At 42.8% G+C, this 54547-nt stretch overlaps 3 protein-coding genes across 3 annotated transcripts; 2 read left to right on the plus strand and 1 right to left on the minus strand.

The window, feature by feature from the left end:
- Positions 1 to 4391: 4391 nt before the first annotated feature.
- Positions 4392 to 21086, plus strand: ACTL6A (actin like 6A). Its single transcript, XM_054040417.1, has 14 exons — positions 4392 to 4526; positions 6064 to 6140; positions 6329 to 6503; positions 6983 to 7083; positions 10821 to 10918; positions 11643 to 11737; positions 11969 to 12075; positions 12159 to 12248; positions 13374 to 13435; positions 13792 to 13906; positions 14384 to 14464; positions 15582 to 15677; positions 17628 to 17714; positions 18316 to 21086. Exons 1-14 carry the CDS (start codon positions 4502 to 4504, stop codon positions 18394 to 18396), a joined length of 1290 nt encoding a protein of 429 aa, XP_053896392.1. The 5' UTR covers positions 4392 to 4501; the 3' UTR covers positions 18397 to 21086.
- Positions 21087 to 21781: 695 nt separating this feature from the next.
- On the minus strand, positions 21782 to 35585 carry MRPL47 (mitochondrial ribosomal protein L47). The gene is made up of 7 exons (XM_054039370.1): positions 35474 to 35585; positions 31888 to 32033; positions 31129 to 31189; positions 30345 to 30441; positions 29204 to 29334; positions 25843 to 25938; positions 21782 to 22336 (listed from the first exon to the last, which is right to left on the minus strand). The coding sequence occupies exons 1-7, from the start codon at positions 35557 to 35559 to the stop codon at positions 22222 to 22224; spliced, it is 732 nt and encodes a 243-aa protein (XP_053895345.1). The 5' UTR covers positions 35560 to 35585; the 3' UTR covers positions 21782 to 22221.
- A 102-nt stretch (positions 35586 to 35687) lies between these two features.
- Positions 35688 to 46118, plus strand: NDUFB5 (NADH:ubiquinone oxidoreductase subunit B5). Its single transcript, XM_054039371.1, has 6 exons — positions 35688 to 35860; positions 38282 to 38367; positions 39612 to 39678; positions 41308 to 41369; positions 44194 to 44300; positions 45890 to 46118. The coding sequence occupies exons 1-6, from the start codon at positions 35734 to 35736 to the stop codon at positions 46008 to 46010; spliced, it is 570 nt and encodes a 189-aa protein (XP_053895346.1). The 5' UTR covers positions 35688 to 35733; the 3' UTR covers positions 46011 to 46118.
- Positions 46119 to 54547: the final 8429 nt, after the last annotated feature.

The following is a 54547-nucleotide window of genomic DNA, read 5'->3' on the forward strand; positions in this document are numbered from 1 at the left end:
AGGATTGACATTTATCTCCCTCATCCCAGTATCTTGTACAGTTTGCACTTTTGTTAAACTTTACAGTGATCCATATAAACTATGCATTTCTTCTCAATGAACAACAGGATAAGCTGAAATTCTGAAAGAATTTTCCCTATTAAAGAAACAGAGAAAGAGAACCAGAGTACATGTTAGATGAAATTAAAGGAATCACTTACCGTTAAAATCTAATACATCCAACCATCTCCTGGTTCTCTTGCAACTGTGGGTTGTTGTTTTTCGTCCTGGTTGTCTCCTATTGCTCGGTTTTAATATTTCCTCTGCATTTCAGTGTCGCTGGTGTAGGAGGAGACTTAAATTGAGGCCATCAATCACCAGCCCACTCTTAGTGTGCAGGAGTCTGGGAGTTGTAGTCCAAAATGCAAACATCTAGCGTACTTCTTTTCTGACTTACACTAGTATAAATTGGGAGTAACTCTACTGAAGTCAATAGAACTACAACTTTGAAAACTAAGTGAAAGGAGAATCTGGCCCATTACAATTAGATTCTTTTTGTTCTTTTTCTTGCTTCACTGATTAAAAATAACATGTTGTTGAATTAGAACATCTTTAATACAATAAGAATTCCAGATAAAGGGGTTTAAGAGAAAGTTTGGACAGGCAGACGCTTGAAAAAAAATGGATAACTTTTTATGTATTTTGATAGAAAGCTTTAATACTAAGTAGTCTATGATAATTAGGTCTCATGCCACTCTGGGTACATCTATACAGGGATAAAACACCTGTGGCTGGCCTGGGTCAGCTGACTTGGGCTGTGGGGCTCAAAATCACTATGTAGATGTTGGGGATCAGAGTCCCAGAGCTGGAGCTCCAGCCCAAACATCTATGCAGCTATTTTTAGCCCTGCAACCGGAGGCCCACAAGCCCAAGACAGCTGACCCGAGCCAAGTTGTGACTGTGCCGTGGGTCTTCTATCTCTGTATACATGTACCCTCTAATGTTTTCCTCAGGGCAAAAAGGCAAGAGATGCATTTTAAAACATTAAACAGTTATGTTTCTGTATAGTAAACTATGACTTATTTATACAGTGCAAGTAACATACACAGCACTTTACAGGTAAATATAAAGATGATGGGCTAAGTCCTGTTCTCAGTTATACTGGTGTAATTTCTAAGTAACCCCACTGACTAGAGTGAAGTTACTCTGAATTTACACTAATGTAAATGAGATTTGAATCAGGTCCAAGATCCTTACCCCAAGGCACTTACAATCCAAAATTAGACCGAAAACATAACCAAGTGACAGTGTGTGTACACTGAGAGGGTGGGATAAACAAAAGAAGAACCAACAGCATCCTGTGAGGCTCCGTTTCCTGTAGAAAGTAAGAGTAAAAGCTTACTGTTTTCTTGGATCTCTCACTTTCTTATTATTATGTAAAAAATGTAAAAATTAATTAAGTCTCATTCTGTGAAGGAAAAGCCTTGATAGGCTTTGCAAAGGAAGTGACTTTTAAGGAGGGATTTAAACATGATGAGACAAATTTCACCCTCAGATACTTTTACAGAACTTCCACCAAAGTCAATGAGCTTAGGGGGAACTTGGGTGACAGGGAAGTGCAAGTTGACAGGGTTTTATGCAGATTTTATTCTCAGTTGGAAAAGGAGGCTTATGGGGAAAATAACTACAGCAGGGAAGAAGCAAGGGAACAGGAGAAGAGGCATGGGGGAGCACAGACAGTCCCAGGAGCAGAAGTGATGGAGAACGGGAACAGGGAGCAATAGAAGAAAATAAATTCAGTAAGGGAGGTAAACTGGATTGAGAGGGGTAATTGAGAAACTATGGATACTAATGGTGGGGTGGAGGGCAGTGACCTCCTTAAAATGTCATGCACGTTTTATTAACAAGACAAGGTGGGTGAGGTAATATCTTCTATTAAACCAACTTCAGTTGGTGAAAAAGACATTCTTTCAAGCTTACACGGAGCTAGTCTCCAGACCTGGGAAAGGCACTTGGAGGAGCTGGAGATGATAGCTTGATGTAAGTAAGAAAACTGCTTAGGCAAAAATTGTAGCTTGCTAAAGTTAGGTTTTACTAGAAAGCATGTTATTTTGTTTTGTTTGTAACTATACCATGCCAGTCTCTTTTTCTCTTGGTTACTATCACTTACCTCTCTTCTTAATAAACTTATTTTATTATCAATTCATCTCAGTACTGTTATACTAAAGTAAACCATGCATCCTCAGCTGCACCGACTGGCTGGTGTGAGTGCATTCTATCACTCTGAAGAAAGCAAACTTGGTAATTTTTGTGAATGGAGAACACTGCAGAAAAACATCTATGGGGAACTTGAGAACAGGGTTTCAGTGAATGTTACCTGCAAGATAAAGGAAAGGTAAGCAGAGTCTCGAGGAGTTTGCTGATGACGCAGACAGACTGGTGTGGCAACTGGCACGGAGTTGACTCATGCCGTTTAAGCTCCAGCAAAGCTGTCTTTGGCAGAGGGGTAACACAGTAGCTTACTGTCAGGGCACCCCAAGAGAGCATCACAACACTGCAAAAGCACTTTTTTTTTTTTGCAATTTTTTCCTCAGGCCTTTTGCTTCCCTGATGTAGACAGGTTTGGTCAGTTATCAACCCCTTACTCAAGCCAGCCCCCAAATACCCTTCTCTAGCCCCCAGCCTGCCCCAAGATACCCCTCCTAGCCTCCCAATCCCATCCTGTCACAAAATGCCTCTCCCTAATCTCCAACTACACCCCCAAACACACCTTTCCCTAGCCCCTCAACCCCATCCTGCCCCAAAATACCCCTCCTAGTCTCCCAACACATCCCACCACAAAATGCCTCTCCCTAATCCCCAACCACCCCTCCCTAGCCCACAAATCCCAGCTCCAGCATACCTTTTCCTAGTCCTCAACCAGCCCCAAAGCACCCCTCCCTATCCCGCCAATCCCACCCCTAGCCAGCCTCAAAACACCCCTCCCTAGTCCCAGCCTCCACCCCCTCAGCCTCCCCCTAACCTCCCTGTCTATCAATGCCTCTCCGTCCCCCCATTCTCTGGGCCCAGTCCTATTTAACATATTCATAAACAATCTGGAAAAAGGGGTAAACAGTGAGGTGGCAAAATTTGCAGATGATACAAAACTACTCAAGATAGTTAAGTCCCAGGCAGACTGCGAAGAGCTACAAAAGGATCTCACAGAACTGGGTGACAGGGCAAAAAAATGGCAGATGAAATTTAATGTTGATAAATACAAAGTAAGGCACGTTGGAAAACATAATCCATTAAAAAACATAATCCTAACCATACATATACAATGATGGGGTCTAAATTAGCTGTTACCACTCAAGAAAGAAATCTTGGAGTCATCGTGGATAGTTCTCTGAAATCATCCACTCAATGTGCAGCGGCAGTCAAAAAAGCGAACAGAATGCTGGGAATCACCAAGAAAGGGATAGTTAATAAGACAGAAAATATCATATTGCCTCTATATATATATCCACGGTACGCCCACACCTTGAATACTACGTACAGATGTGGTTGCCCCATCTCAAAAAAATTATATTGGAATTGGAAAAGGTTCAGAAAAGGGCAACAAAAATGATTAGGGGTATAGAACGGATTCCGTATGAGGAAAGATTAATAAGACTGGGACTTTTCACCTTGGAAAAGAGGCGACTAAGGGGGAATATGATAGAGAGCGAGATCTATAAAATCATGAGTGGTATAGAGAACGTAAATAAGGAAGTGTTATTTACTTCTCATAATACAAGAACAAGGAGCCACCAAATGAAATTAATAGGTAGCAGGTTTAAAACAAACACGAGAAAGTATTTTTTCAAGCAATGCACTGTCAACTTCTGGAACTCCTTGCCAGAGGGTGCTGTGAAGGCCAATACTATAACGAGGTTCAAAAGGGAGCTAGATAAGTTCATGGAGGATAGGTCCATTAATGGCTATTAGCAAGGATGGGGCGGAACGGTGTCCCTAGCCTCTGTTTGCCGAAAACTGGGATTGGGTGACAGGGCATGGATCACTTGATGATAACCTGTCTGTTCATTCTCTCTGGGGCACCTGGCATTGGCCACTGTCAGAACACACGCTACTGGGCTTCATGGACCTTTGGCCTGACCCAGCATGGCCGCTCTCATGTTCTGATGCTCTCCCTTTGCCCCCCAAGCCACGCCCAGTCTCTCTGCTGACCCCTCCCGCACACTGCAACCATACTTGCTTCCTTCCCGCTTTTCCCTGACTGGGATAGGCCTCCCGCCTGTTCGGCCCGCCCCTTGCTAGCCACGATTGGTCGCTCGCTCTCGGGGTTGCTCGGCAAGCTGGCGCTGCGGTAGGTGCTTTGGGAGGTGAGGCGCGCTCCATTGGCTGGAGGGGAGAAAGTAGCAAGTTAGGTGCAGCCGGCGGGGTGAGTGAGCGCGGGCCAGACTCGCACTCGGCTATTGTTGCCAGGACAGCTAGTTACCGGGGGCTGCCGGGACCGCGGCGAGAGACAGGCCCAGCGGCAGCCATGAGCGGCGGGGTGTACGGGGGAGGTGAGTGCCCGCCCCCTCCCGCCCATGGAGCTCCACCTCCGAGCCCTTGTCTCCTGCTGCACCCCAGGGCTGATCCTCGCGAGCCTCCCCCTGCCTCCTGCTGGCCCCCCTCCGAGCCCCTGCCTCTTGCTGCACCCCCAGAGCTGATCCTCGCGAGCCTCCCCCGCCCTCCCTCCGAGCCCCTGCCTCCTGCTGCTCCCCCAGGTCCCCCTCTGAGCCCCTGCCTGCTGCACCTACAGCTGTTCCCCACGAGCCTCCCCCAGGCCCCCCACCAGCCCCTGCCTGCTGCACCCCCAAGCCCCCACGAGCCCGTGATCTCGTTTGTCCGTTACATTTGCTGACACTTCTCACAAAGGTCTGGGCTGTCTGCAGCTTCCCCCATCCATCCATGAACCTTTCTGTTCCACTCTTCCCATGCAGCTGTTCCCCACTTAATGCTGCTGTAGTTTCCCAAACCATGAGCCTTCTTGCAGTCGTTCTGCTGCATCTCCCCGCTTCCTGCTGCTCTTTCCATCCCCAGTGATTTGTGGCTGCTCTGATCCATGAAGTGACAGCTTTGCTCTAAGCAGTTCTCTCAGCTGAAATATAGCTGAATTGCTCCACCTCTGAACACCTCTCTGTCTCTCTCTCTGCTGCAGCTCTCCTTTATTAAAACTTCATTTTAAAACCCCACATAGGTCTTCCCATCAGAGCTATAACTCCACTTTCCATTCAGCTTTCTCTGCTGCAGAAAGGCGCAATGCTTCAATATACGTTGCAAGTTTTCATTAAAATGGAAAGTCTAGCTAATCTGAAGGCCTTCTTAGTTTCTATCTTTGGTCAATTTCATTGAAGCTTTTCCCACTTGTTAGAACTGTCAGACAGCCAGATTAGTGGTGTCAGGCAACATTTGGTGCTGCTACGTTGGTGGTGGGAAATTCAGGTTAGCACTACAAGAATAAAGATTTATTTGTAAGCCAAGGTATTACAGTCTTGCACCAGAGCTACAAGATTAAAGATTTAATTTTGCCAAACAGGACCCCAATCTGGAGCCTATACAGAGCCTCTTTGGGGATCGGTGCTTAAAAGAATGAATGTATTTCTTAATTTAAACATTAGTGTCTATAGACTGTTACATCTAATTTTAACTTTTTTTTTCTGTTTAATTTCTAATAATCCAAGGAAGTAGGGGCCCACGTAACTTGCTGTTTGAGTAAATCATAACATATTCTGAAAATCTCTTCCAGAAGATGGTTCAATTTTTTTTCCTCTCTGCAAAAATTGCCTTTTTTTGCTTATTCTGAACGAAAGTACTGTTGTTTAGTTAAAATACAATGGCTTTTTTGGATCACTCTTGTGCAACTTAAATTCCTGATAGAAAATGTTCTATTGTTCTTTGTCAACTTTAAATCCTGGTTAAAAGTTGTGATGGTGGTTTGCACTCGTGTTTTACAAAAAGTATCTTGGCTTGTATGTTTTTGCTGGTAAGCACAGTGTTTTTAGTTTTTGTTATATGACTACTAATTACTGACTGCCTGTTTACTAATAATTCTTACAGATGAAGTTGGGGCTCTTGTTTTCGATATTGGTTCCTATACAGTGAGAGCTGGCTATGCTGGTGAGGACTGTCCAAAGGTAAGAGTCATTGTGACCGTATAACATTAAAATGTAAACCAGTATTATACGACCCAGCAAACAAGTTCTGAGTTTGTAGAAAATGTTTTGTTTTTTTAAATGTATAGCTGAAATGAAAACAGTACGTTGAGTGAGTAAACAAATACACACTGTGTAATTGCCATACCCTGTCCACATTTTCATTGCAGGTTGACTTTCCCACTGCTATTGGTGTGGTACTGGAAAGGGACGATGGCAGCACCCTGATGGAAATAGATGGTGACAAAGGCAAACAAGGGGGCCCTACTTACTACATAGACACCAATGCACTGCGAGTTCCAAGGGAAAACATGGAGGCTATTTCACCCTTAAAAAATGGAATGAGTATGGTGCTCTGTCTTTTTCCTCTTGTTCTTAAAATCTGATCAGTAACTTTATATTCAGCTGCAAAGTTACATCTGTCGTATGCAAAAAATATGAACATTTCATTTGCATTAATATTCTTGATCTAAAAGTGAAAAACATTTTATCCTAAAGTTATTTTAATTATGAGGCTGTGAACATTTGCTTGATCTGAGGAAAAACTATAGAGGTTTCCCCCATGTAATGAGTTGGAATAGGTCCCATCTGATGGTGGTGGTGGGGGAAAAGAAGGGGATGAATGTTATTGGTACCATAAGCAGTATAGACCTTTGTGAAGCTGCTGAAGTGTGTGAATTTTTAAGACTGTTGCTCAGGAGAAAGTTGGTTGGTTGATCTGTGTGTTTTAAAGTTATGTTTTTAAGATGACTCACTTAACTGTGTCTTTCTGAAAACGCAATAACATTGTCTAAACTGCTGCAACTGCTTTAACATTTTTACAGTTGAGGACTGGGATAGTTTCCAGGCAATTTTGGATCACACATACAAGATGCATATTAAATCTGAAGCAAGTTTGCACCCTGTCCTAATGTCTGAAGCACCAGTGAGTAAAAGCATATTTCCTGTTTTGAAATGTCGTAATGAACAAATTGTCATTGGGATTTAGGAATGTTTTAATCTTGTTTGTACAAATCTTATACAGAATTGTAAGTTAGGAATTTTGAAATTTTTAGAAAATTAAGAGGAGGTAACTAGACCCTGCGCGGATACAAAATTTGTATCCACATCCAATCCGCGATCTGCAAACATGGATATAAAGCGGATATCTGCAGATTTGCGGGACTCTAGAGGTAACAATTTAAAAATACTCTGCTGGATTAGTCTCTGCATTTTATTTTTTGTTAGTTTATTTTTTTGTCAGTAACTTGAAATAACCATTCTTTAGCACATACTGCCCACTCTCTATTCAAATGGAGATTCATAGATTCTAGGACTGGAAGGGACCTTGAGAGGTCATCGAGTCCAGACCCCTGCCCTCATGGCAGGACCAAATACTGTCTAGACCATCCCTGATAGACATTTATTTAACCCACTCTTAAATATCTCTAGAGATGGAGATTCCACAACCTCCCTAGGCAGTTTATTCCAGTGTTTAACCACCCTGACAGTTAGGAAATTTTTCCTAATGTCCAACCTAAACCTCCCTTGCTGCAGTTTAAGCCCATTGCTTCTTGTTCTGTCCTTAGAGGCTAAGGTGAACAAGTTTTCTCCCTCCTCCTTATGACACCCTTTTAGAGACCTGAAAACTGCTATCATGTCCCCTCTCAGTCTTCTCTTTTCCAAACTAAACAAACCCAGTTCTTTCAGCCTTCCTTCATAGGTCATGTTCTCAAGACCTTTAATCATTCTTGTTGCTCTTCTCTGGACCCTCTCCAATTTCTCCACATCTTTCTTGATATGCGGTGCCCAGAACAGGACACAATACTCCAGTTGAGGCCTAACCAGCGCAGAGTAGAGCAGAAGAATGACTTCTCGTGTCTTGCTCACAACACACCTGTTAATACATCCCAGAATCATGTTTGCTTTTTTTGCAACAGCATCACACTGTTGACTCGTATTTAGCTTGTGGTCCACTATAACCTCTAGATCCCTTTCTGCCGTACTCCTTCCTAGACAGTCTCTTCCCATTCTGTATGTGTGAAACTGAATTTTCCTTCCTAAGTAGAGCACTTTGCATTTGTCTTTGTTAAACTTCATCCTGTTTACCTCAGACCATTTCTCCAATTTGTCCAGATCATTTTGAATTATGACCCTGTCCTCCAAAGCAGTTGCAATCCCTCCCAGTTTGGTATAATCTGCAAACTTAAGTGTATTTTCTATGCCAATATCTAAGTCGCTAATGAAGATATTGAACAGAGCCAGTCCCAAAACAGACCCCTGCGTAACTCCACTTGTTATGCCTTTCCAGCGGGATTGGGAACCATTAATAACAACTCTCTACGGTTATCCATCCAGTTATGCACCCACCTTATAGTAGCCCCATCTAAATTGTATTTGCCTAGTTTATCTATAAGAATATCATGCGAGACCGTATCAAATGCCTTACTAAAGTCTAGGTATACCACATCCATAGCTTCTCCCTTATCTACAAGACTCGTTATCCTATCAAAGAAAGCTATTGGATTGGTTCGACACGATTTGTTCTTTACAAATCCATGCTGGCTATTCCCTATCACCTTACCACCTTCCAAGTGTTTGCAGATGATTTCCTTAATTACTTGCTCCATTATCTTTCCTGGCACAGAAGTTAAACTAACTGGTCTGTAGTTTCCTGGGTTGTTTTTATTTCCCTTTTTATAGATGAGCACTATATTTGCCCTTTTCCAGTCTTCTGGAATCTCTCCCGTCTCCCATGATTTTCCAAAGATAATAGCTAGAGGCTCAGATACCTCCTCTATTAGCTCCTTGAGTATTCTAGGATCCATTTCATCAGGCCCTGGTGACTTGCAGGCATCTAACTTTTTAAAGTGTTTTTTAACTTGTTCTTTTTTTATTTTATCTACTAAACCTACCCCCTTCCCATTAGCATTCACTATGTTAGGCATTCCTTCAGACTTCTCGGTGAAGACCAAAACAAAGAAGTCATTAAGCATCTCTGCCATTTCCAAGTTTCCTGTTACTGTTTCTCCCTCTTCACTGAGCAGTGGGCCTACCCTGTCTTTGGTCTTCCTCTTGCTTCTAATGTATTGATAAAAAGTCTTCTTGTTTCCCTTTATTCCCATAGCTAGGTCTTCACATATTTCAAGCTGGATTTCCTCTTAGAGCCTTTGTTTTGTAATAGCTTTCTCTTGTTTCTTGGGGAGGGTGGGAGAAATGTAAAATTGTAGATGATCTTTTATTATACTAACTAAAAATAGAGATGTTTTTGAAAATCTTTCATTACATCAAGCCCTTCAAAACAGAACCAGGGAGAGTAATACGTATAATGGCAAAGCTTTAACTTGGTTCTCTGGATTAGTCAGTGGCCTGATAGATCAAATAAAAATGTAGGAGTAAGAATGTAAGTAGACACGTAGGCTGCAGTTCCCCACCTTACTGTGCTCTAGATTAGAAGGCGCAATACAGGAGTCTGAATATAAACCACAGAGGATGCATACAATGAAGATGAAGCCTCCTTTACATACAATTATTGTAAATAATTTTTTTCCACATTAGTGTGTCGAAAATGGTGACTTGAAAGGGTCTGGATAGGCTCAGGTAGGGAAGGGTATGAGGGATTGAATTGAGAATGGATGCCTTTCGCTTTTCAGCTAGCAGTTCAAAGGCACTTGGATATTACAGAGAAAGCATGCTGTAGAAGTATCCATAAACAAAAATTAAATTCACCCAAGGCTGGTAGTAAATTCAAGTTGGTGGTGTTTGAAGGCTGTGAAATGAGTTCTTGGTTTCGTTCTAGTTCTCTGTGTATAGATGTCCACGTAACAGAACATACCATCACAGTTGTTCTACCTGAAACTGTCAAGAGGGCAGCTACTAACTGCATAGGGAGACTATGCTACCCTCCCACTCCTAAACATGATCCCTCTAGAAGGGTTGAGGTACAGTGATGGAGTATGGAGCAATCTGCATTGGGGGTTGCCTGTTCAATAGCTAAATAAAGGTCTTCAGTCTGACTCCTAACATGAGGGCTAAACTCACTTAACAATTGACTTAGAAGAAGTTCACAATAAAATGAGACTTGCAATCCACAGGTGTGCCTTAGCACATTGTCTTTGCCTTTGCTTCAGTAAAGCTATGGTAAGATGCTTTGAGAGCTGGGGAATCTGAATTCAGTTTTCTCCCTTGGGCAAGCCACTTTACATCTGTGTACATGTACATTTCCTCTTGTAAAACAGGAGTAACACTTATTTCACAGGGGTGGTTTGGGCTCTTTCATAAAGATCTTTGAGATTCCGATATGGAAGGGGTTCTAGAAGTGTAAAGTATTAACAACAGAAATAATTTATTATTTTAATAGTTTAAAGTTGAACCTCCTGGAAATGCATGTAAACATCCTTTAAAATTTCAGAAAGGCCTCCTGTGTTTGTGTACGAGTCTGGAATGAAATGCTTGTTGCACAAAAAGTGAATTCTCATCTAAGGAAATAAAGTTCCAAGATATATATATTTGTTTTGCTTTATGTAACTTTGCAACTGTTCTTAAAGTACAACTTTAATAATCCTAACTTTCTTTTTATATCCTGCTGGCATCCTGTGAGCATACAGTAATAAATATAATGGATCTTGAGGTAAAAATAATATTTCTGTTTTGCCTGTTTACCTATTTTTTTCTCTTTTGTAGTGGAATACCAGAGCAAAGCGTGAGAAATTGACAGAACTGATGTTTGAACATTACAATATCCCTGCTTTTTTCTTGTGTAAAACTGCAGTTCTTACAGCGTATCCTTGAAATGTTGATACATGTATTTTTCCAAGAAATAAAGCAAGCTTCTTCAAAGTGGTATTATTAGAATAAGACAACTTACTCTTTTCTTTCTAACCAAAATGAATATTTCTGTAACCATCCATACGGCTGATGTGAACAGAATAGCTTCCACTTCTGTGCTTTCTCCTTAATGCTCAACTTTGAAAACCCCTTGGTGTGATTCCTATCCTGGGAGACAACTTTTTCTAGTGTATATTTACACCCTATGCTGTTTGTCAGAGCTCAGCATGCCTAAAATGGCTTTGCTCAGATTACTAAAATGCAGTAATTTTGGTCTTCTGCAACAGAAATCTTCTGAGATCACTGATTAAGCCTTACACTGCATTATGTAAATATCTTAAACTAACATGTATGTTTTAATAGGCAGTTCAGAATCTAAATAAATGGGAAATATTTTATTTAGAGATTGCTGCAGAACATTTCTTTGAATTTTATATCATTTCTCATCCAAGGAGCTCAAAAATCAGTTTGCAAACATAAATAAATTAAAGCCTAACATGTATGCAAGGTTGGTACTTATTACCCTTATGTAGAAGGGTAAATGGATGAACATTTCAGGTCACTTGTGAGGCTAGGAATAGAACTCTTAGGGTCCTCGTTGCTAGTTGTGCTCTAACTATTTGACAAAATTCTCTCCCAAGTGTAAATTCTGTCATTCTCCCTAATCCTTCTGATTAGCTTTGCTAATGGTCGATCCACAGGCCTAATTTTGGATAGTGGAGCAACTCACACCACTGCTATTCCAGTGCATGATGGATATGTACTTCAACAAGGTAAAAAGTTTCAGATGTATAATTTATATACTGTGTTCATTACATTAAGAAATGAGTTTTATTACTAATAAAAAGAAAATGTGGTATCTTTGAATAGGGAGAAGCTTGTGTTTTTTGTGGAGGGTGGGAGATGGGCTTTTTTTTTTTTTTGTTTCAAATGAACAATTTATTGCAGACATCTTGTTCTGTAAGGATTTGAACGTAGTCCAAAATTCTATTTATATTTTGTAGGCATTGTAAAATCACCCCTTGCTGGAGACTTTATTACTATGCAGTGCAGAGAACTGTTTCAGGAAATGAACATAGAGCTAATCCCTCCATATATGATTGCATCAAAGGTGGGAAAATTAACTGGATTTAAAAAGTGTTTATTTTTCAGAGTGTAGATTGTTGACTTGACTGTACTCTTCTACAATTGCAGGAAGCAGTTCGCGAAGGGTCACCAGCAAATTGGAAGAGAAAAGAGAAGTTACCTCAGGTCACGAGATCTTGGCACAACTATATGTGTAATGTAAGTAAATCCTTTCTTCTCCCTTGGCCCACAAAGAAATCCCATATGCTAGTGTATATTACAGGAAGCTTTTTGTGTGAGGAAAAATAGAAAACTTTCTGTCTAAAAAAATAGGAAAGATCATTTTTCTTCTTTTTGGAGTGGAGATAGGACAAATTTTTAAAATCGGTTTAGCTGCTCTTTCATCTTTAGAATATAATTCCATTAGATAAGCTTATTTTTGTCTCCTGTTTGAAACTTGCAAGCACTGAAAATTCTGGGCATTACGGCTTTACTTCCTGGATAGGCTTGTAGGAGTGGTTTTAGTTCGTGCTGATGTTTATAGTTAAATCTGAATTTTTTTTTTAATTTGTGTGTCACAATAAAATAGTTACAAGGGTAAAAGCATGGAAAGTGCGTTTGTGTGTGTGTGTGTGTGTAGCAAGTCTTGGGCACTCTCAAACTTGCCATCGCCTTTAACGTTCCATTTTTTAATGCAATACAGAAGATCATTGCATGTGATAGGATAAATTCCTAACAAAGGAGTTATCATACTGGGGTGCACCTTTGTAATCCTAAATCAGATTTCTCCTCCCACAATTCCTTTGTGGGAAACTGAAGCTCTGTCTTGAGTCTGCAGGTCTGGTCTTTTGTGTTGTTGCAGTGATATTGCTGAGCTCTTGGTTCTCCATTAGTTAAATCTTCAGCTCTCAATTAGGCTTTTATCATCCGATCATATTCCCAGACAGACACCGCCAAATGGATATATTATTAAATATGAAAATCCATGATAACTGTGATCAAGTCCAGCCTTGATTAAAAATTCCTGAGGGGAAATACTCCGCTGTCATTATGGGATGTGCCCTAGCTTTTGACTTCTTTAAAACCTATTGTGCTTGAAACAATACCTCTTATAGTTGTTTCTAGGGATTTAGCACAGCAAATTACTTATGTACTGAAATGCATTCTTAGCTTTTTAAAGAAGCTTTGCACATATTTTGTGCACTCAGTTTTGTGATTCCAAATTTACTTGCTTATGGCTTAAGGCTTTTGTCCAGTTTCACATTTATGTAATTATAACATAATACTGAATTCTGAACTGGAATCCTTATAACACACCTTTTTCTTTTATTCTTCTCTCCATAGTGTGTAATTCAGGATTTCCAAGCCTCCGTCCTCCAAGTGTCAGATTCAACCTATGATGAACAGTATGTCATTGTATCTTTGTAAAACTAGCAGTGTGTGTATGTCAAATGTATTTATCAGAGTAGGAGTCCATGGTTTCTATTCTTAAGCTTATTGGAAAAGTATGATGATATACAAAATCATTTACTTTTGGTGTTAGGAATACCTTGAATAGCTGGATTAGAGATTACGCTTGCCATGCCAATGTGCATAAATTCTAATGACAATCAGAAAGATTGCCAAAAGCACAGGTCAGATTAAAATTTGTTCTTTGCAATTCTTTGTTTATGATGCTGTTTAGACTATCCACTGCATTATGTGCATTGTGATTTAGCATCTTTACTTTCTGACCAATGTTCTGATCAATATCAATCTCCAGGGTGGCTGCACAGATGCCGACCGTTCATTATGAATTCCCCAATGGTTATAATTGTGACTTTGGTGCAGAACGTCTAAAAATTCCGGAAGGACTATTTGACCCTTCTAATGTAAAGGTAAAATAATGAAAGTAGTACATTAAAATTTGCAGAAATATAGTTTATTATGAAGCCCTTCTATGCAGCCTTTCCCTTTATATGTGGGTACAGTATGTTATGATGGCACAAAGATTGAAACTATGAAGCTCTGTTTGTATTTACACTGTATGCTTTCCGGGGCTACCTATGTTGGGGGTGGAGTAGTAGAAATGGAATTCAAGATATCAAGCCCTCTCTCCCAATACATCTGTTAGTCTTAAAGATATCTTTAGTCTTAAAGGTGCCACAGGACTCTCTGTTGCTTAATTCAAGATATGTGGTTCTTTCTTTAAAAAAAACTCATGTGGTGCTGAGATCATGGTGATGTGTGAAATAAAAATTTAGATAAATTAAAAGATGTTTGTCTGCAGAGCTTTTAGACCCTTGTTCATTCACTGCTTTAATGTGCCTTGCTGTTTTGAAGCACTGATTTGTGATTTACTAATTTTGTTCCAGGGCTTATCTGGCAACACAATGCTGGGTGTTAGCCATGTTGTTACCACAAGCGTTGGAATGTGTGATATAGACATCAGACCAGTAAGTGCTAGTCAGACATGAATTATCTAAAGCATAGATGTTTTTCTGCATGGTTACAATATATTTTAGCTATGAAATTTACTGAAGAGGCATGGACACTTGCCATCAGTTAAAATGGAGAGCTTGACCTCTTGAGGTGCCTATACATTATCATCTACATGTTGTCTAGCTATTAGGGGAATATGCAGATAAAACACATCTGAAGATAACTGTTCCCATGGTTTGAGAAACACTAAGTCAGATTCTGACCTCTGTTGCACTGATGGAAATGCAGAGACTCCATTGAAATCCTGCGTTACTCTTGTTTCACACTGGTGTAATGAAACGGATAAATAAAATGGCATGTTAAATATCCAGAGTTTGATGATTCTACAATGTGCAGTGGGTAGCTTCAAACTGTCATTTTAGGTGCATAGCTTTTTGTGACTATTCAGCCCCAAATATCTGAAGATTAAATAGTTTGATATTAACTCACTGTATGGTGCAGGTGGAAAAAGAAAGCATAAAATTAAAATTCTCCTTTTTTGCTTCCACCAACACCATCTGTTAAAGAGCATGCAACATTCAGCTGTGTGCAGTTCTCATGTTGGCTGCAAATGGGTTGGTCCATCCATTGCACTTCCTTAATTGCAAAGTCAACCTGGCTGGGTAGGCTGTGTTCCGTCTTTGGCAACTGTCATATTAGTCAATGTAAATATAATATTGACACACCATTTTTTTTTCTAATGGGGGAAAAAATCCTTCCTTCCTTGTGTTCTTTGTGGATGGTACATCTAGTTGTGCGTTCTTGTATCTCAGTGTGTGTGTGGGGGCGGAGGAACAGGGGGAGTATGAAAACAAGCTGATCTAGAAGTACTAAAGGTTAAAACAGTAAATAAAAGCCATTTAGAATCAGTCATCAAACTGCCTGTCCCCCAATGTATCTTTTAAAAGAATTATTTTTCATGTGGTAGAAATGATTGTACTAATAATGGTGTAACTTTGTCTAGATGTCAAGTGTACTTTTATTGCTGATCATATGTACTCCTGGTATTTTCTTTTCTCTGTATTATGAAAACAAACGTTTCCAAAATACATTCAGAATGAACTCTTGTGTGTCACATTTTTCTCTTTCCAGGGCCTCTATGGCAGTGTGATCGTAGCAGGAGGAAACACTTTAATACAGAGTTTTACAGACAGACTGAACAGAGAGCTCTCTCAGAAAACTCCACCAGTAAGACAACTTATTAAATTGCTGCTTTGGGTCATTTTTTGGTCTGTGTTTTTCCTTGTACATGCTGTTGCATGGTGTGCATGCCCTGTTCTCCTTAGGGTAGGTCGGGTAGTGACACCACCGCAGTTAAGTCTATCAGACAGTCTTTAGGCTGAGAGCAGCACAGCCCAGACGCCAGAGTCGTCATGGCAGCCCTGGAATACAGGACTGCGTGGCCTAGTGGCCAGAGTCTATGCGGCTGCCCTTGGAGTCAGGGCTGTGCGGCCTACTGGCCAGAGTCAGGGAAGTGGGTCGCCACCTAATGGTGGGTGGCAGCTGGGTAGGGGGACCCAAGCCCTCCCTCTCCACTGGGTCCCAGCCAGGGCCGGCTCCAGGCACCAGCTTAACAAGCAGGTGCTTGGGGCGGCCAAGGGAGAGGGGCGGCACCTGCAGCAATTCGGGGGCGGCAGGTCCCTCACTCCCTCTAGGAGCGAAGGACCTGCCGCCGCCAATCACGGCTTTTTTGTTGTTTTTTTTTTTGCTTGGGCGGCAGAAAGGCTGGAGCCGGCCCTGGTTCCAGCCCAGGGACCTATTGGTGACAGGGAATCCTATCGCAACACACTGACCTTGCTTGGGTGTTAGATACCACTCCCTTTGCCTTCCTGGGCCATTTCCTACCGCATCTCCCATGGGTAGCAACCTGGGTCTTCAGCTTCCCTGGTGGGGGTAACTCCCTGGAAGTCCAACTCCCGGAGGTCTGCTGGAGATAGCAGTTCACCAGTCTGGTCCCTGGGTTCTCCAGTTCATGCAGTCTCTAGCTGTAGCAGCTCCTAACCTGGAGCCTCTATCAAGCATCTTCTCCCCTCAGTTGTCAGTCTAGAACGAGCTGGGCTGCTTCCTTTTATACTATGGCAGCAGTTAGAGCATCTCCAGCACGGTCTGAGAGGCAGGACTTCTGCCACCCTTAATGTGGGGTTAACCTTTTCTTCTCCAGTGTGGGCTATCACACATGCCTATATAGGCACTGACTGTGTATTGCAGCTTTGATTTCATTAGGATTATTCAGTGGCCACAGAATGCTTTTTTTTGTAAAAGGCAGAACCGAGAGATTCACTGAAGTGTTAGCACCTCCATTGTGTTTCTAATCCTCAGGTTTTTTTGCAAATGTAACTCCTCTGGTAAAGTAGGTAGTATTACTCAATTAGTATGTATTGGGACAGCTGAAGGAAAGATGTCACAATTATGAAGGCTACAAAGGTAATCGATGCCATCGTCAGGATTGGAACATTGGGGCTTGCAGGCAATCCAGTCTTGTGCTTAGACTGCTTGACCCAGCCCCTTTTTAGCTTTAATGACTAAAGCGAGGCCACAAGTTGCAAACTGTTGAAAAAACTTATCCTGTTTCAAAGAAACTCAATGCAATTTGGAAACAAGTAACAGCATAAAACAGACTTCTGCAAATACTTCGCTAGTTTTAAAATACTGCCTGTCTCTCCCTACTTTCAGATAACGATTCTGGCAATTCTGGGCTGTGTAACTATTCCGGAGCCATAGCGATAATTTCCCCTAATCTCTCTCTTCTGCTGTGTTGCTGCTAACCCATTTCCAAGGCTATTTCACTAATTCAGTTTAAGCTCATGTTAATATAGAAGATTTGTTCTCCGTGGATTGCACACACAAGTCAGACAGGCTACCAATAAACTGCAACCTGCTTCTTCATTTAACCTGTAATTTTTGGAGCACTGGACTCGAAAGTGCAAATCAGACAAGCTCCACATTACAGAAAATGTAATAGAATTAGTATCTTTGACTTGTGTGTCAACAGATGAATTAAACACTTGAAATATTTGTCTGTAACGCAGTCCTGAGACCTCTTCCTCCCCATCCCCTTCAGGGGAAATAGTTTTGAACCTTCAGTTGAGCTACCTATCAGTTTGACCTTGCTAATGTGTATTTTTTTTCTCTGTTCAGAGTATGCGGCTGAAGTTGATAGCAAACAACACAACAGTGGAGCGGAGGTTCAGTTCATGGATTGGTGGTTCAATTTTGGCTTCTCTGGTCAGTAAACATACATAGCTTTGGAAGGGATGCTGAGCAGCATCATTAGCTGAAAACCTAATTCCATAGGAGGCTTTTTCGTGATTTTCATAGCAGCTGCTGCTCCTGTAGTAGCTCTGCTGAGCATGGTGTGGGAGGGGAGAAACTTGATGATAAAGTAATGAATACTCTATGCATAAACCTAAAGAATCTTAATTAAGCTCCTTTCCTTGCCTCTAAAGGAGAAGGAGGTGGGGCTCCTGAGGTATTCTCTTTCTGGATCTTTAGAAAACTACATGCCATCTAGAGCATTCTAAAAGTACTAAACTTGCAGGATCAGGCCCCAAAATAAATCTGAAAAACAAGTTGCTGAGCACACGAGAGACGAGGATAGCAGGGAGTAGTTTAGTAATATCCAGAGAGGGGGTGGAAGCAACAGTTGATGTGACAATCTTCCCTAGTTGCTTAACATGTAAACCCCAGTTTAAAGATACGTTTAGCTAGCTGGAGCCATGGTCCTGTGCTGCAGCCTGAAAAATATAAAGGCTGGTTTGCTTTTCATGCTGTCAGAGCTAATGATTCCGTGGGTACAGCACTGAGTTGTTGTTTTCCTGTTTTGCAGGGTACCTTTCAACAAATGTGGATCTCTAAACAAGAGTATGAAGAAGGAGGGAAGCAATGTGTAGAAAGGAAATGCCCATAGACCTCACCCTATGAGAAACTGCTGCCTTCCCAATGCTCCTTATGTTTCATAGCTTTAGTGTACTCAGGAATGGGATGGAATCTTTTGTAGAAAGTTTATACTGTTTTGGTTTTTTGCATACTTCAAGATCCATTTTTACACACCTTAGACATTGTTTAAAAGGCCTAACTTGTCCTGTCACAGAAAATGGATGTTTCATCCCTTGAAATGCAATAACTCTTATTATAAGTATTTTATAATTTTGTATAAATGTCTATTTTCTCTAAAAATCTTTTCCTGTGGGTAGCTTTACAGGTTAGCTGGTAGATGCAATACTTTGAAATGCCCTTGCATCAAATTTATTAAAAAAAATCTTGTCTACTTTTACAGATTAGTCTTCCCTGTTGATATGCTGTCCTTAACAAATTACTCTAATTTGTCTTTTAAAAAAATAAAATGGCCCCGTTTTCACATTTTGAGCAACACTGGTTTTCAGCAAGCATTCATACTCTTCTGTAATTAATAAACAATCCAGCTGGAAAACTATTTTTTATACTTATCTATCTGAGGCAGCCCCTTTCAACCTAAAGTGTGAAGCTGCTGCAATAGCACTAGCCTTGTAGTGGAAAATGTTCTCTTGATATTCTCCTCTTTCATGGTGTACTATGAAGTAGTTAATAGCCAGAATATAGGCTATGTATAAATTTGGTTCTAAAACTATTATGAATAGAAGTGAGTTCACTTCAGTGAATATTTGGCATATACCGTACTTTCCACCTTCAGAGGTATGAGAATGCACTTAGCTTGGACAACGTGTGTGATCTAGGTTAGTAGCATCCTCATTTTAGAGATGGGGAACCTGAGGCAGTGACTGCCTAAAGCCACAAAGGAAATCCAAGCTTGGTTTACAACTCAAGACCACCTGGCTCTGTTCTGTATTTAGATTCCACCCCTGCCATAATGAAGTTTTGGTTGTGAATTTTAAAATTCCCCTGTTAGAAAAGCACTGTGCCCATTTGTTCTTTAAAGCAGTGGTCTCCAAAGTGGGAGGCGTGCACCCCAGGGGGTGTGCAAGAGGATCCTTCGGGTGTGCAGCAGGAGAAGCGCCGCCAGAGCAGCGCCGCTTTTCCCCCCCAGCAGTTCGGCCAGGAGTCCGAGCGGCTTTTTTTGTTGTTGTTGCTTCGATGGTTTGGCTGGGAGCAGGGGGTGTGTGCTCAAAAATTTTTTACTGATGAGGTGCATGATCAAAAAAGTTTGGAGACCACTGCTTTAAACAATTAAAAATGGCCACACGAAAGCTCTTGACACCCTAACAATTACAATCTAATAATGATAAACCAATACCAATGATAAACTGTATAAAATAGTCATGCAGGAAATAAATGAACACAGCTCGCCAATAACTTAAAATCAAAATGCTCCTTCATCTCCCCGGAATAGACTCCTTAACCTCTCTATATGCCTCATCAACTCAATGACTTTAACAGCATGCCTTGATGGTCATCAGTTTGGGCTATTTTGGATCAAAGGCGAGACCAAGTTCCAGATTCTCAAGGCTGTCGGCTGCTAGCACCGGCTCCTCTCAAAACAAGGCAGGATCCAACTCAAGTGCCTCCGACTGCAACTGCAGTATGGCATACAGAGAGGGGTGATCATTGTGGTAGTCAGGGTAGGACAAATAAACTGATTAGGAGAAACTTAAATGGTGAAAGTAAACAAGACTCTTATAACTGTACAACCACATTCAAGTGCCATTAGTGAAATGTCAGGATGTATTGAATATATGTTGGCAACAGGGCAAGGAGAAAATAAAGTTGACTTTTATTATTACTCCCTAAACTTAAGAAGGAAAACACTATGATGCAGAATGCCAGAGCCTGTTTGTTATGTGTATAAATAATGGAATAATTTATACCCCTCTACCAATTATAGAATGAGGGAAAGCACACTGTATACTTTCTTCTAAGGACAAAAAAAAATTATAGTATGACTAAAAATATCACTCATCTGAAACAGTTAACTAGTGCCTTTCCCAGAGCAAAAACAATTTCATCTACTTAAAAACAAACCCCTCTCCACATTTTTTGCTGTTTATCCTTTATGCTGCAGGGGAATATTTAGGAAGGCTAATATTTTCTCAGGTATTTGATTCCATCACAGCTTGTCCTATTTGATTACTTTTGTAGGTGGCAGTGTTAAATGTAGCTAGTTTTGTGGAAGGTTATCCTGTTTGTAAACCAGCGATTCTACTTTAATTTTGTAAAAGATTCAATGAGTGGTTATTGGTATGCAACTCAACTCCTGTTCACTCTGAAATAGAGTACTAAAGATGAGTAAGCTCTTATGTCTTACCTACTCTATCTAGGTAAAAGTAAAGTTTCACTTAGAGACAGGAAAAAGTTCTCTTCTGCATTGACTAGGACAATTAATTGAATCCAAGGTGGTTGTCGCTGCATATAGCATGGTTGAATCTAGCCACATCTGTCCTTTCCTTCAAAGCTACTTCTTTCAAACAGATACTGCTAACTGTACTCTTAATTTTTAATTTATTTCTTAACTAAACATTCTGGAAGCCCAAAAGTGTTCTACAGGTGCATTGAATGGTTTTGTAATGGAATAATTGCCTTCTGTACAGATACAGCTTTTAGGCAGCTCAAGTTACATACACATTTTCAGTGTTGCAGAATTATAGAATTCAGTTGTCCCGTTGATTAAGTCTCCATAGTAGATCCCAGCACCAGTTGCATCCAATTAATTATCAATTGACAGCTAACAAATATCTTTATTAATAGGGAAGAGCTGGGTGCTGCTATGTACATCTTAGTATACATCATACATGAAACTACCTAAACTTTAATTGCAAATAGCAAAGTTGTCCTTAACTTGTTACTTAGGTATCAAGTGTTGTGCTACTAATAATGCAAATATTTATTTCTGAAGAATATTTGAAAGCTTTCCCCTGCCAGGAACATAATTAGGCTGCAGGCTCTAATGTGATAAAGCAAAGAGCCAGTGACTTACAAAAATAAGTGTAGGGCTATGTTAGAAAATGTGAACATTTCCACTGAATCTACCAAAGATAACCAGGAATTTAGCCTGTGCTATCTTCAAGCTACTCCCTCCTTACTAAGAAAACTGGGAGATAGTCAAATTAATTTTAAATCTGGCTTGATAGCTGAGACGTGCCCTATCTATTTACCATTGCTTTCTGTAGAGATGTTGCTCTTGAACTTTCTATTCCTTTCTCTTACCTACTTGATTTCACAACTAGGTGGTCAGTTTGCTGGTGTAATTTGCTGCCTAATGCATTTGTTATTTTGTTGTACTTAAATAGAGCAGTCCAGGGCATTGGACAGCTGCTATAGCTTGTATAATGTGCTACGCTAAGTGTTAAGTGCAAAAAAGAAAAAGGGAGAGAAGACCTCTTTATTAAAAGCTAAAGCAGACACATGTCTACAACTGCCTTGACTGCAATCTGTCTTGCAGATGCCTTTTTACCGTTAAGCATATACAATTCAGCTTTATAGTAAATGACACGTAATATTAAAACATTAATTTTCAGCACCTGGTTTCTGGAAAAGTAATATTTTATCAATCAGTTAAATGACTCAGTACAAATGTTTATTGTTTTGCTCTGAAGATCTCTCAACCCAGATATGAATTTTAGGGTTGAGGAGCTTTATTTGGGCAGGGAAAAAGAAAGATCAAAGAACAAAAAACCCTCACAGGCAGCCCTGTTCTTTATCTGCTGCCCACTGAAAATATGTTCACACTACATGCCAGTCACATGTAGCATCAAGACTACTGCAATAAAACTATTACTTGCATCACGCTTCCAGCTTGATATTAATTCTGTGATTGTGCAGCAAGGTGAGGGAATTTCTTTTGTAAAAGGAGCTGTTTCTTTTTTTCTAAGCTTTTCATCCTTGCTTGTTTTTTCAAGTGTTGTTCTATTCTGAGTCTGTAATGAAGAAAAATAAGCATTAATTGTTAAATTTCATTATAGCCCAACACGTTCTCCAAGTCATACCACTTATGCCTAAATTTTAAAGATTTTTTTTGAATCTTCTAAGACTTTCAAACTGGGCAATTAGTTTAACTGGGTAAGCTGGCTTCTATTAACAAGAGTTCACTTAACCTTGGAGACTCAAGTTCAGCAATCAACATCATGAATTTATATCAGAGGCTTGTGCTGGCTTCAAGACCTGGGCCCAGCTAATACTGGTAACAGTTGCTATGATGAGTAGAAGCTGGAACTAAAGAGGAGAAAGGGCACCTACTTTATATTAGCAATAATGCACTATGCCAGTTCCCCACTGCTCCAAGTTTTATGAACACACACTTTTTACTCATGCTTTTCCCCTGCTATTCACAGGGAAAGGGCAGTTCTGCCATAGTTCCAAAAAGAGAAGTATATTTCATGCAAATTGTATCCTCAAATGCTTTACAGTAATACAAGTTATACAAGATGCCTGGCATATGTATGAAGTATAAATGTCTGAAGTGCACAAATTAAGAGGGCAGCAATGAAAAATAAAAGGAGAAAATAGGCTCCTAGGGGGAAATATCTGAAGTTGTTTTTAGTTTACAGAAGCTGCAGAGAAGATGTTTCTCCAGTTAATCACCCCTCTGAACCAGGAAACATACCAGTTGCTGACAATGGTTTTCAGTAACTGGTGCCCCTGAACTGCTAGCGGAAATAGGACAGTTTAACACTAGTGCAGAACTCCTCTTTTAACCATGATTTCTGTAACAGTGCTCAAGACAGTTTTGTCCCATCTTCACTAGCAATTTAACAGGAGTACAGGGGGCCATTGCTGACAACACTCAGTTTTCCAGTGTAAACAGGTCTTGAGTGGAAGACTCTAGAAGGGCAACAAGATGTATGATGGATTCCTACATGTGAATTTTAGAACTGCACCAATAATTCTTTACTGCTCCTTTGACTCTTGTCCTCTAGCAGAAAATTAGAGACACATTCAAACCACCAAGTCTCTGCTGTCATGCACTGGGATCTCTCCAAACATGCTTTTCAATGCAAAACTAAGGGGAAGTGCCAGCATGGATTTGTGGGAGAAAGTTAGTAAATTTGGTCAACTGGAGTACATTCCCTACACGGTGTTTAATAATGAAACAATGGACATAACTAGTTTATTTCAAACAAGCACTTGATACTGTAAATACAACAGATTAACAGTTCAAGATGAAGTAGCAACAGTGAAAGGAGTTGTTTTAGGAAAACAGAGGTTGCCAGTAGAGATATAGTCCCAGGTCAAAGTAGTAAGCAGGAACTGGGTTAAGTTGCTTTGTGGTAGTATGCAATGGGAGATCTTTTCTAGTGACTAGACTGGAGGATGTTTAGATAGATACTAGGAAAGGCCAGAGAAGAGGCAGCTGGAGTAGTCCAGACAGGAGCATTATCAAGGTATGGACAATGGATAGGGTCGTCAAGACAGAATTTTGTATAGGAAGTGAAAGGATTTAGCAATAGCCTGAATGCAAAAGAGTTAGAAGTCCATTAACACTGAGGTTGATAGGCTGGTGCAGGGGAAGGACCACAGAATTGACCATGAGAAAGAAATGAGGCCATAGGTCAGGTGCAGAGGAAGTTCAGTCTTTGCCATCCTGAGTTTGTCAAACAGTTGAAAGTTTGACTAGAGGGGCAGCAGTTGGGATGGAGATAGCATAAGGTTGAGTGAGAAGAGAAGGGACCAAGAATGGAACTCTGGAGTAATGTAAGAGTGAAAAGGAGAGGAGATGAAGCCACCAAGGGAGATGCTGAAGAACTAGTCAAGCAAGGAGTCATCAAAGCATAGAGGAGAGAAGTGAGGAGGAGGGGGTGGGTGACAGTGGCAAAAGGAGCAGAAAAATAGGATGAATTCAAGCCCTTATAATACATGGTCGGAAAGAGGCCACTGGTTACGTTAGTATTAACTTTCACTGCTTTTAGCAGAAATATTCAGCAATTATAGGTAAAGTAGCACAGTTTTTTCCTCCACTTTGAATCCTACAGGTAACAAGTGTGGTGTGTGTGTGTTTGGGGGGGGAGGGGGAGAGGAGTGTTAATAGGAGAAAATACCTTGGTTGCTTTGCACATAAAATAACTTTGGAGTACAGAACGATTTTGCAGGTGGATAAATTTGACTGAAAACTGGACCAGAAAGGAGTAGAGCAAGCTGTAATTCAGAATGACTGACAGATGAGGCTTATAAATGGCTAAATAACCCATGCAGCTTAATCTGCAGAAGTATAACAAGGAAAAAACATTTTGTAATCTACATGCAAACAATACTAATTACAGATGAGTGAGAGACATAGGAGTGATTATGCATCAGAACCATCTGCATAATATCTGGCAGCAGTAAAAAGGCAAATGATCTCAGGATTTTACCAGAGATGCTGAGCATAATTAAGCAGCTGGTGTTGTGGAACTGTTATAAATAAGATAACATTCAGAATATTATATTTGATTCTGGGTCAGTAGGGTATGGCTGAGATGGGAAGGGTGCCACTGAAATCAACCAAAATACCATACAACTTAGTTTGTATGAAAGAAGCTGCACAAAATTTCAAAGTGATCAGATTATGGGTTTTGATTATACAAACTATGGCCAGACTGAAGTTTATTAGGAGACTAGAAGAATGCTCCTAAGCATTTTATCATAATTAATATGCATAGCATCAAATGTAGGGCAGGTGCTTTGTGCAAATCATCATCTTTGGAATTCTAACACTGCATGGAACTATAAATTAGAATGCAGGCAGGGTGACTCATTCCTTCATCTTTCCAAGAGAAGTAAGCTTGAGTTCCATGCAGTATGCTATGTGGGCGGTCTTTGAAATTGGTCTTATCTTTGCTCTGTGTATATTAGAGAGCCAGGGCACTCTCAAAAGAATAAAGATTTGGCCTGGTATACAGGGCTCAGATTTTACCTTCACACAGTTAGTGTGCTACACACCAACCCTGGAAGGGATTCATTCATATTATTGGTAAAGTCCTTTGGAATTAAAGTGCTCTGTAAAATATTACCAGTCAGAATTTCTGTAAGCAAAGTCAGACCCAGAAGATAAGTGGTGACAACTTCAAAGAAGCTGGGATACAGCATGACACCATGTCATCGTCAACAGTTATTTAGCTGTACCCAGAACAGATTATATACTAGGAATGTGACTTAGTGACTTTGTTCACAGAACTGGGACCTCTTACAGGTGTGCTGAGCTTTAAACAGATAAGTAACCCCATTGGTTTCAAGGGGACTACTCACATGCCTAAAGTTAAGCACGTGCCTAAGTGCTTGCAGGATCAGGGTCAAACAGTTTTTGTTCAGTGTCACCTCTTCTCCATCATGTAAAGGAAAAAAAACAATCTACAAGCTAGAGAAAGCAGTAAGACTGTCCTCTACAAGGTGGGAAGCACTAGACTAGTGCACAACAAACAGAGTTAGAGAATTTTCCATTTCAAATTACCTGATGAAATGTTTCACACGTGGCGAGTAGAAGAATTTCCTCCTGTTGTGTTTTTTGTTTAGGTACCAAGGTATTGGCCACTCTTTGGAATTGTACCTGTCAATGACATACAAATTGGTTACAGTATTATCCATCATTTAGATTGCTGCATCTCAGTTAATGGATTGTAACGAAGCTGCTCTTTTTTGTTCAAGTTGGCAGGTACTATGGTCTAGTCAAGGGGTTCTCAACCTTTTTCTTTGAGGCCCCCCCAACATGCTAGAAAAACTCCACAGCGGTGGGGGGTGTCTCAAAGCTCTGGACTTCAGCCGCTGGGCGTGGGGGAGCTCGGGGCACCTGGCTCCTGCCCCATGGGGTGCCGGGTGGCCCTCCATAAGCATAGCTTGACTTCCATTTTAGGGAGTCAGCTCTGCAAGGCAGGGCCCGGGGAGGGAGCACCACCTCCACCCCCTGACTCACCTCAGCACGCCACCCAGCTATCTGGGTTGCAGGGGAGGGGTGTGCAACCAAAAATTATAACTCAAAGAAGGGGAGAGGAGGGATCAGCTCAAAAAGTTTGAAAACTGCTCAGGGTGTAGGGAGGGGGTAGCTAGGCGCTGTGTGCAGGCAGGGGGGATAGCTCAGGGTGCAGGGAAAGGAGTAGCAAGAAGCTAGGTGCTGGGAAAGGCCCCCTCACTGCAGTCGCTGCTCCCTGAGGGCTCTGCCGGCCCCGTAGCCGGGTCCCCCTGCCCAGGCAGTTCTTACAGACTGTTCGAGTTGTCAAAGGGGGCTGGGAGCTGAGGAGCAGCTGCCTTGCACACTGCACTGCCTGGCTGTGGCTCCCGACCTGGCAGGCAGTAGCGTAGCGGGGGGGGGAGGCCGCTCCCCCACTGAGCACAAGTGGCGCCTTGTCAATTTCTTGGCGCCTTTTTACTCAACCAGGGGAGCGATTAAAAAAAAGGCGCCACCCGTTGCGGCACTTTTATTTTACTCACCCGGCAGCGCTCTGGGTCTTTGGCGGCAGGACCTTCACTCGCTCCGGGTCCTCGGCGGCATTTTGGCAGCGGGACCTTCAGTGCCGCCGAAGACACCCGGAGCGAGTGAAGGGCCCACCGCCGAAGACCCGGAGCGCCGCCGGGTGAGTAAAAGCACCACAGCGGGTGGCACTTTTTTTTTTTTTATTGCTCCCCCTGTTCCCTCCACTGCTGGCAGGGGGCGGGCCTTGGGGGCGTATATGGAGGGGGGTGGGTGGGTGGAGATGTCCACGGGGCTGCCCCACTCTGGTTAAGGCACTGCAGTTTGAGGGGTGGGGGGGCAACGCCTTTCCGTGCCTCCTCCAACCGCACCCAGCCTTTCTACCCCATGGGATGCTGGGGCTCGCGGATCCCCTGAAACCGTCTTGTGGTCCCCCAGGGGGCCGCACACACCCAGTTGAAAACTGCCGGTCTAGTCAGTAACTGCTGGTTTAGTTAGTAGACCACAGGACTGGTAATTGGAGTTCTCTTCCCAGCTTGTTGGTTGACCTTGGACAAGTCATTTAAGCTTCTCTAACTCAGTTTTCACCTACGTAAAACGTGGATAACATTTATCCACTTCTATGTTTGCCTTGAGCCCATTGAATGGAAGGCACTGTACAAATGCAAAGAATCAGTATTCAAGTTTCAAAATGTTATCTTTCAAAAAAAAAAAACCCTCACAAAAATTCCATAGCAAGCCTGTTCGCAATTTTAGATAAATCAATTTGAGTATGGTGTCCAGGCACTTTAAAAGCAAGCTGCAGCAGGAGCAAAAGGGCTGAATAACACAACTACACTTTTTTTTTTTAAATACCAATGTTGCACAGGGATGCATCAGATACAATACAGCTTGCAGGAGTGGAAGAGAATTTTGCTCCATATACCTAGTACAATACAAGTTTAAGCCCAATGATTAATGTACTCAGTACTCTACCGAACAGCCACAGAAATGATAAATGAGTCCAAGATTCAATATTCACTGCTGTATTGTCTCCACGTGAGCTTCCCTTTCTTTCTCCATCTCCTCCACACTCCTGTCACTCCAGTGCAGAATACAGAAACTGTTCCTCAAAATGCTATTACACTGAAGGTAAAATTCTGGCCCTATTAAAGTTAGTGGGAGTTTTGCCATTGACTTCGATAGGGCCAGGATTTCACCCTGAATCTAAGTTTACTGGAGTTTATTGGATATAGTCAACTTTAATTTACAGAGATTACAAACAACAATTTAAAATACCTGTCAACAATGATAGGAGATCCTAAATCCATCTACATGTAGTCCCATCTACACTGTAAATCAGGGATTGGCAACCTTTGGCACACAGCCTGTCAGGGAAAGCCCCTGGAGGGCCGGGCCAGTTTGTTTACCTGCTGCGTCCGCGGTGGGTTCAGCTGATCGCAGCTCCCACTGGCCGCAGTTCACTGTTTCAGGTCAATGGGGGCTGCAGGAACTGGCACAGGCCGAGGCTTTTCCTGACAGGCCACGTGCCAAAGGTTGCTGATCCCTGCTATAAGTGCTATAGTTTTTGGAAGACCAGGTTACATAGTTGCCCCTGAACACTAGGGTGGCCACTGGCCGGGTCCCAGTTTTCAACTGGGAAGTCTGGTCAAAAAGGGGATCTTACACTTTCTGGTTACTAAGGGCGTGGGAGGCGTCCTAATCAGCCAGGGCTGCTTCCTACCGGTGTCAGGCGGCTGCAGCTCCCAGCCCTGGCTCTGCAAGAAAGTCCCTCCTGACCCGGGCAGGAGGGGGAGGCGGAGCAGGGAAGCAAGCGACGGGGGAAGAGGAGTGAATGAGGGGCAGAGCCTCAGGGACAGGGAAGGGGAGGTTCCAACGCTCCTGCTGGAGTGTCCGGTTTTTAAATAATACAAAATTGGCAATCCTACTCAATCAGTGGTCTTGCAATACAGCTGAGAAAAGTCCAAGTCCATAGCACAACACTGTGAACTCATCGACACAGCAAGACTAAACCATATTTCAACCACATCAGGGGACTACCATGTTGTAACCAGGTCCCCCAATACTGTAAAACTTTGAATCTAAATGGGAACAAGTTCTGTTTGCTGTTTATCTGGTGATTTATCCATGGAATTGCTAGAGAGTGGTTACCACCACCCCAGCCCAGCTAACTGCTTGGCAAAGTTGCCAGTGATGAAACATCCCCAAAGGTATTAATGTTGTTTAACAAATACTGCTTTTCTCTTCTAGATGGTAGATATATCTTGCTCTTGATAAGGTTAAAAAGATGTTTTTTCCACAATAGACATGTTATCTGACTCTTTTTCTGTAAGCTGTTTCTGTTTTTGATAGTACTGATACTGCCTACAGCTCTGCACATATAGAACAGTAATCCTCTTTCCCATACCAGTAGGTGCGTCCTAAGAAGTCATTTCTCCACTCGCCAGGTCGCGGGTTTTCGTGGCCTGTTTGTAACAGCCGCAGAGCAACTTCTCTTTCTTTAATAACTAAGTCTATTCTTCCCATAGACTTTTCCACCTGAAAACAGAATAACCATTTCAACATGACACTGAAGCCGCAATGCCGGTTATTGATCTGTGCTTAAACTGAGGATCTTTTAGTTAAGGTGCCAGCTGGCTAAGGCTCAAGCCAGATAGTGAATTGATGCTGGTAGGTTGTGGAAAACAACTGGAAATATGCAGATTTTATCTGCATTTCTGACAGTTCATGGCAGTGGTTTGTGATGCTGGTTGGCAACTTGGGGTCTCAGTTCCTATTAGATGATCAGAGAGCAGCAATGGCCAAACTATAACATTTGACCAGAAGCTTCTCAACACTTTTCCAGCTAGAAACTTTGTTACCATGATTCATGTGTGAGTAGATGAAGTCTGCAAAGTTAAAGTAGGGACAGAAATGAGTAGGGAAACAAGGTCAGAAAACTGACGGCAAATGTTAGAGAAGAAGACACTGAAAGAGGATCAGAAAAATGGGAAAAGAACCAAGAGATCACAGGTTCGTAGAAGACCAGGGAAGATAGAGAACGAAGGAGTTGAAGGCAGCAGAAAGTTCAAGGATAAGAATATGGGCGGGCTGCAACTTGGGCCAGGAAAAGATACCAGAAATGACTGTGAAATCAGTTTCAGTGGAATGAAAGAGGTTTTAATATGAATTTGATTAAACATAGAATCATAGAAGTGGAAGGGACCTTGAGAGGTCATCTAGTCCAGTCCCCTGCACTCACGGCAGGACTAAGTATTATCTAGACATCCCTGACAGGTGTTTGTCTAACCTGCTCTTAAAAACCTCCAATGATGGAGATTCCACAACCTCCCTAGGCAATTTATTCCAGTGTTTAACCACCTTGACAATTAGGAAGTATAGGAAGTGAGAAAGGCTTTGGAACAAGTTAACTTTTACATTGCTACCCTAATCAAAATGAATCAGGAACATAATTCTGGGAAACTGTCTTTTACAAGTTTGCAAACATTGCATCTTTCACACACAAAGTTTACCTGCAGTGATGTTTTTAGCTTATATGAAAAAGTTACCTTTTCTAATCGTTCCGGACTTGGCATAGGTAAACTTTGTCGCTTTGCTTCTTGCTCTAGAGTTAAAAGCATGTTTTTCTCTTTCAATAGGACATACCTGAATCAATGAACGTAATGGTACAATAAGGTCAGAAATTAGATGCAAGTTTTAGTAGTAACATGCTTGTAAATTATTCACTTAAATAGTGATTCTCAACCGCTGGGATTACACGATTTTGTGTCTGGTACTCTGGGCTCCCAGTTAAAAAGTTTTTTTTTTTTTTTTTTTTATTCCTTGCCTATGCTACTTAAGTTGTATTTTTAAAGATCTTGCAATTCTAACAATCTGATTTACTTTTAACAGGGCTTTTTCCTCTGTGATTTCACAGCACTTTACAAAGGATGGGTAAACACCATTATTTCCTGTTTTACTTATTGGAGAAACTGAGGGACACAGGACTAAAGTCATTTATCCCAAGCTCACATAGTCAGTGGCAAAGGCGGGAATTAGAACCCCATGTGTCTTAACCCCTAGTCCCATCCTCTGTCCATGAGACCACACATTTTTATATAAACCTTTTAAAGAACATCCTTAACTGATGGGCCAAGTTGGACTCTTCTGCACTGGAGCCCAATTCACCACTTCTACCTGCAATACACTGTACATACTCTGACCAGAATTAGAGTCCCAATACAGGTTAGAGTGTGCGCAACTGAGTTCACTGACTAATACAGCCATGTCTTTCATATGAAAACGGGCACAAGTGCCCCCAAAGGATAGGAAACACTGCACTAAAACACTTACCAAAGTTTGTGCAAATCTTCATTACTCTTGTTTCTTAGGTGTTTTGCATGCCACTCATCCCCTGTAAAAACAACAGCAACAAAAAAACAGTGATTTCATCTAAAAACGATCCATTTTCTGAAAAAATATTTCCACCTGCACACCATGTTGATTCCCTGGAAAGAATGTCAAATTACAATCACCAATTTTTGAAGGTTTTTCCTTGTAGATGACACTGAAATACTGACCAGACCCAACCCTGCTTAGAAAACAAGACCATGCTCAAATGTAAAAGAAACTGTGTACTGTTCCCTAATATTTGTAGGGGGAGTTCAGAGCCAGGGACAGTTGTAGGCAGAAGCAGGCAGGCAGGGGCAGAAACAAGGGGGGGGGGGGGAGGGGGAGAGAGAGAGAGAGAGAGAGAGAGAGAGAGAGAGAGAGAGAGAAGTAGCTTTATTAGAATAAGGAAAACAGTATTATCCCTAAAGTTCCTTGTTCAGTGTTAGAAGTGCAACCCTTTCTGTGATCTCTCGTCACATGACAATATGGCTAAAGACTATATGCTGGGCTGTAGGGTTTAGACATTTTGCCTCTGCTCTGCATGATAAATGTTCCACTTGTATTAACACAGAATTAAAATAGAAAAGCAAATGAATATACAAGAAGTGACATGACATATTGCCACAAAATACCTTCTAAAATCCTGCATATTAATTTGCATATTTTTAACAGCAGAGGCATATCAAAGGCACCAAATCCAAAAGGTTAAAAATAACTCACCAGATTTAACTACAGTTTCTCCCCAGTTTTTTGGGTCATCAAAAAACTCCTCCAGTCCTCTCCGTGACAAAGTAGTATGGAGAAACTTACACTGATAGAGGGGCTCTACTTTTGTAGTTTTCTTATGGAGCAGGTTCGAGGTTAATCTGCAACAAAGGGAAGAAAAATATATATTTGATTAGGGGGAAAAATGGAATCTGCTAAATATGAACTTTACCCTCCTTTCCGTTCTCATGGACACCTTCCTATTCTGATTGTAACAAGTTTTCTATTTGCAGATTCTCCAACACTGGAGGTTGCAGAGTCCACTGGAGAGAGAGTCGAAAGACATGGGTTCTATTCCCGGCTCTGTCAATGTCACACATCATCTCTATTTTCATTTCCCCTCTCAATCTTTGTATGGCTTGTTCTCATTTGTTTATAAGCTTCCTGAGCAAGGGATTGTCTCTTATTAGGCATTTGAGTAGTGCTGAGCACAAAGAGGCCCTGATCATGGTTGAGACTTCTAGGCACTACTATGAAAAAAATAACAACTGGTAAAAACAGCATTTATGAAAAACAAGAATGACATGCAGAAACAAGTACTGCATTTCATAACACTAATATTATGTGCAGGAAGACGCCGTTATTACAAAAAAATGCCAAAGGGCCTTTAACATCCACATGGAGCATCTGTCTTTAAGGTATCACCAGGAGAAAACGCTAATATTATTTGGAAATAACTACTTCAAACTCTGTCAAGAACCTATTTTTCAAGGGAGTATAGCTACCGTAAACCTAATGTTTAGACCAGAGGTTCTCAAACTGTGGTCTGTGAGCTCCATTCAGGGGGTCTGTGGATAGTTCCCTCTAAGGTGCGCGCCTGGGGTGGCCGTACATGAGAGAATTAAGGGCCACCCACCTAATTAGTGGAACCATGCAGGCATAGCTTCACTGATTAGGTGCCTGGACCCTGGAGAAGACGCACATGTAAGGTGAGGTGCTGGCCTGGGGGGGGGGGGGGGGGGAGGATAGGGGATAGGTGGGAGGGGACAGTGAGGTGAGAAGAGGGGGTGAGGAGAATTTGGGACGTGCAGGACTGCGGTGGCCAGAGAAAGAGGCGACTCTTCCCAGCTCCAGAGCTGTGGCTGTCAGGGAAAGATGGCCCTCCTTCCCAGCCCCAGCTCGGGGGCTGCCATGGCAGGGGAGAGAGGGAGAGACCGCCCCCCCCTTTCCAGCCCCAGCTCAGGGGTTGCTGCGGAGGGGGAGAGAGGGCACATCCATCACATTAGAAAGGTAAGACTACTGATATTAAAATATGAGTTGTGTGCTTTTATTTGTAGAACAAAAAAAGATTATTATTATTAAGGTTTTATTAATATAGCACTTTTATCCAAAGTGCTTTACAATAGTTAGCTAATGGTACAAACAACATTTGGAAAGATCATTAAGTGGTCCGCCGAGACCCTCAGCAATTTTCAAGTGGTCCGTGGAAAAAAAACAACTGAAAACCACTGGTTTAGACTATCAAGATATCCTTCTCGTAGTGACTAAATTTCATTATGCCCTAAATTGATATTGAGGGGCCTGTGTGAAATGAGTTGGTAATATGTCTAGTTCTAGTGAGCAAGTTCCATCACAGCTGGCACTCTTGTTGGCACTCTCAGCAGCAACTGTGGTAAAAAAACCAGACCTTTCTGATTTTATCTGCTGAACAATAAAGGAATGCCTCTGGCTACTAGCATGGAGAAAATGTTTGTTACAAACTTCATTATCCTGAAATGCAAGCTTCTAATTTACATGCCCAAATGTGCACTAGCCTGCAAAACCCCAAATTGGCAGATATCAATAGCAAATCAGGGAGTCCCATATATTGACGGATTAATTTCTTTAGCCTATATTTTTTTTAAATATAATCTCAATTTTCAAGATTTGTTATTTCTGATGTCAGTTTACAATAATAAAGAGAACACCTATTTTGTGTGGGATGGAAGTAAATGCGGGTCAAAAAATTAATGTAATCCCTTTTGGCAAGGTACAGCTGAGACATATTCCAGTTTTTCTGTAGCATAACTCCGATTCCATTACAACCAGCTGTACTAAAATCTAAATGTGAAATTTCAAAACATTGAGAAACAGAAGAATGTTACTCAGATATTAATCATTGTGGAATCTCACTAAGTACCAATCTGGGGTTAGTCAGAGCTTCATCCTTCTAAAGAGAGGGACAAATTATCTGAAAGAATAAATGCATACATAGTCTTGCTTGCTGTGTGTGGATATTAAAGACTGTATAACTTATTATTCAAGTGGAGGACTTTGCCCAATGGCAGTTTCACGCTTGATTGTCCCCAGGAGGAGAATGAATTTCATTAGCACTGGGTGAAACTATTCCTTCATTACATAGCTGATAAACCAGATGTTGAAATATTATGGGGCTAGGCACCGTAAGGACCTGAACAGGATTACTGAGGGACAATCTTCACTCAATATATTTTGCTTTCCGCCACCAACTCTCTCTATAACTTTTTTCATGAGTAACGTACTCAAATGCATGGATGCTAAATATCTAAACAGTAATCTTAAATTCACTCACCTAAATTTGGGTTATTGCCGATTATACACTATATGTAAATTATGACTTTAAAAACAAACTTTGTATTTGTGAATAATCAAAGCACTAGACCCAGCTGGACAGACACTCTTTTCTCAACCTATGTATATCATTTTTTTTTAACATTAGCTTTAATGAAAATTTTAAAGCTCTTTGCAAACAAATACAGACTTCAGATTGAGCTGATATTTTGACAGTGGTTTTAGAGACAGGGGCATTAGGAGCTGGAGTCTAGCTGGGATGCTGGGCTCACCCCAATGTAAGGGCAATAACCCCATGCCCTGCAGGCTACATCAGAATGGCCCCAGGTCTGCCACAAAGCGGTGCTACTTCGAACGAACCCACTTTGGCCCAATAGGCCCTTCAGCCGCCCCACGGCCCCTTTCCCCCAGCCGCCCCACGCCCCCTTTCCCCCAGCCGCCCCACGCCCCCTTTCCCCCAGCCGCCCCACGCCCCCTTTCCCCCAGCCGCCCCACGGCCCCTTTCCCCCAGCCGCCCCACGGCCCCTTTCCCTCAGCCGCCCCACGCCCCCTTTCCCCCAGCCGCCCCACGGCCCCTTTCCCCCAGCCGCCCCACGGCCCCTTTCCCCCAGCCGCCCCACGCCCCCTTTCCCCCAGCCGCCCCACGGCCCCTTTCCCCCAGCCGCCCCACGGCCCCTTTCCCCCAGCCGCCCCACGCCCCCTTTCCCCCAGCCGCCCCACGGCCCCTTTCCCCCAGCCGCCCCACGGCCCCTTTCCCTCAGCCGCCCCACGCCCCCTTTCCCCCAGCCGCCCCACGGCCCCTTTCCCCCAGCCGCCCAACGGCCCCTTTCCCCCAGCCGCCCACGCATACAGTGCACGGGCCGGGCCAAGCCAACTCAACAGCCCGAGACGCCCGCCCAACGCAGCCCCCCTGCCACGGCCGGGGGTCACCCCATGCTCCACATCCCCTTCCCAGGTCACCTCGTCTCCCCCGCCCCACGGGAACCAGTCACCCCGCTCAGCGGGCCCCTACCCGGAAAGGCCGGCGCCTGGCGGGGCCTGTAAGACTCCCGAGACCGTCACCGCGCTGAAGAAGCGCCGGCAAAGGGCAGCCGCCATGATCCCCACAATGCCTCGCGCCACTGGCCACTTCCGGCGGGGAGACCGGAAGGCGAGGACGACGGGTCGAATTACTGAACAGGACAACGTGCCCGATTCCAAGATGGTGGCGCCACGGCTTCGATCTGGTGGGGGGTAAATAGCCAGCGGCCCTGCCCCTTGCCAGTTTCACAGATGGCCGCCATGAGTCTCCTGCTCCGGGCCGCAGCCGCTTTGGGGACTCGCAAGGTCCTGTTCAGGGCGGCAGGCGGGGGACGTGTCTCCTTGCTGGGCAGAAATGTCGTGTCCTCCGGCATCATCGGTATGGAGCGGGGGCGGGGAGCTCGGTGTCCTCTGTAGCGGGGTGACCTTGGGGAGCGAGGCGGGGGCTCGGTGTCTCTGCGGAGCTGGTGGGTGGGGCGGGGGGTTGGGTAGTTGGGTTTTCTCTGGGGAACGGGGTACTGTAGGAAGAGGGAGGTGGGGTCTCCATTGGTGGACGGTCGAGGGGGGCCTGTGGGGAGGGGAGGAGTCTGGAGGACTTGGGTTTTATTCCTGATTCTGAGTAACAGCCGTGTTAGTCTGTATGCATCCGAAGAAGTGGGCTGTAGTCCACGAAAGCTTATGCTCTAATAAATTAGTTAGTCTCTAAGGTGCCACAAGTACTCCTGTTCTTATTATTCCTGATTCTGCCACTCTCGTTGTGTGATTGATTGTGAGACCGGGGCCTATTGGTACCAGCTGGCAAAGGGTTCCCTGTTCTGTAACACTAACTCCTGTCAGGCCTGATAAACTCACTGCACCTAATGCACTGCTTTCATAGTATTTGTCTATGAAGACTTTCATGTGAGGCTTTACATGAAAGCCAGGATCATGCGGATCGTTAATCTTGTTGTAAAATGTATGGTACAAACACTGTATAAAACGTTATGTATGTGTAATGAAAATGTTTTAAAGGCTGTGTCCAAGGCAGTTCTGACAAACAGGTTTTGGGTCAGACAAAGGATGTTGATTGAGATTCACATGGTCTCTCTGTTGGCCATGTAGATTAAGCACTGTAAAGCAATATAGTGAAAGCTCTGTTTACATATGGAATCAATAGGATAGGTGCGTACAGGAAAAGAAAACAAGCCATAAGGCTTAGCCTGGCCATGTGCAAAGACAGTGAACTTTGGGATTATTAGTAGAAGGCAAAAAGACATCCCTTGATTCTTCACTGAGGAAGCAAAAGGGCAGTGCTTTTGACATTTATGAAAAAGGGATCACAGCCTTGTTGGTTGGAAATGCTGAAAGAAGGCTTTGGTTGAGAATAGATTGTTTTAGACAGGAGGGTAGCCTGTTAGATTAATTTATAAGTGTAATCTCTAAAACATGTGTTATGATTTTGTTTTATATGTAACTTTTCTGTTTCCATTGTCCTTACTTGCTATTTCTTAAATCTTAGCCTTTGATAATAATCTGATTATTGTTTTCACTGTAAATATATTTCAGTGCTAAGATGTTATACAGGAGCTGACTTTCAGTTAAATCAAACTTGTGTATACACTCTCCTCTTGGGGATAGTGAACCTGGTATTTCTGTGAGTGTCCAGTGATTAAGGGCTGGACACTACAAGGAGATGATGCAAAGAGGACTGCAATGCAAAGTAGAAGCTAGTATAAGAAGCCCAGAGAAGTGATGTTGGGTGGCTGAAGGGCTGGCAGTGTCAAAGACACTCCCTGCCTCTGTGAGGGGGAAACAAGGTGACACAATCCTGGGCACCCTGAGAAAGGGTCACAGTGACCTTGGGCAAAATACTCATTTTTGGTTTCCCTTTGTGAAAAGGAGATAATATGATCCTATGTTACGGGGTGGTCTTTGAGATCTGTAGATGGGAGCTGAAAGCTGTTAAGTTTTTTTTCTTGAAACAGCTAATTAGTAGCCTTCCAGTAGCCTTCTGGAACATCTTGAATTCAAGTTGGTTGTGTTGTATGCTGCTGCTACTTTTCCCCCATGCATGTTCTGTTGCTAAAGATATTTACTTGAAAATGGAGAATTTTCTCATTACCATGATCTTATAATGTGCACCGTTTGAGAAGGTCCTTGAACTGAGCCACATTGAACTCGCTGGGATTCTTTGCTGGTGCAGAGATCTGCCCATGCTAAGCTAGTTGCAAGATTGGAACCTAAATGTCCAGCAGGCCCCCACACTTAATGTGTAGTACAGCTAGATAAAAACTTCCTTTTCAGTATCTCAGTCATTGCTTCTAGCTGTTGATTTCATTTCTGTTCATAATGCAGTGCAAAAGTGAGAGCTTATAGTCATATGCACAAGTGTCCACTTAGGGGCCAATATGTCACCTTCACTCCTGTTCCACAATAGACCTGGGGTGAAAATTTTGGCCACCCTAGTCAAAACCTAGTAGCATGCTAGTGTGTGAACTTACCTAACTGTAGAAATTTTATATGGAGGATTCCTGTGCAAATTACATTTTCTTCAACTCATCTATTTTTCCTCTATGACTTGCTCCATAGAGAGAGTTTTATCTTGAAATACCACCACTTCTGTAGCATAATTGGGGTTAGCTTTAGGAGTCCTGCTGTCCTAGGCAAAACAACAAATACCTTTACCAGCCTGCAGTAACCCACCTGTTACTGAATGTTTTACTACTTTTTTTTTTTTTTGGTCCGCATCGCAGAGTTTCTCCTGTACATAATCACTGCAGATGGGAAAAGGACATAATAATATCCTGGTTTAATTTCGCAGCTCCAGTACGACATGGAAGCCATGGAAAAAGACTATTTTTCATCAAGCCAACAGATTTCTATGATCAACGATTTCTGAGCTTACTGGTAAGTTAATTTTTTGTTGTTGCAACTCTTAGTATAACTTAAATAATTTGTAAATGATGGACTGTGTTTAAGGCATTAATTCATTTTGGATGCTATTGCATTGTAAACAATAGGAATGAATGTATTGGGCACTAGCTACACAAACAAGATTTCCTAGTCCCTCTCCTGAAGAACTTGCCATTTATAAAGACAAAGATAGATGGGGCAAAGGGATATGTCATACCAGCCAAGTGCTCAGGGTGGTGATTGACATCTATTATGTTAGTGACCTTTTTTTTTAATTGTGTGTATGTGTGAGATATATAATGAACAGTTTCTCCTTTTTAAGCTATTTTTAGTTAACTGCTACTTTTTTATTGTTGCTGTTTTAAATCCTTTCTTCTTGTCTTTTTAAATTTTAACTGTCATCTGTTTTGCAGGTTTAGTAATGTTTTAGCTGTTGGCTGTTTAAGTTGTGTAAAACTTGGCTCCAAGTCCAGGAGCCCTTCATTACTACCCCATAATAAGTGTATCTTCCTTCCATCCAGCCCACCCACACCAGAGATTTAGGCTCTGTAGGCCTGATCCAAAGCCCATTCAAGTCAGTGAAAAGATAGGCTTCTGATCAGATCAATTATGTGGGGAAAATAGTCAGCCAGGTGGGACTCCTTGGAGTGAGGGCCCTGCAATCACTGGACATTGTTGTATCTTTTTAACAGATTTTGTATAAAATATTAATTCTTAGCTTGCAATGGGTTTTTTAAAAATTGCATTTTGACTCAAGTTCAGTCAAAGGTAGTTTTAGTGCTCAATGATAGTTAATCAACTCCAGGCTTTGAGTAATATTGTTTTACATAGCAACAGTATTGCCTAGTAGTTAGAACAAGAGACTGGGATGGAGAACTTATATGTTGCATTCCCAACTCTGAAACTGATTCAACTTTATAACTTAGTCAAGTCACTTATTTTCTCTGTGCCTCAATTTGCTATGTTGTAAAAATGGGATCAATACGTGTATCACCTGGGTTTTGAGACATGTTTATTGTTTTCTGAAATGCTTTGAGATCCTTAGCTGGAAACATTAAGTATTCCAGTTGCAGCAATAATCCATATTTGATGGTATACAGAAGAAATATTGTGGAAGTTCAGATTTTGGTGTTCTAATACAGGAGAGATAATGTAAGAGTAACTGAGATTTGCAGAAGAAGTGGTATATTTTTCTGTCAGACTAATCTGGTGTCTTTTTCCCTCCTCCTGCTAAACAGAGATTCTATATTTTTTTGACTGGGATACCATTAGCAATAATTATAACGTCTGTCAACATCTTCATTGGTAAGCACTTCTGTGATGTTTAACTAAACTACATTGTTAAAGGTGGATAAAGAAAATGAAATAGGTCTGATAGTATTTCAGACCCTTATCTCTAAAGCTGGCTTGGTAACTATGGGTTATATTTAAGGCTGCATGTCTGTCATGGAAGTCACAGATTCTGTGACTTTCCATGACCTCGGTGACTTCTGCAGCAGCTGGTGCGGTTGGCTTTGGCAGCCCCTGGGCCAGCCGCACCAGCCTCTGCTGGGGCAGTCTCTGGTCGCCACCCCCTCTCCCCCAGCAGCAGTAGTTTGGGTGTGGGAGGGGGCTTAGGGCTGGGGCAGGTGTGTTGGGGTGTGGGGCAGCGCTTACCTTGGGGGGCTCGAGGGGGAGGCCAGGAGGGTTCCGTGCGCTGCCCCCACCAAGAGCGCTGGCTCTGCAGCTCCCATTGGCTAGGAACTGCAGCCAATGGGAGCTGCGGGGGTGGTGCCTGCAGGCAGGGACAGCGCGCAGAGCCCCCTGGCCCTTCCACCTAGGAACTGCAGGGACATGCTAGCCGTTTCCAGGGAGCCATGCAGAGCCTGGTAGGGAGCCTGCCAGTCCTGCCAGCTCCCCCCACAGCCCCCAGCACCAGCGGGGGTCCCGGGCTGTGTGCTGCTGCCCTCCACCCCACACCAGCGGGGGTCCCAGGCTGCCCCAGCACCCGTGGCTCCCCCCAGCACCTGCAAAGCTCCCCGGGACCATGCCCCCCCAGGCAGAACCCATGGCACCCCGGCCCAAGTTTTAGTTAGAGGTATGTAGTACAAGTCATGGACAGGTCACAGGCCATGAATTTTTGTTTACTACCTGTGACCTGTCCATGACTTACTAAAAATACCGGTGACTAAAACGTAGTCTTAGTCATGTTGTGTAAAAATATACTGAAGGTGAGAATCCCGTAGCTGACCTAACATCTCTTCCTTCTCATCCTGTTTTATAAAATGCAGGGACGCTTCAGAGAATTGATCAGGAGTTATACGTGTCTATTCTCCATTTGATATTCTTGTGCAAATCATATTTGCCTCAGTGATGTTTATGTACGTGCACAGTAGAGCTGCCCACATAATGAAGAGGATAATGTTTTCTGTCTGGATTTAAACATATACCTTGTGTATATTCCAAGATAGGTGTACAGAATATACATTTAACAGGACATTGCCAATTTAAAATCAAAATTCTTCCTGACTTTTTTTTTTTTAACCTACAATGTAATTAACCTTAGATTGCATTAATTGAATGATCAGAGAAAAATGTATTTAATTTTTTTTCTAGCTTGTTTACTTTGTGATGGCGCTTTGGATACAGTCAGTTTCACTCTTTCCTCTGTATAGTCAGTCATTTCCCCTTTTTGTTGTGTGGGTTAAAATATAGGCACATGTAACTGTAGAACAGAATTGGCGGGAGGACTCAAAAGCAGGTATAGTACCTGAAACTACTTCCAGGCTGTGCCAGCTCCCTTTTTTTGAAACCGAATAGAATCAAATTGATGGTGTCTCTTTAAATACTTTGTGTGTGAAATGCTCTTTAATTGGTCTTTATTTGTATGAGGAAAGTAAAGTGCGTTTCTAAAACGTCAATAGTATTGAACATCCCTCCGTTTTCTCTTGGCAGGTGAAGCTGAACTTGCCGAGATTCCTGAAGGTTATGTTCCAGAGCACTGGGAGTATTACAAAGTGAGTACAAAATTATGAAAGGGATATGGCATTTCCAGCGCGCTCCTTCTCATCATACATCAATGTTGGGAGGAAAATATTTAAAATGTGTTGGATATATTAATGAGGATATCTGCTACTTTATGTGATTGGGTCTTCATGCAAATGTACAGTTTTCAAATTAAATACATGTTATCTTTAGACCTGTTTATGGTATTCTAACAGTAACAGATGCAACTGACCTGTAATGTACATAGCTGAGTAAATAGTAAGAACACTGTACGTGAAGTTGTGAACATGAAATCCATAAATAACAAAAGCGCTCTGACCAAGTCAAGATCTAAATCTCTTTTCTGGTCACCAGTCCATCAGAGGTTTTTTTGTTTTGTTTTTTGAACACTCCTCTGAGCTCCAGGTCTTGAGATACTAGACTTTAAAATTACGTTGTTTATCCCATCTGAATGACTTTCAATGAATACCAGGAAATCCCTACTTTTATAGTAGGGCTGTCAATCACAGTTAATACCTGTGATTACGTGAAAACAAAATTAATGCATTAATTTTTTTAATGGCGTTAATCACATACCTCTGGGTGAGGAGGGAGGCATCAGCTGTGGAGGGACCTGACAGTGTCCGGTCAGGCACAGTAATGCCAATCCGCCTCCGGAGGGCAGGGAGAGGAGAGGAGAAGCAGTGGCTCCCATCCCGGCTCCAGTGGAGAGGTAGGTATCCTGACCCTGCCATGCCCCACTACTCCAAGCTGGCCTCTTGTTCCAGAGATGGGCCCACCCCTCCCCGCACTGTGCCCCAATGCCCCTAGCCAGCCCTTCACTCCAGGGACCAACCTCCCCACACGCTGTGCTCCATTGCCTCCAGCTGGCCCCTTGCTTCAGGGACCGATCCCCTCTCCCCCCATTTTCCCCCATGCCGTGCCCCATTGTCCCCAGCCAGCCCCTTGCTCCAGGGACCAACACCCTCCCCCCAGTGCTCCCCATTGCTCCCAGCTGGCCTCTCACTCTGGGGGGTAGCCCATAGAGAACCGGGGCCTGCTGAGCTCAGCCTCCCTGTACTAGCCTCTCCTCCCATGTTGCATGCTGAGTCCCTGAGGTAAAATATACCCTCCCTTGCAAACAAGGGCTCACTCAGCTGAAGGGAGCCCACCTCGCTCAGTAAAAGGAGGAGAGCCTAGTGAGCCCAGTACCAGAAACCACCCTTCCAGAAGCAGTAACAAGTCACCTCCCTCACCCTCCTCCTGCATAAGTCACTGCTTGCTTCCCCTCCCCCCCGACATCATCACCCCCGTCCTCCCAGAACCTCCTCCTGCACAAGTCATTGTTTCTCCCCCCCTTCACCCATCCTCCTCCAACACTGACTGCAGATTTCTAAGATGAAATTCTCTTCCTCTTTGGATTGGGAACGAGCCTGGCAAGCTCAAAAACCCAACCCAACAGGAGCAACATCAAGAATTCACCCTTCTGCACAACTCACACCCCTCCCATCTCCACAAAACTGACTTTCTGAGATTAAAAAAAATCTTACCCCTTCAGTAAGCCAAGACTACTCTCAAGGAGACACACACCAAATAGTATACATAATAAAGGCTAACCCAGCAGCACCAGGGGAAAAAAGCCTCCTGCACAATTCACTCCCAATGCTACAATCCTGAGGTAAAATCATTCCCTATCCACAGCAAGGACTGAGTGGACTTGTAGGCTCTAAAGTTTTACATTGTTTTATTTTTGAGTGCAGTTATTAAAATAATACCTGTAATTCTGCATTTGTAAGTTAAACTTTCATGATAAAGAGATTGCACTACAGTACTTGTATGAGGTGAATTGAAATACTATTTCTTTATCTTATAGTGCAAATATTTGTAATAAAAAAGTGAGCACTGTACACTTTGTGTTCAGTGTTGTGATTGAAATTAATATATTTGAAAATGTAGAAAACACCCCAAAATATTTAAATAACTGATATTTTATTATTGTTTAACAATGCGATTAAAACTGCAGTTATTCGCTATTAATTTTTTGAATCGCTTGACAGCTCTATTTTATAGTATTTGTCAGCAGTGAATCAAAGTCCAATTTCTCACAACTTTTCAGAGCTAAAAACAAAGATTTTGGTGAGAATCACAGCCCTGGTGGCTCATGAGATGTTACTTTACAACTGTCACTGATTTTTTGATGTAGCTATATTTTTATTTTTGTTTTTAACTGGCTAATGATTGTACATAGCAATACACAGACCTCTATCTGACTAGTTCAAATTACACTGGGATTGAAAGATTAGATAAAAGCTTCCATGTGCAAGCAGCACTTAGTATAAAGATTACTGAATCTTTACAGTAATAGGTTTGGAGTCCATTTTATGGAGATTATGGTAGCAATTTTTGATTAACTCTATTTCAGAAATTGTCTTACTTTGTTCTTAAAATATCAAACACAGATTTTCCCCCATGGTAACTGTCTTTTTGTTTTGTTTTGTTTTAATTCCACAACAGCCTATTCTATTGTGTGTTATCTTGGATAATGTCAAAAACGGCAAGTGGGTAACTTTTTTCATAGGCCCCGATCCTGCAAACATTTACTCATGTGCTAAACTGTGTAACTGTGAGTAATCCTGCTTAAATTAGTGGTACTCATGATAGTAAAGTTAAGCACATAAGTGTTTGCAGAATTAGGGGTATGCAGCCTAACATAATTTTTAATTGCACTTTATCACGGTAAATGGTACTAGAAAGGGAAATTGGATCACATTAAATATTCTATCATTATTATTTGTGGAGGGTTCTTGTGTGGAAATTATATGAATAATCTAATATTCTTATTTTCATCTCTTCCAGCATCCTATAACTAGGTGGCTTGCTCGTTATTTCCTTGATTCTCCTGAAAAGGAATATGAAAAGATGTTGGCCTTAATTGATATTGAAGCTAAAAAAGCTGACCTAAGGTAAAGATAGGATGGGTTTGCTGAAGCTTTTAAAAGCCAATATATACTGTACTAAACCATTTCAATTATAATACAATAGTAGAATTTTTCTCTTAAATTGAACATCTGATCAGGACTTGAAAAAATCACCTGGCCCTTGGTGAGTGAGAAACTTTTTGTGGCAAATATTGGTTCTAAACCATCAGTTTCTACAGAATGTAACTTTAGTTTAAAAAAAAAAAAATAATTGTAACAATAACTCTTCAAACACAAACCAAGTGTAAACCAATGCAGTTTTATCTTCCTGAGTCAGGGACAGACCACTCCTGTGCCTCTGCTAATGCTTATAGATTTGGTCTGGTTCGTTGCTGCTGTCCAGAAAACCATGGGCACCAGTGACATTGTCCATTATCATGTTAGTGTCATGCTGCTGTTGCTTGGGTAAATTGAGCACTAACAGAGGAGGTGCTAAGCTTCTTGGAATGTTGCCCCTAGACTTTCTTGGTGGAACCCCTCCCACCTTCATCTTTCCTGGTTATCTCTGACTGGAAGGAATCTGGTAAAGTTTTCAGTTCATGATTATGAAGGAGACTACTGTCTATGTTTAGAAATCTCATCAGGTTTTTTATTGTTGTTGTTTTATTATTTCTTCAGCTAGTTTACTGAAAAAACAAGTAAATACACCTCTATCCAATATAACACGACCCGATATAACACATACAATGCGGTAAAGCAGCGCTCCCGCAGATCAGCGCGTCAGCTCCCAGCTGGGGTGATCCGCTTCCTGCCGCCGGTGAGTGCAGGGAGGTTGGGGAAAGGACACCCCCCTGTACTCACCTGCGACGGGAAGCGGAGTGCTGCAGCTGGGAGCAGGCAGAGTGGAGCGGGCTGGGGACCGGCTACTTTGCTTCCCGCTGCCGGTGAGTGCTGGACCTTTCCCCAACATCCCCCACCCCCCACCTCGACACAGCTGGGGCCAGGGCAAGGAAAGCGGAACGGGCTGGGGCTGCATCGCTCCACTTCCCGCCACAGGTGAGTACGGGGGGCTTCCTTTCCCCAATCTCCCTGCACTCACTGGCAGCGGCAGAAGCGGAGCGCCGTGGCTGGGAGCTGGCGGAGTGGAGTGGGCTGGGGCCGGGTTGCTCCGCTTCCCGCCGCTGCCAGTGAGTGCCTGTCGGGGGGTAGGGGATGTGGATAGGGGTCGAGGCAGTCAGGGGACAGGGAGCAGGGAGTTTGGGTAGGGGGTGGGGTCCTGGGGGTGATTAGGGACGGGGTCTCTGGAGGGGGCAGTCACGGGACAAGGAGCAGGGGGGCCAAAGCAAGTTCGATATAACGCGGTCTCACCTATAGCGTGGTAAGATTTTTTTGGCTCCAGAGGACTGTGTTATATCTGGGTAGAGGTGTATAATGAAACACGATGGAATATTTAACACCATGGATAATTCTTCATATTTGTAGTATTGTTCCCATGGACATCGTAGAATGTATAGGACCAAATGCAATGCTGGTGTAAGAGAGGGTATGACTCCTTTGATATCAGTGTTAAATGTGGCCCATGGAAGATGATAAATTACATGCTAAATTTGACTTTCATTTTCCATTTCTTACAGGCTGAAGGAATTGGAGGCACGTCGACTAATGAGACAGAGGGGAGATGGGCCCTGGTATTACTATGAGACCCCTGATAAAAATCTTATTGATTATTCTGCTAAAGCATCTCCTGACAATTAAGCAGTTAGTCCACTGTTCCAAAAGAGCACCCACAAATAGCGACTGAATAATGTAATGTGTATCCTGTTGTTACTTGCTGACTTAAATAAAAGTTTCTATTTCAGCATTTTTCAGTGTTGATTCTAGTAAGTTTTTAAATAGACAAACTTGTTGCTAATCATATACAGCTGCAAAATGTGTACAGATGGAGAGAATGGCTCTCATGTCAGTTGCTAATAGTTTGTCTGTTTCCCAAGGGTGTCAGTAGGTAATACTGGTTTTGTAACACATTTTCCCCCCCAGAGGACGGTGGTCACCAGCAGGGCCGGCTCTAGGATTTTTGCCGCCCCCAGCAAAAACAATTTTGGCTGCCCCCCCTCCCATTTTTTTCTTACCCCACCCCCGGCCCCACCTCAACTCCGCCCCTTCCCCAAATTCCCAGCCCTGCCTCCTCCCCCCAGGCTCTCAAGCCTAGGAGGGAGGGGGAGAAGCAGCGCGCGCGCCGTGGCCACTTGGGGTGTCCCCCTCCCTCCCAGGCTCTCAAACCTGGGAGGAAGGGTTAGCAGCGGTGCGCCAATCAGGTGTTTCACGCGCTGCGGACGCTCAGGATCTCCCCCTCCCTCCCAGGCTCTCAAACCTGGGAGGGAGGGGGAGAGGCGGTGCGCGAATCAGCTGTTTCACGAGCCGTGATGTGCGAGCGGCAGCAGCGGAGGTGAGCTAGGGCGGCCGGGGCACATTTTTAGGGGCGGCCAGAATGCCGCCCCTAGAAATGTGCTGCCCCAAGCACCAGCTTGTTTTGCTGGTGCCTAGAGCCGGCCCTGGTCACCAGCTCATTTCACACAGGCCATCAAACAGCCAGGCTGACCTGAGCTAGATTGGAACAAGTATCTGAGAGGTGAAAGACTCTATTCCATTACCAAACCATCTGATTTGTCTCTTATATATTCCCATACCTAACTTTAAATGAAATGTATGAGAAAATAAATCATAACTTTATTTTTTATGGATAGTAATAAATGAAATATAAGTCAAAGCACTTTTTAATTGTGAAATATTTCATAGAATGTAAATTACGTGATTTTTTTTTTTTTTTTTATTAAATCTTCAGTTCTTTGGAACATCTCAGATTCAAAAGCCCCATCTCTATCACTATAGACAACTCCACTATCTTCCCGCCAGTCAGGCTCACAACCATGTTATAATAGTCTTCACTCTCATTGTTTCGTATCCAAACTCTGGCCATAGCCTTTCACTGCTTCCTCTACATCCCTACGAATAACCTTCCTTCCTCACCACTCAGGCCATGCTACTCTCCTCTATGAATCTCTTAATTAGCTTCTTGCCTTCCTCCTCAGTTTCAAACCTCCCACCATAGTCTTTAAGGCTCTGCATAACTCAATGACAGTCTGCTCTCATTTCCTCCTATCGCCAACCATTTCCATATCGCCTATGGTCTTCCTAAATGCCTCTTTTATCTCTTTCTTCCACTTGTGTCTAACCTCTGAGGTTAGACACTCCCTCCCTGTAAAGGCACTCCCTCCCTGTAAAGCCAATTCCTCTGAAAGATACTCCTTCCACAATGCTTTTTAACAATGCGGTGTGGCCTTTTTTTTTTCTTTAAACAAGGTTTAAAAAAATCTGCAACCTCTGTTATGTTCTTTACTATAATGTATCTGAACTAGACTGTACGCTCTGTTGGGGCAGGAAGTGTCTTCATCCATACAGGGCTGAAGACACTGTCGGTGCTCAATAAATGCATTCATATTTAAGAAACTCCTACTACAGAATGATACCTTTATAATGAAAAATATCTGGGGTAGATAAGGTTATAGTTTCAGGTAACTGAGTATAACACACAACTAATACTTTTTGTCGTCAAAGTGATTTTTAAACCCAGCTAATACTCTCACTAATCCTGGGAAGTTACATATTATCCATGTTTTACAGATGGTGTAATTAAGGTAGAAGTTGGGTGACTTGCCCAAATCCACAGAATTTACAGTATTAACAGGCTACATACTATTTGCATTATATATTAGATGCTCTTTTGCCTTGTGACACATGAGGCAACTCAGTCTTTCCACCTCCATCTGTCTAGTGCCACATTTCTTGCCCCATTTTAGTCTTTTTACATGACAGCAGTATTTTTCCTCATTGGTTTTGTTATGTCATCTGTTATCCTCCTCTTTTCCGTCTTCCACCAGGTAATATCCAGTCAAGAATTTGACTAGGAGCACAGGTTTTTTTGACATCCATACAACATGTCCAAACCACTTCAGCCTTCTTTCTTGAATCACTGTCTGTACGGTATGCTGGTCAGTCCTTTGTAACAGATCAGCGTTGTTTACTTTATCACACCGGCAGACACCAATTACTCTTTGCAAGCATCTCTGATGGAATGCCTTAAGTTTCCTGTTGTGGTTTTCTAGCATTTACGAAGTTTCAGAGGCATATAACAAGGTTGGCATCACAATGGCATTGCCTACGTTTATCTTGGTTTGTGTGTGAATCTCATATTTTCCAGATATTCATCAGTCTCAGGCTCCATCTACCTTCCCAGTTCTTGCTTCCACCTTATGGAGTTGGCCACGGGCGCTAATTGTATTTCCAAGAATGACAAACAGGTTAACCATGCTGTATTATTGATTACTGATCATATACACACCGTCATTCCTGTCTCCTCTTTCAACAATCCTAACTTTTTTGGGGGGAGGGGAGAGAGTTCAGAACTCAAAGGGGAAGGCTTTCAAAAGCATCTAAAGGATTTAGGAACATAAATCCTGGGGCTTGTGCTCCTATCCCATGTGTGCTTTTGAAAATCTCCCCCATGGCAGGCTTATGCTCTATCGTGAAACTATATATATTTTTTTCATGCATGGGAAGGACTTGAATGGACAAATATTAAAAACTTAATTTACTCCACAACTGATATATAATTCAGCATTTATTAACAGAAAAAAAGTTAAGTATTAACATTCTGATCTCAAAAGGGAGAAGCTTTCTGATTCTATCAAACACTTGGTGAAAGAGAAAGGTAGACCATTGGTTAATGAAAGCTTTCTAAATAGATGTCTGAAGAGCAAGAAACAAGGTAAAAGGAACTGTATTGATAAACATCAGGTTAATAGTACACATTGAATCAATGTCAAAAGAACTGATTGTCTTCAACTGTCTGCTTATGCAGCTATTTGAAGGTATAAATTTAAACATTAAATGGGAATGGCTGAAGAGGAACAATAGTTTTCTTTAAGAACATAATGTAAGAACGACCATATTGCATCAGACCAATGGTCCATCTAGGCTAGTATCCTGTCTTCTGACAAAGGCTGGTGCCAGATACTTCAGAGGAAGTAAACAGAACAGGACAATTTATCAAGTTATCCATCCCCTGTCCTCCAGGCCAGCTTCTAGCAGTCAGAGATTTAGGGAGAACCAGAGCATGGGGCTATGTCCTAGACTCTCTTGGTTAATAGCCATTGATGGACCTATCCTCTTTGAACTTATCTAATTCTTTTTTGAGAATGCGTTATACTTTCGGCCTTCACAACATCCCAAAGTAACGAGTTCCACAGGTAGTGTGTTGTGTAAACCCACTGCCTATTATTCTTGCCACTAGGGGGAGGTATTTCCTCAAAGTCTGATACCACACATTTTAGTTTACTGTACATGTAATCCCCTAGTTTTTAAACCCCTTATCAGCAGTGGATTTTTTTTAAAAGTGCCTGTCTCTCTCATTTTGGCATCTTGAAGCCACCTGCCATTAGCCACTCTGAAGTCTCCACTTTTCTAAACAGAATAAGCCCAGCTCCCTTAGCCCTGTCTTATATTTTCATACTACTGGTCATCTTTGGCAGCATCTGCTGCAGCCTTCCTGAGACAATAACCATCTGAATTTGTACAGCTGACCAACACTGCATAGAGTAGTCCAGATAAGTACAACCTTGTTTGCCATTTTATATCCTTGCAGAGTATTGGAAAGGTTCCCATTGGCTTTAGTGACCTTTGGATCAGGCACTTTTTGCTCTGCCAGTTTTATCACCTTAGGGTTAATAAGTAATAATTCAAATACATAACTCTGATGTAGCGCTTGTCATCAGTAGATCTCAAAGTGTTTTATAAAGGTCAGAAGGCTTATCCTCATTCATATCACTTATATTTATTGTATTATGAGTAACAGAGGTCCTAAGACTGACCCCTGAGGCACTGTGCTCATAAGCCTTTTCTAGTTTGAAACACATCCATCTATGGTGACTCTCTGTTCTTGGTTTTGAGTGAGGCCTGGTCTATACTACAGAAGTTATGTCAACGTAAGGCAGCTTTACATCAATCTAAATCTAAGCATCTACACCAAAATGTAGCTACCACTGATGTAACTCGCCCGCTGCACCGACTTAATAACTCCACCTCCTCAAGAGGCGTAGCACTTAGGGCAACATAGTGTTAGTGTACACACTGCATTACTTACATTTAATTTAGGGGTCTCAAGGTGTCCTACAATGCCCCACCATGTCTGCTGTGGTCAGCGTTTTGAACTCCAGTGACCAGGTATGCAGGAACATACCCTTCCCCTTTTAAAGCCTCTTGAATTTTTTAATTTCTATTTCCTGTTTGCTCAGTGTGGAGAGCTCACCTAGCAACTCTCAAGCATGCCTAGCAACCACCCAGCTGACCAGGCCGGCTCCAGATTGCAGACAAGCTCCTGCCTGGAGTACACAGGAGGTGGTGGATCTCCTGGGTCTGTGAGAAGAAAAGGCTGTGCAGACACAACTCTGATCCAGCCATTAAAACGTTGATATTTATGAGCAGATCGCTTGTGGCATGGCAGAGAAGGGCTACAAGAGGGACATGCAGCGGTGCCGTGTGAAAGTTAAGGAGCTGTGGCAGGCATTCCAGAAGGCCAGGAAGACTAACAGTCACTCTGGTGCAGAGCCACAGACATGCCACTTTTATAAAGAGTTAAATGCCATCCTTGGCATAGACCCCATGACCACTTCCAAGAATCCTGTGGATACTTTGGGGGAGCTGGAGTCAGAGGACCCTGAAGTGAATAGTGAGAAGTAGGTGTTGGACAAGGAAGAGGAGGAGGAATACAGGGGCCAGGAGACTGAGGCATCCAATGGCACAGCGAGACAGGACCTATTCTTGACTCCAGAGCAGTCTAGCCAGTCCCTACAGTCCAGCACGGGGAGAGCCTGACACAGGGAAAGGAACCTCTAGTAAGTATGCAGTTTGCTTTGATATTGCAGAAACATATCTGTTCATTTGCTCTTTTTTAATCATTTAATCTTTTTAATCATGAAGAGGTAGTGAAATAAAACAAGAGAGGTAGAATCGCTATCCTCTTCTCATTTCCCCCGTAGAGTTAGGCAGAGGGGGGCCCTGTAGAACACTTTGTTTATGTCCACTGGGGTGTCCTGTGAATCCTCCTTAAAGATCTAGAGGAAAGTTTCCTGAAGGTAGTCTACAATCCTCTGCTGAAGGTTTCTGGGGAGGGCTGCCTTATTTCTTCCGTCGCAGTAGGATATTTCCTCCATGCCACTGAGCAATTGCTTCAGCAGGCACTATTGCAGCATCAGGTGTGCTGTGCTTGCAAGTATTAATCACAATAGTGCAGAGCTGTGCGCAGGACCCATGCTTCTCACAGAGATGGCAGATGCATGGGTTAGCAGGGCTTTTGAAAAAAGGCATGAAACATTATGGGATGCAGATAAAATTATGGGATGGAGAAAACTGCATCATGGGACATTGAAACCATGTTCCTAGTCACCCCACATGACTTGATTGCCCCTATAAGGCATTGCAAACCTTTTCCAAAACACCCTGCTGCTAGGTGGTGGTGAATTGCACAGTGGGATAGCTACCCAGGGGACACTGCTCTCTGCATCGCTGCAAGCACTGGTAGTGAGATTGTGCACCGCCAACACACAGAGCGCAGTGTCGACATACAAAAGTGATTTAATTACTGTGACAGCTGTATGTTGACGTAACTTATGTCAACTTATTTTTGTAGTGTAGACTTGCCCTCAGCTTCTTATCTAACATCCAGTGGGCTTGTCTATACACAGAACGCTACAGTGGCACACCTGCGCCACTGTAGTGCTTCAGTGTAGACCACTACCTATGCCAGTAGCTAGGTTGATGGAGTAATTCTACCATCAACCTTGCACTGTCTACAAGGGGACTTATGTCAGCTTAACTATACCACTCAGAGGGGTGGATTTTTCATACCCCTGAGCAACGTAGTTATGCCAACCTAGTTTTCTAGTGTAGACCAGGCCAATAGTTCCTCTAACTACAAGATTATTTGAGACAGATTCTGATTTCAGGCCTGGTCTACGCTAGAAAGTTAGATTGGTTTAACTATGTAGGTCAGGGGTGTGAAAAATCCACGCCCCTGAGCGTCGTAGTTAAGTCAACCTAAGTCCCTGTGTAGACAGTGCTAGGTTGACGGAAGAATTCTTCCATCGATCTAGCTACTGCCTTTCAGGGAAGTGTATTACCTACACCGACGGGAGCATCTCTATCATTGGAGTAGGTAGTGTCTACTCTGAAGAGCTGCAGCAGCGCAACTGTGCCACTGTAGTGTCTTAAGTGTAGACAAGCATTCAGGTACCTCACTGTAAATCTAGAGTAATTCTGTGCACCCATTCTGCCATAAGTATTTTACACACAGTTCCCAACATCACCAATGGATAGTTTGTTGAAAAAAGGACCACATACAAACTATAGCAGTTAGCCCACACTAACTATGTCACAGCTCTATTTCTTTATCCTTTGATCTAAATGCTCTGATTTCACTTGAAGAGGCTCAGTGGTTTCTTTTCTTTTGCTGTTGATGGATGTATTTAATGGTTTATTGTGTGTACCTTAGAAAAATGAATTATTTCAAATGTTTTCTGCAATTTGCTGCTACTCATCTTTCTGCTCCTGTTCTCCAATCTTTATAGCATCCTTGCTGCCTTTCTCTACCTTATCAATATCCCTTTCAAAATGAAAAAAAGCAGAAATGAAGTGAAAGAGAAGAAGGATAGTCTTGTGGTTAAGGATCTGGACTGGGATTCAAGGAGGTCTTCCTGCGTGACCTCAGGCAAATCATTTAAATTCTCGGTGCCACACTGCCCCTATGTCAAATGGAGATCATACTACTTCCTCATCCCTACCCTTTGTCTGTCTTGTCTATTTAGATGGTAAGATCTTACATATAGGTACAGTCCAGCCCTGATTTCTGCACCCTTTATTCAACTTTGCAGTGTTTGCAGGGTAGGTGGCACCAGCTTGTTCAGTAAAGCGTCAGGATGGCAGCATCAGTCAGAGTCAGCAGAATCAGCTGCATTAGGGAGAGGGCCATTTCAAGATGCTCCTCAATTGTCCATCCCTTGAAGTCCCTCTTCCATCTGAAGGGGGTCAGGAAGTTCCACTACAGCCTGCTTCCTTCAACCCAGAAGAGATCCCGTATCACAATCCATAAACTGAAGCCTGAGAAGGCATCCGGGGTTTGTTGCATCACTTTTGAGTTGCTGAAGACAGGTGAGAGCATTGCTGTACCATAAGCTCTTCTAGGCCATTTGGCATATTAATATCATCCCCAATGACTGGAAGAAGGGGATTACTCTGTTCAGAAAGGGTGATAAGGTGAATGTAGCAACTGTAGCGGTATGATGCTGTTGTCTGTTCCAGGGAAAGTCTTTGCTTCCATGTTAATGTCTCAACTCAACAATGCACTTTGTGGCAAAGCCCAAGATACTCAGTGCAGATTTAGATCTGGTCAGTCCACTGTTAACCAGCTCTTTACCTTGAGACAGCTTTTTGAGAAGATGGCTGAATTTAATAAGCCATGCACAGCACTTTCTATAGACTTCTATAATGCCCCTGATGAAGTAAATCAAGCAAGTTTGTGGGATCCAATGAGGTGACTTGGCATCCCTGGGACAACAGCATCATTGATAGGAGAGCTCTATAATGGAATGGAAAGATGCATTCGAGTCAATGGCAAAAACATAGCATGGTTTCCTGTCTCCATAGGAGTTCGGCAAGGTTGTGTTCTGTCACCATCATCGTTCAATATCAGCACTGACTGGATGATGGATAAACTTGAAGAGGCAGCAGTCGGGGGTTAAAGGTGAATGCCATTCTGCTTTGAGATCTCTAATATGCCAATGACATTGTCTTGCTAGCTCAGTCTAGTGAATCACTGCAGCTGATGGCCAGTCTGGTGAGGCAAGAAGCAGTGCACGTAGGTCTGGTTATTAATCCAGATAAAACCAAGTCCCTGGCCAGGACCATCAAGCAGCCTCCAGCTCCAGGTTACAATCTGCTCCGTATTAAACTGTCTGGGTGAGGCATCGTAATAGACAGTGCCGGAGGGTGCTCTAAAAAAATGTGGACACTTGTCTATCAACAGCGGCTGACATGTTTCGGCTCCTTTAGCAGCCTCTGTGGGGATGTTGTGATTTCAAGCTTGCTACGAAGCTGCAGCTAGAACCCCAGTTATCCCAACTCTATTGTACAGACGTGAAATGTGGGCACTGAGGAAGGCTGAAGAACACAGGATTGATGTT

The sequence above is a fragment of the Malaclemys terrapin genome, chromosome 9 (genome assembly GCF_027887155.1).
Source record: "Malaclemys terrapin pileata isolate rMalTer1 chromosome 9, rMalTer1.hap1, whole genome shotgun sequence".
NCBI classification, from domain to species: domain Eukaryota; kingdom Metazoa; phylum Chordata; order Testudines; family Emydidae; genus Malaclemys; species Malaclemys terrapin.

Excerpts from the sequence above, each read along its gene's own strand:
- NDUFB5 (XM_054039371.1), top strand. The coding sequence starts at position 35,734 with ATGGCCGCCATGAGTCTCCTGCTCCGGGCCGCAGCCGCTTTGGGGACT. Across the intron at positions 38,368-39,611 it reads AACGATTTCTGAGCTTACTG|AGATTCTATATTTTTTTGAC; the intron begins GTAAGTTAATTT and ends CCTGCTAAACAG. Across the intron at positions 41,370-44,193 it reads AGCACTGGGAGTATTACAAA|CATCCTATAACTAGGTGGCT; the intron begins GTGAGTACAAAA and ends CATCTCTTCCAG.
- ACTL6A (XM_054040417.1), top strand. The coding sequence starts at position 4,502 with ATGAGCGGCGGGGTGTACGGGGGAG. Across the intron at positions 6,504-6,982 it reads ACCCTTAAAAAATGGAATGA|TTGAGGACTGGGATAGTTTC; the intron begins GTATGGTGCTCT and ends ACATTTTTACAG. Across the intron at positions 11,738-11,968 it reads TGGATATGTACTTCAACAAG|GCATTGTAAAATCACCCCTT; the intron begins GTAAAAAGTTTC and ends TATATTTTGTAG.
- MRPL47 (XM_054039370.1), bottom strand. The coding sequence starts at position 35,559 with ATGGCGGCTGCCCTTTGCCGGCGCTTCTTCAGCGCGGTGACGGTCTCG. Across the intron at positions 32,034-35,473 it reads CCAGGCGCCGGCCTTTCCGG|ATTAACCTCGAACCTGCTCC; the intron begins GTAGGGGCCCGC and ends CCTTTGTTGCAG. Across the intron at positions 25,939-29,203 it reads TTCTTAGGACGCACCTACTG|GTACAATTCCAAAGAGTGGC; the intron begins GTATGGGAAAGA and ends TGTCATTGACAG.